This window comes from Cotesia glomerata, linkage group LG4, assembly GCF_020080835.1.
Source record: "Cotesia glomerata isolate CgM1 linkage group LG4, MPM_Cglom_v2.3, whole genome shotgun sequence".
NCBI lineage: Eukaryota > Metazoa > Arthropoda > Insecta > Hymenoptera > Braconidae > Cotesia > Cotesia glomerata.
In genome coordinates, this window is record NC_058161.1 from 18,676,406 (window position 1) to 18,737,353 (window position 60,948).

The window sequence follows — 60,948 nt, forward strand, 5'->3', positions numbered from 1 at the left end:
TGTATTTGGCTGAGAATTTAATGCAATTAACGATTTTAACAAAATTGTATTTTCATTGAATTTGATTGAAAAAATAATAAGCTTTCGATTAAAACAATAAAAAAGTAGCTTTCCGAACGTATTACGAGGATATTTTATATTTTTTATGAAAAATCACAAGGAACTTCCGTTCTTTAAAGTTTTGTATACGGAAAAAAGTAAACTGTAATATTCACTCGGACATCGGGGTGGCAAAAATATAAATATTACAGAACTTAATGTAGAAAGTATAAAAGCCACAATCCATCATTTAATATACAAAATAAGTGATGAGTAGCTGTCACTATAGTAAATAACGACTCTTTCATTTTAAAAAATTACAGTTTCAAACAGTAAAAATTGCCATTTCAATATATAGTCGATATTATGAGGAGAAGGGGAACTCAGATGAAAGAGAAGGGGGTCTCACTTTGGGAGAATTTAACATTTCAAACAGTAAAAATTATATTTTAAAATATACATTTTACCAGTCCAAACAAGTCAATAATTACAGTTTGATTTTTAGCGTTGCGTTTAAAATTTACCATTTTACTTTGTAAATATTGACGATGCTTGTGTTAGAAATTTACTAACTTTATTTTATACTTTTTACATATCATAAGATCATTTTTTAGATACGAAATAGTAAATATCAAAGTCTGAATTTCTTAATTATTATACTTTAACATTTTAGACATATACATAGCGAATGTTACTGTTTGAAATAGTATTTTCTTCCATGTAAAGAGTAAATAGTAACGTTTAAATGGTAAATATTATATAGTGAATAGTAAAATCACGATTTTACTGTTTGAAATAGTATTTTCTTTCATGTAAAGAGTAAATTGTAACGTTTAAATGGTAAATATTATATAGTGAATAGTAAAATCATGATTTTACTGTTTGGAATGGTAATGTTTAGCAGTTGATCATTACTTATTATAAATCGACTGTTATTTATTACAGTTTACTTTTTTCCGTGTAGTCAATTAAATGTTAATAATTATTTGATGAGTAAATTTTTCGGAAATTTCCTCAAAAATGTTATTAATTAATTTAAAAATTAATTTTGAGATAACAAAAGTATTTCTACGTATTACTTTTTATGGACATTCTTTACATCAGGCGAGTACTTGGATCTCCTTAAATCAAACTGTTTTCTCAGTATAGCTGCTGTAATAATTTCTTAAAATTTTGTTTAGTTCGCAGCTACAGTACTTGGTTTGGCGGCGTGTTTACCACAGGTTTATTTATCTTACAATAATGGACCGAAAAATATAATTTCATCTTGGGACGCCCAAGGAAATCATTACGAGACAATAAATAAGAAGATTGGAGGCATTCCTCTTCAATGGACTGTTGAATTCGTCAATCCTGTCGACAGACCAAGCGAATATACAGTTAAAAATTTTCTATCGCTATTAGACGATACTGAATCTTGGATTCTGAAGCCGTACTCTGCAGATCCGAGTAAAGCATTCGATTCTTGGAATGTTCAGATCCGAGTTCCAGTCTACTGGCGAACTAATGAAATCCTACAATTCTCAGGACAGGAGAATTATTTCTATGCGAGTTTCTTACTCAATACTGATGTCGCTGGAGTTCAGGTTATTTCATCACATTCCAAAGACATTCCATCAACCACCTTTTCGGAATTGCTGTCAATAGATCCATCATTTCCGTTGTCATTGACGTACAAAAACAACAAGCTCACAGTGGGATTTACCGCCGAATATTTGCAACTACCTTAGTTTTCCTATTCACGATTAAACGTTGAAATAAGTCTTAAAATATTATTGTTTAATATGTAAAAATTTGAATAATGTTTGTTTAATAAATTTTTCTGGGATTCAATACTTTTAGTACTTCTTTAGATAAAAAAAAAATAACTTCATTCAAGAAAAATATTCTTGCTCCAAGAAAACTATTTTGAAGAGAGCTAGTTGTCTTATTTCAAGAAATTCTTGTCTTGATTTCATGTTTCTTGGAGTGAGAGATCTAATCACTCTGATCGATAACATTTTTACGAGGCTCAAGACTATATTATCTTCGATCGATACAAGTGAATTCTTTATTCAAAAAACGATACTCTTCAATGAAGAATAATTTTATTTCATTTTAAAAATGATTGATTGTTGATTCAAGAACAAATTTTTTTATAAATAATGTTATAAGTTTAAGTCAGAAAAAAACTTTGAAGTAAAAAAATTTGTATTTCTCTATATGCCTAAAAATATTTATTAATACAGAGAATAGCAAAAATACAAAAATTTATATGTTTAAAACAAGTAAAATAATATATTAATTTTCAAGTCGCACCATACTTGGAACAAGTCGGTAATATCTTGAACCAATGTGACCGTCTATCTTGATCCAAGAGAAAGAAATTTTTGGGCGAATTTGTATATATCGTATTTTAAAACAACCAAGTTTCTTGATTCGAGAATTAATTTCTTTATTTAAGAGAGTTGAATAACTTAAGACAATAATTACATTATGAAGAAAAAGTTATTTTTGAGTCAAGTAATTTTTTTTATCGGTGTAGACTTACCAACAAGGAGAGCGCGAAATTCATCTTGATACTTTGTTAGCCGGAACAAAACTTGTTATATGCGTTTAGTCAGTTATGGGCAGGTATTATACCATCAAGTATCAAAAGAACATCAAATTGTCATTTTGGGTTTTTCCATCATGACTCATTTCTGACAATTCCAGTAGTCATTGAATTATTAAATTAATTACTAAATAATTGCAAATTCTTTCTTTTTGTTGAATGTTTTTAAAGGTGTTCTGTGAGTGTCTTTTAGTTATCTTATCTTTTTTTTGATACACTTATTCAGAAACTAATAACAAAGATAGAGATAAGTAATTATTAATTAATTGGAATTTTATTTTTATATTTTTTAATTTCTGAAACTTGGACTAAAAAATTAAAGAAAAAAAATTTTTCACAATCATTTAGTTGAACCTCTTATAATGAAATTAAGGTGAAATGTATGTTGCATCAATTTATTCGTGATGTGATTAGTCAAATATATCATAAGCATGAAAATACATGCAAACTCTACTTTCAAGTGCGCGCAAATTACTTTCTGGTGTATAAAATAACGTAATCAATAATTATATATTATATGGGTGATTCTCTGTAAGGATTTTTTTTGCTATACCAGGTATTTTTTTATGAGAAAAATTGTTATTTTGTTACTAAACAAAAATTTATTACGAAAGTAAAAAAACATTTCTATTTGGAGCATTGAAAACTAAAATGAAATAAATTTTGGTTTTTTTGCTATAAATTTGTAAACCACCGAAACATCAGTCCCCTAGGCTGTCCCATTTCCAAAATTAAAACTTTAAGATAAAATTTTAAGTTATTCGTCAATAATATATAATTTGGTCCATAATGTTTATAAACTTAATTAGTTAACTAACAATCTTCTTCAATAAAAAGTACCGAAAATTAATTTGTTTCATTAAATTCATTAAACCAAAGTTTGTCTCAGGCATTTTAAGAACAGTCCCCTGCGAGAAGTTCAACGCAAAAAAAAAAAATCCAACGTGTTATTTTACGTTTTGTAAGATTTATAAGGATCTAACTAGCCTTGAGTTAATAAACAAAGGGCTGTTAGCGCTTTATCGGCATTTTATTTAGTATCAAAGCACCGTTTGTGCTGGAAATATGTGTCTGGGCCACCTCAAAACTCAGTCCCCTGGCAGCTATTTTTATTTATGATTTATTTATAAAATTGGATCCATGAGTCTTAAGTGCTGGTCTTATCTTTTTCTCGCGTCGCGCTCACGGCGAAAAACGGTACTATCCTTGTTGCACTCATGAAGATAAAGCTAATTGCAGTTTTATGTTTTTCTCTTAAGCAAATAAGAATTTCGAAAAAAACGCTCTGATAAAAAATAGATAATTAAAAAATCTACACTACTTTCAAAAATTAAGGGAATAAAAAAAAATGCAAATTTTTTTTTAATTTTTGACGGGCTGTATTTCAGCGGAAAATGATCGTATCGCAAAAATAAAAATGAATTTTAAAGCTCAAAGACGCTAGTTTTTAGATCTTCGGATCAAAATTTTTTAGGAATTACGGTTTCGACATGATCCGAAGAAATAGAGCGAAAAAAAAATTTTCTAAATTTTTAATTTTTTTTTTTTTCCGCTCTAAGGGCTCGGAAAAATTCTTTCAGACAAAGCGACCTTATGAAACAGATAGCCTGCTTATTCAGCTTTAATTGCATTTTTTTTTTTTTTATTTAGCTTGATACGACCATTTGTTGCGGAGATATCCGAGGTTAGACGAAAAAGGACGTTTATGTCTGTAACCATCAATATCTCTGCAACCAATAATCGCACATCAAAAAAAGGATAGTTTTAAAAACTGGAAGAAATTCCTAATAAAATCCTATAAAAAAATTCCAGAGAAAAAAATTTTATCGATGTACGATACTGCTTTAAAGAAAGTTGAAAAAAGTGACTTTTTCCCTTATTTTGGATAATCGGCTGTATCTTTACAAATATTGACGGGGAAGCTAGACATTGCAGAAATTTTCACACCTTAATGTACCCCTAAAATAGTTAAAGGAATAAGATTTTATCCATTATCGTGCTGCAATCTTTAGAAAAATGAAGAAATGATTTTTTTTTTTGTTTTGCACTCAATTTGCCTCGGCTCATCAGTAAATTTGAATAATAAAAAAAATACTAACAAAAATATTCGAAAATTAAAAAAAAAAAATTTTTTTCGCAAAAAAATTTTTTTTTTGTAAAAAATTTTTTTTTTTTTTTTTTTGATGAAAAAAATTTTTTTATCTTAATTCTCCAATTTTTGTGAATGTCTTTTTTTTTATTCAATTTTACTGATGAGCTGAGATAAATTGAGTGCAAAACAAAAAGAAAATCAATTCTTCCTTTTTCTGAAGATTGCAGCACGATAATGGATAAAATCTTATTCCTTTAATTTTTTCAAAATTTTGAATACTCGGGGCGGAAAAACCACTGAATGGATCGATCTAAAAATTTAAATATTTGTAAAGAGTCGATTAACCAAAATAAGGGAAAAATTCACTTTTTTTCAACTTTCTTTAAAGCAGTATCGTACATCGATAAGATTTTTTTTCTGGAATTTTTTTATAGGATTTTATTAGGAATTTCTTCCAGTTTTAAAACTGTCCTTTTTTTGCTGTGCAATTATTGGTTGCAGAGATATTGATGGTTACAAACATAAACGTTCTTTTTCGTTTAACCTCGGATATCTCCGCAACAAATGGTCGTATCAAGCTAAATAAAAAATGCAATTAAAGCTGAATAAACAGGCTATCAGTTTCATAAGGTTGCTTTGTCTGAAAAAATTTTTCCGAGCCCGTAGAAGGAAAAAAAAAATTAAAAATTTGGAAAATTTTTTTTCGCTCTATTTCTTCGGATCATGTTGAAACCGTAATTCCTTAAAAATTTTGACCCGAAGGTCTTAAAACTAAAGTCTTTGAGATTTAAAATGCATTTTTTATTTTTGCGATACGATCATTTTTCGCTGAAATACAGCCCGTCAAAAATTAAAAAAAAATTTGCATTTTTTTTTTATTCCTTTAATTTTTGTGAGTAGTGTTTTACGTAGCAGAGCGTTTTTTTCGAAAATCTTCTTTGTTTAGAAGAGAAATGAAAAGTTGCAATCATAGGGACCGGTTCTTAATATTATTCTAATAAACGTAAACATTCATTGAGAACTCGAAAAGTTGAATGCTTTGAAATAGTTTGCTTGATTTTTCTCAATTTGATAAAAAAAACAGTCCTCTGGCAAACAGTTTCCTGTCATGTTTATATGGCAAAAGATACACAAATATCGAAAAAGCAAAAATTAAATCGGCTGTTTATTTATTATAATTAAGCTGATAGTTTTGTAGCCCTTATTAATTTTTTTTCTGATAAAATCAAAAATAATTTGGATCGGACAATTTTGTACAGATTTAAGACGTCCTTACAGAGAATCATCCATGTATAAAAATAAAATACACTTCTCACAGAAATTAAAAAAGTAAAAAAAGAAATTTTTTTAATTTTGAACCAAAAGCACACATATTTTATGAAGTAAAATAAGTTTACTGTTTTTTTTTTTTTTTTTAATAATAATAATGAGAAATTAACAATTTATGTACTATGGATTATATTCAGGATAGATATTTCTACAATTTACATCTATCGACATATTCTTTGACAAGTGTGATCATCATAGTTATCAAAGCAAGCAATGCTTAATGACTTAAAAAATTATCGTTATCATTGAAAATTATTGACAAGTCAGCCGATGTTTTTGTGCTCGAAGATTCCCCAAAGTGGGGAATTCCAAACAACAGTGTCACGTTCTTTGTGTGTCGATTGCTATAAAAGCTATTTGATACTGACATTAAAATTAGAACAAGACTTGTTTTGATAAGCTAAACCTCAAAATGAAGCTAACATTTTCGTTTTTGGTAAGTGTTAATTTTTTTGTAAATCTTAAGATTAATTTATTATTAATAAATCTGTTATTTAAATACCACTTAATAAGTATTTTACACATATAAATTTATTTATTTAAGATAAAGATATCGTTTATTAAGTGTATTTATTTTAACTAAATAGTTACTTGTTTACAGTTAAAAAAGTTTATTTTAATAATTATTAAAATTCGGACCCATATATCTTTATGTATTTCGAACCGCTGAATCCGAATTTGAGGTCAGTTTAACCCGTACACCGTCATATTTTCGAGAAAACTTTGAAAAACCGAAAAAAATGACACACATTGGCTGTTTAGGCGATTTAAAAATTTTTTTTTGACCTAAACTAAGCATGATTTTTATGTATTTCGACCCGCTTAATACTTATCTGAAGTTTATTTAGACTATAAGCGATTAAAAGTTTAAGTAAATTCCAAAAAAACCCTGAAAAATTGCAAAAAAAGCAAAAAATAGCAAAAAAAAGCTAAAAATTCCGGATATTGTGTTAAAAAAAATTTTATAAAATTAGATCAATCATCATTCTCATGTATTTCGATTTGCCGAATATAAATCTCGAATTTATGTGGCTCAGACATCACTAAAAATCTAAATAAATGGCAAAAAACCATTAAAAATTAAAATAAATAAGTCCGTTATGATAAAAATTAATTTTCAGATAAAAATAAAAAATTTTTAACATGCTATCCGATCTGTGAAACATAAATTTTAAATTTTTTGACCTAAATCCTCAAAAAATTTTAGTTAATTCTACTTTTTTTGGTATTATTTTTATTACACCTGTGTCTTGGTGGAATCCTCTTGCAACACTACTGTTAGGCCAACAATCAGGGATCACAAAATATCCCTGCTTTTTATGTTTGTGAGATAGTCGCGATCGAAAAAATCACTATCTTAAAAAAGAATGGCCAACGAGAACGAATTTGAATCCTGGTTCTCACAATGTTACCCGAGAACCTCTAATTGATCCTTCCAAGTACTTATTACCGCCACTTCATATGAAGCTTGGTCTTATGAAGCAGTTTGTCAAAGCTGCTTAGTGAATTGTATCAGGCGAGGATAAAGGTATTAAAATTATTAGAACTCAAATAGCGACAAACGACTCAAAGGTCTTTTGATTTATTTCAAAGGAGATTTGTTAACTATTAAAAAATATTTTTTTAATGAAATAAATAAGCAAATTAAATTAAATAAACCAAAACAAAATAGTATTTGGTTGAAAGTAATCCATATTTAAATAAAACAAAATTTGTTACTATTAATTACGTATTTTTAAGTTATTTTAAATAAATCTACAAATTTAAGGAGATCCACGTGAAGCAGTAAAATTTTTAAAACTTTCTAAAAATTTGTAAATTCAATCTACGTCGCCTAGTAATTAATAAAAGAAATTATAAAAACGGTAGACCCTGAAGGCCGTCCGTGCAACTTCCCACTCATTTCATACCTAGGTGCTTCAATTGCACTAATGATGTTTTCGAGCTCTCCGAGCTCAAAAATACTATTTATGTGTTATTTTGAGCTCTCTGAGCTCAAAGAGATAACTTTTTATGCTTTTAAGCTCTTCGAGCTCAAAGGTCTGATAGAAGTTTGATAAAACACAATTTTTCAAATTTTTAAGCCGCAATAACTTTTGAATAAATGGACCGATTTTTACGTGGTTGGCGGCGATCGACGTGGTTTTTTATGTTCAGAGCTGATTAGTTTTTAGAATTGATCGGTAAAGCCGTTTAAAAGTTATTCCAAAAAATGTCGGAGTTATGTTGAAAAAACACTTGTTTCCAAATATTTCGTCGAGAATATCTCTCGAACCAATCAACCGATTTTTACGTTCTTGGCGGCAATCGACGCAGTTTTTCAAGTTCTAAAAATTATTTTTTTTATTAAAAACGATCCGATAAGAAATGTCGAAGTTATGTGAAAAAAACACTTTTTTCGGTTTTCTTTCGTTCACGCTATCTCTCGAACGAATTATTCTATTTACCGGATTAGCGGTGATCGACGTGGTTTTTCGAGGTTAAGGGCGGATTAGTTTTTGGAGTTGATCGATCGAGCCGTTTAAAAGTTATTCCAAAAAAACCACTTTCAAAAATGATTTTTTTCTTATTTTTTTTGAGATTTTTCAAAATTTCTTAAAATCTATCGGTCCGAATCGCTTCAAATTCTCAGGAAATCTAAGTTTAAGGGAACCCCCCCCCCACACACACACACACACACACACACACACACACATACAGAGCGTGTTAACCGGTGGATGGACGCAGTAAACCTGCAACTGGCGCAACACAAGACTGAGGCAGTGCTTATTACCAGCAGAAAATTGGTAGAGACCATTAAGCTGAAAGTCGGCGAACAAGAAATCACATCACAACCTTATATCCGATATTTGGGAGTGATGCTTGATGCCCGACTCAACTTCAAGCAGCAAGTGGAACATGTCAGTGCCAAAGCGTCAGTAGTAAGGGCTAGTCTCGCAAGACTAATGCCGAACGTGGCAGGCCCAAAGCAGAGCAGGAGGCTATTATTGTCATCAGTAGTCACATCGGTGCTCACTTACGGAATATCCATTTGGGCCGACGCACTAAAGACGCAAGAATCATGGAGAAAGGCTGGACCAGTATATCGACTGAGTGCCTTGCCCTACGAGTAACTAGCGCCTTCCGCACAATATCAGAGGAAGCAGTGTGTGTTATTTCCGGTACTCTGCCTCTCAGAGTCCTAGCTGAGGAAAGACGGAACCAACCACACTGAGCCCTGAATAACTTAGAAGGGAAGAACGGCAACACAGCATCGCAAGATGGCAACAGGAGTGGAATTCTGCAGAGAAAGCTCGGTGGACGTACCGTCTCATACCTCGGATTGATGTGTGGTTCAACCGGAGTCACGGTGAGATCAACTATCATTTAACGCAGATGTTATCAGGACAAGGATGTTACCGGAAGTATCTTCACCGCTTTAAGCACGATGATACCCCAGAGTGCCCGTCCTGTCCAGGGGTCAATGAAGATGCGGAGCATGTTTTTTTTGTGTGTCCACGTTTCAACCAACAGCGCGATGAGTTAGAGAAGATTCTGAAAAAGAGAACCCAAAGAGAATCAATAGTAGAAGCAATGTTGTCGTCAGAAGCTGCCTGGAACGCCACAAGCACTTTTGCTACAAAAGTGCTTACAGAGTTGCGATCCATTGAGAGGAAAAGAGCGAAAGACAGAATCTAGATGAAAGAAATAACATCTTAGCCACCAGAAGGAAGAGCGGCAGCTAATTCCTCCCCCCGCGAAGAAATGCCTTACGGCGGTACCATGGGGGATCAGAGGATAGAAGAGAAAGGGGTTTAGGTTTCAGTGGGTAGGGGCGTCAGCGTCGAGTTTTAGTATGACGCTGCGTCGAGTCGCCACATATCCAGGCCAAACAGCTATGCCTAGAATCCGTAAAAAGGATCCCCCCCCCCCTAAAGAAAAAAAAAAACACACACACATATATACATACATATATACATACAGACAGACATAGTGACAACCTCGCGGGGGTAGTCTGGGAAGCTTCCTGTGACCTTTAAACGTCGAGATCGGACGAAAACTCGATTTTTGCGAAACGGGGTGAAAACAATAACTTCCCGATTTTCTTAGCGGGAAGTTAAAAATTAAAAAACAGCAGGTTTCCGGGATATTTAATTGAATAAATAGGTTTGAAAATTTCAATTTTTACATGTCGGTAAATGGAGATTCCACCAGCCGTGTATTTGGCTGAGAATTTAATACAATTAACGATTTTAACAAAATTGTATTTTCATTGAATTTGATTGAAAAAATAATAAGATTTCGATTAAAACAATAAAAAAGTAGCTTTCCGAACGTATTACGAGGATATTTTATATTTTTTATCAAAAATCACAAGGAACTTCCGTTCTTTAAAGTTTTGTATACGGAAAAAAGTAAACTGTAATATTCACTTGGGCATCGGGGTGGCAAAAATATAAATATTACAGAACTTAATGTAGAAAGTATAAAAGCCACAATTTATAATTTAATATCCAAAATAAGTGATTAGTAGCTGTCACTATAGTAAATAACGACTCTTTCATCTTAAAAAATTACAGTTTCAAACAGTAAAAATTGCCATTTCAATATATAGTCGATATTATGAAGAGAAGGGGAACTCAGATGAAAGAGAAGGGGGTCTCACTTTGGGAGAATTTAACATTTCAAACAGTAAAAATTATACTTTAAAATATACATTTTACCAGTCCAAACAAGTCAATAATTACAGTTTGATTTTTAGCGTTGCGTTTAAAATTTACCATTTTACTTTGTAAGTATTGACGATGCTTGTGTTAGAAATTTACTAACTTTATTTTATACTTTTTACATATCATAAGATCATTTTTTAGCTACGAAATAATAAATATCAAAGTCTGAATTTCTTAATTATTATACTTTAACATTTTAGACATATACATAGCGAATATTACTGTTTGAAATAGTATTTTCTTCCATGTAAAGAGTAAATTGTAACGTTTAAATGGTAAATATTATATAGTGAATAGTAAAATCACGATTTTACTGTTTGAAATGGTAATGTTTAGCAGTTGATCATTACTTATTATAAATCGACTGTTATTTATTACAGTTTACTTTTTTCCGTGTAGTCAATTAAATGTTAATAATTATTTGATGAGTAAATTTTTCGGAAATTTCCTCAAAAATGTTATTAATTAATTTAAAAATTAATTTTGAGATAACAAAAGTATTTCTACGTATTACTTTTTATGGACATTCTTTACATTAGGCGAGTACTTGAATCTCCTTAAATCAAACTGTTTTCTCAGTATAGCCGCTGTAATAATTTCTTAAAATTTTGTTTAGTTCGCAGCTACAGTACTTGGTTTGGCGGCGTGTTTACCACAGGTTTCTCTATATCTCAATAATGGACCGAATATTATAATTTCATCTTGGGACACCCAAGGAAATCATTACGAAACAATATATAATAAGATTGGAGGCATTCCCATAGAGGGAAGTACCACGGGGCCTAGCTTGGCCCAGCCTTGGCTCAACTATGTAAAACTCTGGGCCAAGCTTGTAAGCCTGGCTTGGCCCAGTTCTGGTTGAAGTCTGGGATGATAACGATGGGCCAAGCCTGGTTACCAGGACTGGCCCACGCCTGGTTACCAGGGCTGAGCCATAGTTAATTTTCAAGTCTGGCCCATGCCATTTGATAAAAAATGATAAAAAAGAATTATTGGAATGTTATTTTTTTATTTTATTTTGTAAGTAAAGTAAATTCAAACCTAACTGTTGCTAATTATAAGAAATAAAGTGTGAAAATCGTATCCGTTCTTCTAATCGAGATTCGAACCCGAGCCGCGCGCTTGCCAGACCGATAACTAACCCCTACACCGTACGACCGATAAGTTGATGCACATCTTATTATTCTGATAAGCTAAATCTATATAGTGACGAAGTGTGACGGTTTATTATTTATATAATTTATGTTATTTAATATTGTGTTTCGATGAAAATTAACTATTTTTTACAAATGTTTATTATAGTTAAAAAAAAATGAAAAGAGTCAAGTTGTTATATTACTTTAAACTTTGTACATCGTTCTGTATATTTTTAATATCTTATGATAAATTTTCATGTTTAAAATTATCAATATTAAAAATTCAACTGTAAATTATTATATTTTAATTTTTTTAAGACTACATCAATTTTGACGATATGCAATTGTCTTGGTTAAACAATAAATTTTAAATTTTAGAATTTGTTAGCAAATATTCGTTAAACAATAAATGTTTACTGTTTAAAATTCTATTACTTAATGATTTATTAAGTTTGAATTTCCTATTGAATGGCTAAGGCTACACTGATAGAAGGATTTATTTGTATTACAAAAATATTTGTTAATAGTTAACAAATCATTTATTAGAGACCATTTTTTAGTATCAAACAAATATTTCTTAGTATTTAAAATGATTTGTTTGTATTTAATAAATCAGATATTCATTTATTAAATATTAATAAATCTTTTTAAATACTAAGAAATATTTGTTAAGGACTAAAAAGTGGTCTCTAATAAATAATTTGTTAAATATTAACAAATATTTTTAACTATAAACAAATCCTTCTATCAGTGTAGGTTACCCAATTCTGGCTCAAATCTTGGTTGCCATTCAACGCCCATGGCTACAAAGAAAAAAAAATTTACTTAAATCAAGTAAATAATTTTTAAGAATTTTATCTTCTTGATTTGAGTAGAAAAATTCTTAAACTAAGAAATTTTTCTCGATTTAAGTAAATTTTATTTAATTAAAGAATTTTTCGTTTTGATTGAAAACAATTAAACTCTTCAAAGTTATTTTCTTGGTTCAAGAATTTTTCTCTTGAATTAAGTTAATTTTTTTTTTCAGTGTAGGTTTCCCAATCTTGGCTAACCCTCGGGTACTCATTGTGGCCGTGACTGGGTGACCCAGTTCTGGCCCAGGCTCGGGTAATAATTGGGCCGACCAAGGCGTGGTTGCCCAGTCTTGGCCCAAGCTTGGGTCACCGATGAATCGCCAAGGCTAGGTTAGCCAGTCTTGGCACAAGCTTGGATAATTATTGGCATGGCCGAGGCTGGGTTAACCAGTCTTGGCCCACGCTTGGGTCACCAATGAATGGCCAAGGCTGAGTTAGCCAGTCTTGGCCCAAGGTTGGGTAATCATTGGCATGGCCGAGGCTGGGTTAAACAGCCTGGCCCACGCATGGGCCAATACAGGTACGCCGAAGCTAGGTTTCCCAGTACTGGCCCAAGCCTGGCCCCTTATTCAACTCTGGGGGTTTCCTGCATGGGTTCCTCTTCAATGGACTGTTGAATTCGTCAATCCTGTCGACAGACCAAACGAATATACAGTTAAAAATTTTCTATCGCTATTAGACGATACTGAATCTTGGATTCTGAAGCCGTACTCTGCAGATCCGAGTAAAGCATTCGATTCTTGGAATGTTCAGATCCGAGTTCCAGTCTACTGGCGAACTAATGAAATCCTACAATTCTCAGGACAGGAGAATTATTTCTATGCGAGTTTCTTACTCAATACTGATGTCGCTGGAGTTCAGGTTATTTCATCACATTCCAAAGACATTCCATCAACCACCTTTTCGGAATTGCTGTCAATAGATCCATCATTTCCGTTGTCATTGACGTACAAAAACAACAAGCTCACAGTGGGATTTACCGCCGAATATTTGCAACTACCTTAGTTTTCCTATTCACGATTAAACGTTGAAATAAGTCTTAAAATATTATTGTTTAATATGTAAAAATTTGAATAATGTTTGTTTAATAAATTTTTCTGGGATTCAATACTTTTAGTACTTCTTTAGATAAAAAAAAAATAACTTCATTCAAGAAAAATATTCTTGCTCCAAGAAAACTATTTTGAAGAGAGCTAGTTGTCTTATTTCAAGAAATTCTTGTCTTGATTTCATGTTTCTTGGAGTGAGAGATCTAATCACTCTGATCGATAACATTTTTACGAGGCTCAAGACTATATTATCTTCGATCGATACAAGTGAATTCTTTATTCAAAAACGATACTCTTCAATGAAGAATAATTTTATTTCATTTTTAAAATGATTGATTGTTGATTCAAGAACAAATTTTTTTATTAATAATGTTATAAGTTTAAGTCAGAAAAAAACTTTGGAGTAAAAAAATTTGTATTTCTCTATATGCCTAAAAATATTTATTAATACAGAGAATAGCAAAAATACAAAAATTTATATGTTTAAAACAAGTAAAATAATATATTAATTTTCAAGTCGCACCATACTTGGAACAAGTCGGTAATATCTTGAACCAATGTGACCGTCTATCTTGATCCAAGAGAAAGAAATTTTTGGGCGAATTTGTATATATCTTATTTTAAAACAACCAAGTTTCTTGATTCGAGAATTAATTTCTTAATTCAAGAGAGTTGAATAACTTAAGACAAGAATTACATTATGAAGAAAAAGTTATTTTTGAGTCAAGTAATTTTTTTTATCAGTGTAGACTTACCAACAAGGAGAGCGCGAAATTCATCTTGATACTTTGTTAGCCGAAACAAAACTTGTTATATGCGTTTAGTCAGTTATGGGCAGGTATTATACCATCAAGTATCAAAGGAACATCAAATTGTCATTTTGGGTTTTTCCATCATGACTCATTTCTGACAATTCCAATAGTCATTGAATTATTAAATTAATTACTAAATAATTGCAAATTCTTTCTTTGTGTTGAATGTTTTTAAAGGTGTTCTGTGAGTCTCTTTTAGTTATCTTATCTTTTTTTTGATACACTTATTCAGAAACTAATAACAAAGATAGAGATAATTAATTATTAATTAATTGGAATTTTATTTTTATATTTTTTAATTTCTGAAACTTGGACTAAAAAATTAAAGAAAAAAAATTTTTCACAATCATTTAGTTGAACCTCTTATAATGAAATTAAGGTGAAATGTATGGTGCATCAATTTATTCGTGATGTGATTGGTCAAATATATCATAAGCATGAAAATACATGCAAACGCTACTTTCAAGTGCGCGCAAATTACTTTCTGGTGTATAAAATAACGTAATCAATAATTATATATTATATGGGTGATTCTCTGTAAGGATTTTTTTTGCTATCCCAGGTATTTTTTTATGAGAAAAATTGTTATTTTGTTACTAAAAAAAAATTTATTACGAAAGTAAAAAAACATTTCTATTTGGAGCATTGAAAACTAAAATGAAATAAATTTTGGTTTTTTTGCTATAAATTTGTAAACCACCGAAATATCAGTCCCCTAGGCTGTGCCATTCCCAAAATCAAAACTTTAAGATAAAATTTTAAGTTATTCGTCAATAATATATAATTTGGTCCATAATGTTTATAAAACTTAATTAGTTAACTAACAATCTTCTTCAATAAAAAGTACCGAAAATTAATTTGTTTCATTAAATTCATTAAACCAAAGTTTGTCCCAGGCATTTTAAGAACAGTCCCCTGCGAGAAGTTCAACGCCAAAAAAAAAATCCAGCGTGTTATTTTACCTTTTGTAAGATTTATAAGGATCTAACTAGCCTTGAGTTAATAAACATAGGGCTGTTAGCGCTTTATCGGCATTTTATTTAGTGTCAAAGCACCGTTTGTGCTGGAAATATGTGTCTGGGCCACCTCAAAACTCAGTCCCCTGGCAGCTAATTTTATTTATGATTTATTTATAAAATTGGATCCATGAGTCTTAAGTGCCGGTCTTATCTTTTTCTCGCGTCGCACTCACGGCGAAAAACGGTACTATCCTTGTTGCACTCATGAAGATAAAGCTAATTGCAGTTTTATGTTTTTCTCTTAAGCAAATAAGAATTTCGAAAAAAACGCTCTGATATAAAATAGATAATTAAAAAATCTACACTACTGACAAAAATTAAAGGAATAAAAAAAATGCAAATTTTTTTTTAATTTTTGACGGGCTGTATTTCAGCGGAAAATGATCGTATCGCAAAAATAAAAAATGCATTTTAAAGCTCAAAGACTCTAGTTTTAAGATCTTTGGGTTAAAATTTTCAAGGAATTACGGTTTCAACATGATCCGAAGAAATAGAGCGAAAAAAAAATTTTCCAAATTTTTAATTTGTACTATGGATTATATTCAGGATAGACATTTCTACAATTTATATCTATCGACATATTCTTTGACTATTGTGGTCATCATAGTTATCAAAGCAAGCAATGCTTAATGACTTAAAAAATTATTAAGAAACAGTAATAGTGCGCTTTATAATTTTATCAACTTTGTAACCTTGTCATCATCTATTTGACAAGTCAGCCGATGTTTTTGTGCTCGAAGATTCCCCAAAGTGGGGAATTCCAAACAACAGTATCACGTTCTTTGTGTGCCGATTGCTATAAAAGCTATTTGATACTGACATTAAAATTAGAACAAGATTTGTTTTGATAAGCTAAACCTCAAAATGAAGCTCACATTTTTGTTTTTGGTAAGTGTTAATTTTTTTGTAAATCTTAAGATTAATTTATTATTAATAAATCAGTTATTTAAATACCACTTAATAATTATTTTACACAAATAAATTTATTTATTTAAGATAAAGATATCGTTTATTAAGTGTATTTATTTTAACTAAATAGTTACTTGTTTATAGTTAAAAAAGTTTATTTTAATAATTATTAAAATTCGGACCCATATATCTTTATGTATTTCGACCCGCTGAATCCGAATTTGAGGTCAATTTAACCCGTACACCGTCATATTTTCGAGAAAACTTTGAAAAACCGAAAAAAATGACACACGTTGGCTGTTTAGGCGATTTAAAAATTTTTTTTTGACCTAAACTAAGCATGATTTTTATGTATTTCGACCCGTTAAATACTTATCTAAAGTTTTTTTAGACTATAAGCCATTAAAAGTTTAAGTAAATTCCAAAAAACCCTGAAAAATTGCAAAAAAAGCAAAAAATAGCAAAAAAAAAAAGCTTAAAATTCCGGATATTATGTTAAAAAAAATTTTATAAAATTAGATCAATCATGATTCTCATGTATTTCGATTTGCCGAATATAAATCTCGAATTTATATGGCTCAGACATCTCTAAAAATCTAAGTAAATGGCAAAAAACCACTGAAAATTAAAATCCGAACAAAAACAGTTTCACTGTAAAAAAATCGCGCCAAGTCCACGTTCATAAGACTATTAAGAAAAAAAAATTTGTTTTTTTCTTTACAAAAATATATAAAATAAAAAAATTAAAAAATCCAAGTAACCGATATGATTGTTTATGATTTTCGGAAATTAAAATAAATTTTGTTACAAATTTAAAAATTAAAAAAAAAGTTTGGAACGTATTTAGTGTGCGCGGTTGCAAAATTAAAAAAAATTGAAATACACAATGACGCACACCAAGTACGTTCCAAAATTTTTTTCTTTATTTTTAAATTTATAACAAAATTTTTTTTAATTTCCGAAAATCATAAACAATCATATCGGTTACTTGGATTTTTTAATTTTTATTTTATATATTTTTGTAAAGAAAAACAAATTTTTTTTTTCTTAATAGTCTTATGAACGTGGACTTGGCGCGATTTTTTTACAGTGAAACTGTTTTTGTTCGGATTTTAGTATTTTTTGTAATTATAATAAAAATTTACAATTGGTACCAACTTAATTAAATCTCGCGTTGGTTGCATTTTTTATAGCAAACTATCCCCTTGAAACTACAGTTTATGTAAAAATAATTCCAGCGCACCCTGGCGGGTGTAGATGCAAGCTGTGAAATATCTATTTTTAACTGTAGTTTCCCATCTAATGAAGGATTACTATGCATTCTCGAATTATCTAGTCTGTGGCAGATCACTTTGCCCATCGAAAAAAAAGTCTGGATCGAAATTTTTGCGTTGCTATAGTTTGTGCTGATTAAATTTAATAGTTTCAAGTAGATTAATTGTTATAAGTGAATATAATTAATTAATAACAGTCAAATAAAGTATGAATTACTGTTATAATATACAATTTAGGAAAAAAAAGTACCGTAGAATTAATTAAAATTTTGCAACCTCAAAATACCGTTCTGCTTACAGTAAACACAGTCGGTAGTCTGGCGCTCCGTTTACAGCAGATTTGAACGGAACTTGGCGCCAGATTCTACCGAATCTGTGGATTTATGTAAAAATAATTCCAGCGCACCCTGGCGGGTGTAGATGCAAGCTGTGAAATATCTATTTTTAACTGTAGTTTCCCATCTAATGAAGGATTACTATGCATTCTCGAATTATTTAGTCTGTGGCAGATCACTTTGCCCATCGAAAAAAAAGTCAGGATCGAAATTTTTGCGTTGCTATAGTTTGTGCTGATTAAATTTAATAATTTCAAGTAGATTAATTGTTATAAGTGAATATAATTAATTAATAACAGTCAAATAAAGTATGAATTACTGTTATAATATACAATTTAGGAAAAAAAAGTACCGTAGAATTAATTAAAATTTTGCAACCTCAAAATACCGTTCTGCTTACAGTAAACACAGTCGGTAGTCTGGCGCTCCGTTTATAGCAGATTTGAACGGAACTTGGCGCCAGATTCTACCGAATCTGTGGATAAATAAGTCCGTTATGATAAAAATTAATTTTAAAATAAAAATAAAAAATTTTTAATATGTTATCCGATCTGTGAAACATAAATTTTAAATTTTTTGACCTAAATCCTCAAAAAATTTTAGTTAATTCTACTTTTTTTGATATTATTTTTATTACACCTGTGTCTTGGTGGAATCCTCTTGCAACACTACTGTTAGGCCAACAATCAGGGTTCACAAAATATCCCTGCTTTTTATGTTTGTGGGATAGTCGCGATCGAAAAAATCACTATCTTAAAAAAGAATGGCCAACGACAACGAATTTGAATCCTGGTTCTCACAATGTTACCCGAGAACCTCTAATTGATCCTTCCAAGTACTTACTACCGCCTCTTCATATGAAGCTTGGTCTTATGAAGCAGTTTGTCAAAGCTTTAGACAAGGATGGCAACTGTTTCAAATATTTGGGGGGAAACTTTCCAGCTATAAGTGATACAAAATTGAAAAAAGGAATTTTCGATGGACCCCAAATTCGGACTTTATTTCAGGACGATAATTTCGAATATAAAATGAACGAAAATGAGAGTGCAGCATGGGCAAGCTTCAAAGAAGTATCACAAAACTTTTTAGAGAATACGAAAAGTGAGAATTACGTGAATTTACCCGACTAGAAATTTCAGAGAGGCAGTTATTTGGCGCAAGTAAGGCATGCCGAATTCCAAACTTGCAGTAAGTGAGGCATCTAAACCAGGCCGAAGTTTGGGATGTAACGCAGTTGCGAGGCTCAGCCTATCTTGGCTTCCTGATTAGGTTGCAGTTTGGAAACCAAATTCGCAACGGAGAATCCAAATCTAATTCTTTCTTGATTTTTAGCTTTTTTATTATCAAGCGAAAATTAATAATAACAAATGCTTTTTTTTTTATCTTCTTTTACTATTTTAAGTATAAATATTAAATTTAGGACTAAATTTTTTAAATATTTCATGAATAAAAAAATAAAAAAATTCTTTGTTGCTTTTATTTAATATTATTTTTATTATTTTCTTTTATTTTTTCTGTAATTTTTTTTTGTTTTTTGGAGCGTTTTTTAATGTGAAGAGGTTTTTTTTGATTGGTAGATTTGATAAGTCAAGGGGGAAGGAGATGATGGAGGAGTTCGATACACTAATCACACATAACACTTAACTTTACTTCACACTCGCCTTAATAGTAATTAAAATCAGTAATTATTAATTATTAAAAATCGTACATGTCGAACGCGAGACTCCAACCCGGTACCCGACGCACGAGGGCCCTATACCATACCGCGACGCTACGCCGATGATGAGCGACCTCTTACTTCAAGATACTTATAAGCACAACCAATGTTCGGCTTGCCTAATTTAAAACAAATAAGATTCGAATTGGGCTAGCCTAATTTCGAAAAGCCAAGTTCGCTCCAAACTAGCAAAACTCCGGTTATCGTTACTTGAAACCAGTTCGGCGTTCCCATGATATATCAGACTTAAGGAATCCATGAAACTTTCCTAGTTACGTTCAAATATGGCAAGCCAAACATTTCGTTCTGTCTACCTTGGTTTTTATGCGGTATAATCTAGGCAAGCCTAAGTTAGGTAAGCCAAACTTGCCCCGAATTGGTTTTTCGGCATATGCCTCACTGAAATTTCTAGTCGGGTACATGAGACACCATATTTATATGTACAATACACAAATACTCTCATAAATACACACTTTTATATGTATAGAACTAAAAGGCTTAACCTTGGAAAGACTTAAAGCCAAATATCTTCTCCCACTCCGTTTTAGAGTACTTTGGCAAGAAACGCCGAAGTTCGTCAAACGTTTGGAATGCCTAACTAGCAGGAAATTATAAAATCCAAAGGTGTACGGAAGTTCGGTTTGCCAAACTTAAAAGTAATTGGGGCCATCTATGGTAAGACAAAGTTTGGCGAATGTTTGGAATGCCTAACTTGCAGGAAATTATAAAATCCAAAGGCTTACGAAAGTTCGGTTTACCAAACTCAAAGGTAATTAGGGACATTTATGGCAAGCCAAACTTCGGCAAATCTTTGGTTATCGTTACTTCCAGCTAGTCAGGCATTCCAAAGGTTCGCCGAAGTTCGGCTTGCCATAGATGTCCCAAATTACATGCAAATTTGGCATGCCCATCTTCGTTTTGCCTAACGTGGATTTAAGAAGGCGCAAATTAGGCTTGCCTAAGTTAGGTAAGCCAAACTTGCCCCTCACTAATTCTTCGGCATTCCTCACTACAATTTCTAGTCGGGTAGTTGAAGAGTTGTACAACTACGATACTTTGGGTTGCTTGATGAATTCAAAATTGCACTATTTAGATTCTCACCTTTCACACTTTCCTGAAAATCTTGGCGATTACAGTGAAAAGCAAGGCGAAAGATTCCATCAAGACATTAGTGTAATGGAAAATCGTTATCAAGGAAAGTGGGATATCAATATGATGGCAGATCATTGTTGGACACTGAAGACAGATCTACCTGAGAAAATAAGAAAGCGAAAGAGAAACCCGTTATGTAGATCATTTGAAGATAAAAGGGTTAGATATAAGCGGAGAACGAATTAAAATTAAAAAATAAACGGTTTTGAAAAGATTTTTTTAAAGAATTAAAATTTTTTGAGGATTTAGGTCAAAAAATTTAAAATTTATATTCCACAGATCGGATAACATGTTAAAGATTTTTTATTTTTATTTAAAAATTGATTTTTATCATACCGGACTTGATTTATTTTGATTTTCAGTGGTTTTTTGCCATTTATTTAGATTTTTAGAGATGTCTGAGCCATATAAATTCGAGATTTATATTCGGCGGATTGAAATACATGAGAATCATGATTGATCTAATTTTATACAATTTTATTTAACACAATGTCTGGAATTTTTTGCTATTTTTTGCTTTTTTTGCAATTTTTCAGGGTTTTTTGGAATTTACTTAAACTTTTAATGGCTGATGGTCTAAATAAACTTCAGATAAGTATTAACCGCGCCAAAATATATAAAAATCATGCTTAGTTTAGGTCAAAAAAAAATTTTAAATCGCCTAAACAGCCGATTTTCGTCATTTTTTTCGGTTTTTTAAAGTTTTCTCGAAAATTTGACGGTGTACGGGTCAAACTGATCGCAAATTCAGCGGGCCGAAATACATGAAGATATATGGGTCCCGTCAAAATTACTGACAACTTTTTTTTTTGTATGCCGGTGTTATTTTACACAAATAAATTTATTTATTTGAGATAAAGATATCGTTTATTAAGTGTATTTATTTTAATTAAATCTTTAATTGTTTATAGTTAAGAAAATCATTTTTTAATACTTTAAAATCATATATTTCAATCAAATCAGATTTGTTAACTATAAACAAATGTGATATTTTCATGGCGGTAAAGAAATCATGCTTTGTAATATAGTAAATAATATCTGAGATATTTTTAGGGTTATCGAAACAATGAGGAACAGTTTATTTCTATAATTTCTATTAGGGTAATTTCTAATAAACTAAAATTATTAGCTAAGAGTTGGATTTTTATAGTTTTTTTTCCATTATTAAATTCATTTAAAATTTATGTATGTATATAAAATTAGTGAATTGTAACAGGCGAGGATAAAGGTATTAAAATTATTACAACTCAAATAGCGACAAACGACTCAAAGGTCTTTTGATTTATTTCAAAGGAGATTTAGTAACTATTAAAAAATAATTTTTTAATGAAATAAATAAGCAAATTAAATTAAATAAACCAAAACAAAATAGTATTTGGTTAAAAGTAATCCATATTTAAATAAAACAAAATTTGTTACTATTAATTACGTATTTTTAAGTTATTTTAAATAAATCTACAAATTTAAGGAGATCCACGTGAAGCAGTAAAATTTTTAAAACTTCCTAAAAATTTGTAAATTCAATCTACGTCGCCTAGTAATTAATAAAAAAAATTAGAAAAACGGTAGACCCTGAAGGCCATCCGTGCAACTTCCCGCTCATTTCATACCTAGGTGCTTCAATTGTACTAATGATGTTTTTGAGCTCTCCGAGTTCAAAAATACTATTTATGTGTTATTTTGAGCTCTCTGAGCTCAAAGAGATAACTTTTTATGCTTTTGAGCTCTTCGAGCTCAAAGGTCTAATAGAAGTTTGATAAAACACAATTTTTCAAATTTTTAAGCCGCAATAAATTTTGAATAAATGGACCGATTTTTACGTGGTTGGCGGCGATCGACGTGGTTTTTTATGTTCAGAGCTGATTAGTTTTTAGAATTGATCGGTAAAGCCGTTTAAAAGTTATTCCAAAAAATGTCGGAGTTTTGTTGAAAAAACACTTGTTTCCAAATATTTCGTCGAGAATATCTCTCGAACCAATCAACCGATTTTTACGTTCTTGGCGGCGATCGACGCAGTTTTTTAAGTTCTAAAAATTATTTTATTTCATTAAAAACGATCCGATAAGAAATGTCGAAGTTATGTGAAAAAAACACTTTTTTCGGTTTTCTTTCGTTCACGCTATCTCTCGAACGAATCAACAGATTTTGACCGGATTAGCAGTGATCGACGTGGTTTTTCAAGGTTAAGGGCGGATTAGTTTTTGGAGTTAATCGATCGAGCCGTTTAAAAGTTATTCCAAAAAAACCACTTTTAAAAATGATTTTTTTCTTATTTTTAACTTCCCGCTACGAAAATCGAAGATTTTCAAAAATCGGGAAGTTATTGTTTTCACCCCGTTTTGCAAAAATCGAGTTTTCATCAGATCTCGACGTTTGAAGGTCACAGGGAGCTTCCCTGACTATCCCCGCGAGGTTGTCACGGCGTCTGTATGTGTGTTTGTGTGTGTGTGTGTGTGTGTGTGTGTGTGTGTGTGTGTGTGTGTGTGTGTGTGTGTGTGTGTGTGTGTGTGTGTGTGTGTGTGTGTGTGTGTGTGTGTGTGAAAGTATGTGAACCGCTTATAACTTTTGAACGGCTTGACCGATTTCATCGCGGTTGGTGCCATTCGAAAGGGCTTGACCAAACTTAGATTTTGGAAACTATTTGGACCGATTCAGATCAATAGATTTTGAGAAATCTTCAAAAAACTGAAAAAAAAAATTTTTTCAAATGTGGTTTTTTTGGAATAACTTTTAAACGGCTTAATAGTTCAATTCCAAAAACTAATCAGCTCTTAACCTCAAAAAACCACGTCGATCGCCACCAGTCTGGTCAAAATCGGTTGATTCATTCGAGAGATATTGTGGTTTAAAAATTCAAAAAATAGTGTCTTATCAAATCTCTATCAGACTTTTGAGCTCGAAGAGCTTTAAAGGATAGGAAAGCAATCTCTTTGAGCTCGGAGAGCTCAAAATAACCCAGAAATTGTATTTTTGAGCTCGAAGAGCTTAAAAACGTCATTGGTGCAATTTTAAGCGCCTAAGTATGAAATTAGCGAAAAGTTGCAGGGATGGCCTTCAGGGTCAACCGTTTTCCTAATTTTTTTTGAGATTTTTATAAATTTCTCAAAATCTATCGGTCCAAATCGGTTCAAATTCTCAGGAAATCTAAGTTTGAGGGAACCGCCCCCCCACACACACACACACACACACACACACACACACACACACACACACACAGTCACACACACACACACACACACACACACACACACACACATATACACACACACACACACACATATACAGACAGACAGACATAGTGACAACCTCGCGGGGGTAGTCAGGGAAGCTTCCTGTGACCTTCAAACGTCGAGATCTGATGAAAACTCGATTTTTGCAAAACGGGGTGAAAACAATAACTTCTCGATTTTTTTAAATCTTCGATTTTCTTAGCAGGAAGTTAAAAATTAAAAAACAGTAAGTTTCCGGGATATTTAATTAAATAAATAGGTTTGAAAATTTCAATTTTTACATGTCGGTAAATGGAGATTCCACCAGCCGTGTATTTGGCTGAGAATTTAATGCAATTAACGATTTTAAGAAAATTTTATTTTCTTTGAATTTGATTGAAAAAATAATAAGCTTTCGATTAAAACAATAAAAAAGTAGCTTTCCGAACGTATTACGGGGATATTTTATATTTTTTATGAAAAATCACAAGGAACTTCCGTTCTTCAAAGTCTTGTATACAAAAAAAAAGTAAACTATAATATTCACTCGGATTCCGGTTAATTTTTATAGTTTCAAACTGTAAAGCGGACATCGGGGTGGCAAAAATATAAATATTACAGAACTTAATGTAGAAAGTATAAAAGCCACAATTTATAACTTGATATCCAAAATAAGTGATTAGTAGCTCTCACTATAGTAAATAACGACTCTTTCATCTTTAAAAATTACAGTTTCAAACAGTAAAAATTGCCATTTCAATATATAGTCGATATTATGAAGAGAAGGGGAACTCAGATGAAAGAGAAGGGGGTCGCACTTTGGGAGAATTTAACATTTCAAACAGTAAAAATTATACTTTAAAATATACATTTTACCAGTCCAAACAAGTCAATAATTACAGTTTGATTTTTAGCGTTGCGTTTAAAATTTACCATTTTACTTTGTAAGTATTGACGATGCTTGTGTTAGAAATTTACTAACTTTATTTTATACTTTTTACATATCATAAGATCATTTTTTAGCTACGAAATAATAAATATCAAAGTCTGAATTTCTTAATTATTATACTTTAACATTTTAGACATATACATAGCGAATATTACTGTTTGAAATAGTATTTTCTTCCATGTAAAGAGTAAATTGTAACGTTTAAATGGTAAATATTATATAGTGAATAGTAAAATCACGATTTTACTGTTTGAAATGGTAATGTTTAGCAGTTGATCATTACTTATTATAAATCGACTGTTATTTATTACAGTTTACTTTTTTCCGTGTAGTCAATTAAATGTTAATAATTATTTAATGAGTCAATTTTTCGGAAATTTCCTCAAAAATGTTATTAATTTATTTAAAAATTAATTTTGAGATAACAAAATTATTTCTACGTATTACTTTTTATGGACATTCTTTACACTAGGCGAGTACTTGGATCTTCTTAAATCAAACTATTTTCTCAGTATAGCTGCTGTAATAATTTCTTAAAATTTTGTTTAGTTCGCTGCTACAGTACTTGGTTTGGCGGCGTGTTTACCACAGATTTTTTTATCTTACAATAATGGACCGAATATTATAATTTCATCTTGGGACTCCCAAGGAAATCATTACGAGACAATAAATAAGAAGATTGAAGGCATTCCTCTTCAATGGACTGTTGAATTCGTCAATCCTGTCGACAGACCAAGGGAATATACAGTTAAAAATTTTCTAAAGCTATTAGACCATACTAATTCTTGGATTCTGAAGCCGTACTCTATAGATCCGAGAAAACCATTCGATTCTTGGAATGTTCGGATCCGAGTTCCAGTCTACTGGCGAACTAATAGAATCCTCCAATTCTCAGGACAGGAGAATAATTTCTATGCGAGTTTCTTACTCAATACTGATATCGCTAGAGTTCAGGTTGTTTCATCACATTCCAAAGACATTCCATCAACCAGCTTTTCGGAATTGCTGACGATAGATCCATCATTTCCGTTGTCATTGACGTACAAAAACAACACGCTCACGGTGGGATTTACCGCCCGACATTATTAGCTACCTTAGTTTTCCTATTCACGATTAAACGTTGAAATAAGTCTCAAAATATTATTGTTTAATATGTAAAAATTTAAATAATGTTTGTTTAATAAATTTTTCTGGGATTCAATACTTTTAGTTCTTCTTTAGATAAAAAAAAATAACTTCATTCAAGAAAAATATTTTTGCTCCAAGAAAATTATTTTGAAGAGAGCTAGTTGTCTTATTTCAAGAAATTCTTGTCTTGATTTCATGTTTCTTGGAGTGAGAGATCTAACCACTCCGATCGATAACATTTTTACGAGGCTCAAGACTATATTATCTTCGATCGATACAAGTGAATTCTTTATTAAAAAACGATTGTCTTTAATACAGAATAATTTTATTTCATTTTAAAAATTATTGATTGTTGATTCAATAACAAATTTTTTTTATTCATAATGTTATAAGTATAAGTCAGAAAAAAACTTTGAAGTAAAAAAATTTGTATTTCTCTATATGCCTAAAAATATTTATTATACAGAGAATAGCAAAAATACAAAAATTATATGCTTAAAACAAGTAAAATAATATGTTAATTTTCGAGTCGCGCCATACTTGGAACAAGTCGGTAATATCTTGAACCAACGTTACCGTCTATCTTAATCCAAGAGAAAGAAATTCTTGGACGAATTTGTATATATCTTATTTTAAAACAACCAAGTTTCTTGATTCGAGAATCAATTTCTTAAATTAAGAGAATTGAATTACTTAAAAGAAGAATGACATTTTGAAGAACAAGTTTTTATTGAGTTATTCATTCCATAACTAATAACGCCATGCTGAATAACTCGAGCATCATTATAATATCGACCTGTTGGTAAAAGTGGACCACCACTGTCGCCAGAAACTGAATCTTCGCGGTTTATACCGATAGCGCATATCTCTTTGTACCAAATAATAGTACTACTGGGTCCTAAGGCTTCGGTACATTTTTTAATAGGAAGAGGCTGTACGTCAACCCTTAAAAGTTTCTTACTAAGAATATCAAACTCAGTGGCGCCCCAGCCGGTCACTGTTAAAGATTTGTAATCCATCTTTTGATTTTGTTCAATTGGCAAACAAATAGGCTTGGTATTTATTGGCAGAAAGTCTATATTTTTGTGCAGACGTATCAATCCTACGTCATTCCGCAGCGTTGATAGCTTGAAGTCAGGGTGGAATTTTGTGCTCTGCACAAGAAATTCTTGATATGAATCGTCGGAACACATGATTTCCAGGCCATCTTTATCGACGTCACAGTCGCGTTTCGTACTCCAGTCATGCTCTCCGACTCGTACTCCGATTAGAGTTCGACCTACGAAAAAATATTGTTAAGGAGGTTAGTGCGTAACTTATGAATCAAAATAATGTTTAAATTTTTTTTTACTTTCAGTCTTCCCAATATTTGTCAAGATTCTTTATCTTAATTTAAAATAATTTGAACAATTTAATAATTGATGATTTTTACTTATTTAATAAATTGACTTTCGTATTTATTAATTGCGGGATTAAATAAACAGATTTGGCAATAGCGCGTTTGATTATACCCATTACAGAGACGTGGATGAGTGTGTCAGTTAAATATTTCTCTCTCTGTAACTATATTTCTATCCTTTTTTTTTCTCAGCTGTTGACGCGACGTTGCCAAATCTTTATTCGAATAAATAGCTGATGATAAACGAGTCAAAAACATTAAATTAAACTTTAAATATTTCAAAAATTATATCGGTCATGTATTATTATTAAATTTTTTTTATATTTTACAATAATCCAAGTTTCTTGTGTATAGTTTTTTATTCGTAAAAGTTGGGAAGTTAATATTGAAAAAAATAATTAAAGTCTCGACTAAAGTTTGTCCGCCATAAGAGCCCGTGTATAAGGAGATAAAAAATGTGATTTTTGAAATTTAATATCTAAGTAACTAAACGGTGAATCTTTTTCAAATTTTTGGATTAAATAAATGACATATTTATTTATACGTATACTTAATTTCAAAGCTCAAAGTTAGAAAGTATTTTTCACATTAGATTCGCTCGAACCTCTTTAATAAGATCTAGTACCTAATCTGCAATTTTGGTTCAGATGACAAAACACTTACCTGACGGCAAATCCTTGATACAATGAACTGCTGTCAAAATATACCTTTTGTTGATAACTGTCCCACCGTACCCAAATTTTTTCTTTCCCTGGTGAAGATAAATTAGCAGCGCCATCCATAGGTGATCAAATACACCTGCAATTTTACCTCTTTATACTTTAGCTTCATTCACCGGACCACAGAGTTCGTGGTCAAGTAATCTCAAATTAGGATGATTAGACATATCTGGTGGATTTGGAACTAATTCTGACGCTTCTATTGTCAAAAGTTATCTTATTTAACGGAATCTGTACAGCATACAAACGGCATTTATCCTTCTAGTCCACATTGTGATTGACGAAGAAATCTCAAAGTAGCATCCGACAACGGTTTTCTACCTTTGAGAATATTCGCTATCGAAGGACACTTTGCTACCGGAATGCAAACACCGATTTCTTCACGTGGTGTTTCGCAACTATCTTCTGTAAGAAGTCATTTAGAATATTAGTTTTTGATTTAAAAGTTCAGTAACGCTTAATTGGTGAAAAAAATAGTTTACTTACGAGCATGAATAGTTATTAAAACATAACTGAATAATATCAATAACTTCATACTGTTTTTCTGATGCGTATCTTCTAGTTCTATTTGCGAATGATATATTAAAGTAAAATGATCGCAAACTCATATCTATCTGTAATAGCAATGTCAGTCTAGAAATAATCTAAAAGTAAACTTCGGATCACTTAAATTTAATGGTTTTAGTGCCCTTCAAATTTTGTAAAGGAAATAATGAGTTTATTAGGTACAAAAGTAAATCTTGTAATGTAATTTTAATGATACTATAGCCGAGTCTACGGTGAAAGTTAAAATTCACCGTGAAAATCATTAAGGTATTGAATTTCGGGCGTTTCCAATTTTTACTATTTGGAGAAAATAGTGTCCATCATTATCATGATAATAATAATTATCAAAATTATAATAAATGTTAAATTTTAAAGGCGTGGGTATAAGATATGACCCCCACAGTGCAAAATTAGGATATGCAAGAAAAATCAATATGGTGTTATTTGTTTAGTTAAGAAACTATTCCTTGAATCGGTTATCGAGGGTGACCGTCCCTTTTTAGGTAGATTTCTTTAGAAATCTAACTATTGTATTAGTCCTCAAGGTGAAATTTTTACCTGATTTTGCTATCATATATTATAATTAGTCGAGTACACTGTAAAAAATTTGCGGAGTGAACGCGGAGTGAATGAAGAGTGAATGATTTTTAATTGATTCACTCCCAGTGGGAGTGATATTTACTCCGAGGAGTTAATTTTTATTAATAATAAAATTTACTCCGCATTCACTCCCAAAATAAATGAATTTAGAAATAAATAAATTTTTGTAAAGAAAATATATTTATAATCCCTTATGATATTTAATTATTAAAAATTTGATTTACTATTTTTAATAATATTTCATTTTAATTATTATTATAATGTTTTTATTTATTTTTTTTTATAAATTAATTATAATTAAAAATTGTCAAAAAAAATATGTATGTATATATATACTAGCGGACCCGACAGACGTTGTCATGTACACACAATTTAGAAATTTTAGGAATGAGCTTGTATAGTTAAAAACATCATTAGTTAACAATATGCAATGGGCATTCTTCAATAATTTACATTTTCGTAAATATAAGCCCATTCTGATTTTATACTCATCAAGAGCTTTCATTTAAGTACCCCCATGCATTTTTGATATATTTTATATATTTATATATTTCACAAATAACATATGTATATAAAATATATAAAAAATGTTATGTGGATACTCAAATGAAAGAACTCGATGAGTGTAACATCGGGATGAGCTTGTATCTTTCAAAACTTCAATAATTAAGAAATGACATTGTATCTTGTCAGCTAATGATATTTTTAAAGATATAAGCTCATCCCGGTGTTACACTCATCAATACCTTTCATTTGAGTACCCACACCAATTTTTCATATATATATATGAATATATGAAAAATATATCAAAAATGCATGTGGGTACTCAAATGAAAGCTCTCGCTGAGTGTAACATCGGAATGAGCTTATATCGTTAAAAACATCATTAGTTAACAAAATACATTATCATTCGTTAATTATTAACATTTTCATAAATATAAGTCCATTATGATTTTATACTCATCGAGACTTTTCATTTGAGTACCCACATGAATTTTTTCATATATCTTATATATATGATATTTATAAAATATATGAAAAGTGTATGAGGACAGTCAAGATCAACAACAATTTATAAATAAAAAAATCTATTAAATAAACATTTTTTCGTGGACTGAATTGTGAATCTCAACCATTCTGGAATCTACCGGAAGACACACAAAAAATTTCATTAAAATCGGTCCAGCCGTTTAGGATTAGTTCAGTGACAAACACACGCACAGAAGAAATATATATATATATATATATATATATATATATATATATATATATATATATATATATATATATATATATATATATATAAAGATTAATTTTGAGATTTTTTTTGTGGAACGAAAATTCATCCTTATTTTATTTATTTTAAAAACTCCGAACGCGGATGTTTTTCAGAGTGAAATTCGAAATCACTCCGAAATCACTCTGAAATCACACCGCAAATAAAAACTCCGGATTCCGAGTGATGGGAGTGAAATGGGAGTAAAATTAACTCCCGATTCATTCCGGATTTTTTACAGTGTAGGTTCCAAAAATACCATTGGTTAAAAAATTTATATATGTATATATATATTAGGGTGTGTCAATTTTAGGCGACTTTTTTTTTTCAACGAAAAAACAGGCTGAAAACTTGCATGAAGGTGAGAACAGAAGCCTGTTCAAAGCGAAGCTCTTAATATTAATATTTAGAGGTGTCTGTCCCTAATTTTTCATTTCCCATTTAAATAACATAGGAAAAAAAATTCTTTTTTTTGTTTATTTTTCTAGCTCGGCATACGCACCTCATATATATAAGTCAATAGCATATTATTGTAGAGAATTTAACGCTCTACAAAAAAAGTCTCTTACACTTTTATCATAAAGACAGCCGTTCTAAAGTTATTCAGACGTAAACTTCTAAATGTATAAAATTTTGATTATTCAAGTATTAAACTGATACAAATTAATTTATTACTGTCTTAAAAATTATTATTATGTGGATAATTGGTTCTAATGCGCTAATATTTTCATAAAGCTAAAAAAAAATTACTCATATATCAAATTTTTTTCTTCTTTATTTCATTTACTGTAAGAAAATCATGATCCGAGTTGAATTAATTAAATTTTTGAAAAGTTTCACGGAATTAACAATTTATTACTCTACACGGAGAGAAAAGATAAGATTGGAAAATCAGAAAAGTGCACGTCTCATAACGCTCATTTATCACAAAAAAATCTGGAAAAAGGTTGACCCTAAAGGCCATCCCTGCAACTTCCGCTAATTCCATATCTAAGCGCTTAAAATTGCACTTATGAAGTTTTTGAGCTCTTCAAGTCAAAAGTCTGATAAAAGTTTCATAGAACACTATTTATTGAACTTTCGAAGTGCAATAATTCTTGAATAAATTAACGAATAATCATTAATAATAATGTATATCATTAATAATAATCATAATAATAATTTTCTTACAGTAAATGAAATAAAGAAGAAAAAAATTTGATACATGAGTAATTTTTTTTTAAGCTTTATGAAAATGTTAGCGCATCAGAACCAATTCTACATATAAAAATAACTTTTAAGACAGTAATAAATTAATTTGTATCAGTTTGATACTTGAATAATCAAAATTTTATACATTTAGAAGTTTACGACTGAATAACTTTAGAACGGCTGTCTTTATGATAAAAGTGTAAGAGACCTTTTTTGTAGAACGTTAAATTCTCTACAATAATATGCTATTGACTTATATATATGAGGTGCGTATGCCGAGCTAGAAAAATAAAAAATAATAGTTTAAAAAAACTAAAAACACGCTTTTTATAGAAAACCAAACTAAAAAATAGAAAATAAATTTAAATTAAGAATAGTGTTAAAAATTTCAATAAATATAAATTAATAATAGTGTAAATAAAAAATATATTTTATTTTAAAAAAGCGTGGGGTGCTTTTTAAGATATCAAAATGATAATCACTCTACTCATATCTGTCAATAAAATATTTATAACTATTGACACCATGCACCCCACGCTTTTTAAAATAAAATACATTTTTTATTTACACTATTATTAATTTATATTTATTGAAATTTTTAACACTATTCTTAATTTAAATTTATTAAAATTTATTTTCTATTTTTAGTTTGGTTTTCTATAAAAAGCGTGTTTTTAGTTTTTTAAACTATTATTTATTTTTACTTTTAGTTTGGTTTATTTATAAAAGCGTGATTTTTAGTTTTTAAACTATTATTTGTTGATTATCAAAAATATTCAGGCGCGCAAATTACCCACGGAGAGTTACATACTGACAAACTGACATACAAGTGAAGCTAATATAAAGCGTGTAAAAAACCTACGGAGGAAAACACCTGGTTTCGAAATATAACTTCGGGATGGTCATCAGAGGATTCCGGGTTGATGTACGGGTTTATCTGTGCCATTCCCGATGAAAACCTACGGAGGAAAACACCTGGTTTCGAAATATAACTTCGGGATGGTCATCAGAGGATTCCGGGTTGATGTACAGGTTTATCTGTGCCATTCCCGATGAAAACCTACGGAGGAAAACACCTGGTTTCGAGATATAACTTCGGGATGGTCATCAGAGGATTCCGGGTTGATGTACGGGTTTATCTGTGCCATTCCCGATGAAAACCTACGGAGGAAAACACCTGGTTTCGAAATATAACTTCGGGATGGTCATCAGAGGATTCCGGGTTGATGTACGGGTTTATCTGTGCCATTCCCGATGAAAACCTACGGAGGAAAACACCTGGTTTCGAGTTATAACTTCGGGATGGTCATCAGAGGATGACTAGGAAGGTCATCACCTGGGTTCTAGGTTGATAATAATCAAAATTTAAATAATATCATTATAGTAGTCTCTTTATGCGAAGGAGAGTTACATACTGACAAACTGACAAACTGACAAACTGACAAACTGACAAACTGACAAACTGACATACAAGTGAAGCTAATAAAAAGCGTGTAAAAAAAAAAGAATTTTTTTTCCTATGTTATTTAAATGGGAAATGAAAAATTAGGGACAGACACCTCTAAATATTAATATTAAGAGCTCCGCTTTGAACAGGCTTCTGTTCTCACCTTCATGCAAGTTTTCAGCCTGTTTTTTCGTTGAAAAAAAAAATCGCCTAAAATTGACACACTCTAATATATATATATGTAATATAACCAGCCTTGTCATCAGGAAATCTCGAAAAGTTTTCAACCGATCTTGATGAATCTTGGTACACATATTCATTGGGTAATTACCGAGGTCGAGTTCGAAAATGAGCAAAATCGGTCAATTAGCTTAGAAATGGCGGCCATTTAAAATTTTCAAAATTTTGTAAATTTTAAGTTTTGTAACTTTAACCGTGAATAACTTTTGACTGACAAAAAAGAGCTCACTTCTGAAAACTTCATGGTAAAGCTGATTATATTACCTTCAATTTGACCTATAACACTTATACGTTATGAAGATTTGTATTAATTTTATAGGCCATTGAAAAATTTGAAAATAATGAACTTTTTTTCAAATGTGGTTTTTTTAGAATGACTTTTGAACAGCTTCACCGACCGATTCCAAAAACTAATCAGCTCTTAACATAAAAAAACTACGTCGATCGCCGCCGGACCGGTTAAAATTGTTTGATTCGTTTGTGAGATATCGTTGACGAAAAAAATCGAAAAAAGCGTTTTTTTCGAACAAATTCCGAAATTTTTTATCTGATCAATTCACGGTTTGAAATTCATTATAGAATTCCAAAAACTGCATCGACTGTTGTCAACTACGTGAAAATTGGTTTACTCGTTTAAAAGTTATCACGGATTGAAAATTTAAAAATTACATAAACATTTGTTATTAAACAAATTAAATAACATAAATAAAGAAAATCTTATATCACATGAAATCTACCTTCCATTTCGGGTGAGGCCGAATGGCATTTTTTTTTATGCAATAATTTCTTACAAATTTCTTGTACAATATTTCTCATTGTCAATATTTATTCGGTATTATTTTCTTATACAAAAATTTATTTAAATATTTATAGCTTATATGTTGGCCTATTTTTAGATAAACACACAAAAAAACCCATGATAAAAGGATACAACACGATAACAAGCTTATGTGTTGGTCTAATGTCGAATAAACACACACAAAAAGTATGAATATACCTTGTTCAACAATTTAAAATTCGGTTAATATACTTTAAGAAATATTTGAATGATAATTTTTTGTTCTGTGACAATTTTGTTAGTCAGAATTTTTTGCATGAAATAAATTTTTGCATTAGAAATTTTTGTCTCAAGAAATTATCACTGATTGATAAAGACATGGTGCCGTTATCGAGGACTATGGAGGGTTTATTCAATTATCACATAAAGAACAATTAAGTCGTTTGAGAAAAAATTATATTTTATTAATACAAATTATCTATGTTAAAAACAAATCTATTTACTAAAAGCATATTGTTTCGCTTAATTTTAAAATAAAAAGCAGTCTTTGTGCCTTTATATATAATTCAGCTTATACACTCTTTTTCTTAATGTATGCATACAATCTTCTTAAAAAAACTCTCGATTGCTATCAAGCCCATAAAAATCAAAGAATACTTAAAAAAGATACTAAAGTTCAAAAACGCTTTAAAAATAATCAAAATTTCGGACTCATTCCTTCTAATGTCTCTGCACTAAAACTATCAGGATTATTCCTATTACAACTATTACTACGACTTCTACAAACATTACTACCACAACTATTACTACTACTACTACTACTACTACTACTACTACTACTACTACTAGTATCCGAGCTGTCCTCATCCAGCTCGATTTCTTCTACATCATCATAAATTTTCGAAATCATCATTTCAAAGACATGCTGCAGCTGTTGAGCATTTGAAACCAATTTGTACTTACGGCAATCGTATTTATAGCAATTGCTGAATATGAGCCTCACATCTTCGATGAATTCTTGAGGAGTTGCATACATCCGATCCTCCAGTTTGCACTTGATAGTCAGCAAATCCATGGGCTTCTTAATGACATCATGGTAATCATCAAACTTCCAATGATTTGCGTTCAGAGGAAGGTAAAACGGCCAGGCATACTCAGAGTGTCTTTTACGGAAAAGATTCTTCAGGATTTTCCTACAATTCTTGAGCCCGGGAGAGAGTTCTCTAAATTCGCCTCTGGTGATCCTCCGACGTTCCATCAGAGCACGAAACTCCGTGATGACACTCGAATCCACCTCGACATCTTTCACAGTCGATTCGACCTCACTAATAACCTGATCATTTGGTTCCTCAACGGAATTTTGAATTGGCAAACTCCCAAAATTTCGCTCCGTAGCAAATTCCTTCGGAGAAGCTTCCAATGACTTGTTAGTGACTGAAGCATCAAAGAAGTTCTGCTACGATCTCCAATTTTGCCACTTTCGCGTCGCACTTCACTTTCTTTTTCGGCATACGAGCCATCTTCTGGTAGAATATCTTCTCAAGCGTCTGAGCCATCAGAACGATATCCTGTCCTGGATCATTGTAAGTATAGCAATTTTTGAACATCATTTTGAAATCTTTGATGCAGTCCTCTGAAGACCAGTAGTATCTGTTGCTAAGCCGCTTTCTAATTGTGCCAAGGTCCATTGGATTGGTTATCACTTTATAGTAATCCGGTATGTTGTGTTCAATTGTGTCTACTGGTTTTTTGAACGGCTTGGCGTAATCGTGATTCCATATTTTTTCCAGGACGTTTTTCTTCAAGAATTGAAGCTGGTTCGTCACACGGCCTCGACAACCTGGCAATGGCATAACTGGTGGTTGCACTATTCCGTTTATAGGCACTAGGATTGCTTCAGTTGGATCATCAACTGCACTAGAGCAAGAGGGAACAATATGCTGCTCCATGACAAGATTGATTTTTGAATTTCACTTATTTCAACACTATCACTTATTGGAACTTATAATTGTAATTAAATAAATGTATGAAACTTTCAAGGCAATGGTTAGTTTTAGAAAACAAAATTTTGAAGTGACACATGCATCAAGCAATAACTTACTGGATGAAGCATGCTTGCAAAGTAATGGTTCTTGGGTTTTCTTAATTGTCAAACTTCTTGAGGTAGAAAAAGGTAGCTTTGTGTCTTTTACAGATGAAGCACTTGTTTCGAACCCTTGGCAACAATAAGTGCATACCTGTGCTATGGGACGAATTGGAAGAAGGGGCAGAGATATGGGTCTTATTTATACGTCTTAGGTATACGTGTCTTAGGGTCTTAGGTATACGTAAAATTATGCCATTTTGTGTGTAAGATAACATTTTTGTATATTTTAGTAACTTACGACGGAATATTTTTGGGATACTGCAGATTTTTTTAAATTTATTTAATCTTGTTGAATATAATAAATATTGAATCGTTTGATGTGATTAAAAATATTGTGTTCTTAGAAACAGCTGAAACTATTTCAATAGTATGAATATATTATTGTTTATTTAGACATTTGATATCTTAATTAAAATTTATCACATCAGAATGTCATTACAATAAATGTTACGAGAAATTTCTAGAATTAGATATTGTAGAGCTAGGTTTAGGTTGACGAAAGAGAGTGACAGAGAGAGAGTATGAAAGAAAAGAACGAGTGGTGGCATAGTAGCGTCTCTTGAAGTGAAAATTGGCCAAGGGGAAGGGGGTAAAACAAGTGAGCGTTAGTCTTGGTGAGGTTCAATGCTTATGTTTATTTTTTTTTTTTTTTTTTTTTTATTAAAAGTAATATAAAGTACAAGGCGTTGGTTTAAACCAATGTAGTCAACGTTTACATATTAGAGATTGACATTATACATAATCATTGTGTCTCTACACAATAATGTTTATAAACATATATGTTTAACAGTATATTCTACTCGAACGCCATCTCCAGGAAGTTTGAGGTACTAGTAGACTAAAATGCTTGCTAACGGTGGATATCTTACCTACAAATAATAACGAATAGACAATTGAACGGTGTCTACTTTACCGACATATGATAGATACATATGGTAACATATGGTACAAATCGATGATGGCACGCTTTCCTCACTTTATTTAGGAACTTACCCTGATAGCCAAGTTGGCCGAAACTTGACGACAAAAGTAATCCCAAATAAACGGAAAGTTACTGCCGCAAGGTGGCGTCAAGAAGATGGCAATAGTTGTAAAGAAATACTTGCTGTCAACTTTTCGCCAACTTTCCTTCAACTTTTGACCAATTGATCAGTCGACTGAAATATTATTTTTTACCACCCGAGACGATAATTTATCGATTAATAATACCGATAATATTGTATTTGTTCTTATCAGATACGAGTTTTAATGATTCTGCCACCAGATGGCATAATTAGCAGTATGCATATATATATATATATATATATATATATAGCCTGCTATATATATATATATATATATATATATATATATATATATATATATATATATATTCATTTGTCACCGGAAATTTTAATTTAATTAATTACTTTGTGTTAATTATAATGATGAAATAATATGCTTAGTGTTTGTAATAAAATAGAAAATTATATTTGTTTCTGTAACCTAAATAGTTGACATTCTATAAGTTATATATACCTCCTTACAATTAATATATATTTTAAATGAAAAAAATACTTAATTAAAAAATATTAATTTAAGAAATGCTAATCCACTGGAGGATGATTTTCAGATGACTTAGAATAAAAATCTTCAGAAAAATCCGTGCTTTTCTTCCTCTTTTTCGGTGGTTCTGAGGCGGATTTAGTTTTTACTCTCATTCGAGAATCTGCTGCTTTCAGTGCAGTTTTTAAAGCTTCATGATATTGTTGCACAGTTAAATTAGGGTACACCGATCTTAAAGCCTCTGAAATAATGTATAATATTAATGAATGAAATAAAAATATTAATTCGGAAAATTATAAGAAAATTAAAACTTCATAATACTTACAGAGAAAATCACGATCGAGCATGGAACCAGCCAAAGTGTTTGGTTTCCCTTTACTGGGTTCAAAGTAATTGTAAGTGATTAACAGCTCCTCCATCATGAGTAAATTATTTTTCAAAATATATCGAACGTTATCCATTACACATCTTCCTCCTTTAAAAGCACTAATATAATTTCTCTGTAAATAAAAAAATAATATCAATTATGGGCTATTAATAAACTCTTAAGTATCGAATTATTACATTATGTTTGTACTGTAACTAATCTCTGTTAATGTTTTATATTTTAAGTTTAAATACTAATTATAATATTATACTTACTAATTTAGTTCTATTTTCTTCTGTAGCTTTTTCATATTCTTTAACTTCCGCCGCAGTGTGGAACGGTACGAAGCCAGGTTTGGCTATTGTCGATGAAATCGTTGGATTTCCACGCTGATGAACAATTTGCGACAATTTGGATAATTGCTCGCCTTGTTTATCCATTTTTTTTTGATAATTCACTGGAATCATAATAATTGTATCAAGTTTTTATTACATAAAAAATAATTTTTTACGGAATTTTTTTTCAAGTAAAACTATGAATTTGTACAAAAATATTAGTATCAGGATAATTATGTAGGGGTAACTTAAATACCAATTCGATGTTCGTAACTCAGTGCATTTTTCAAAACTTACAAAAACTTTAGTATAAATACAAAAGTATCATTACAATATTACAATATATAAGTGCAGGGTGAGTCATTATTTTAGAATTTATTACAACTCATAGGACTATTTAGGACTATTCATAAATCCTGTAAGAAAAAACGATCATTAAAGGATTGGATTGAAATCTTGAATTTCAAGGGAATCAACTTTTTCAAGCTTTAATAAATATCTGCATGCAATCAAATGTCTAAGTTAAAACTGTACTTAGCAACTTGATGAGCTTATATAATAAATGTATAAATAATTATTATTTACAAAATATAGAATAATGTTAACTTACTTCAATAACAAAGTGTTATTTTGCGTAATGTTTAAAATGTCGAGAAGGACTTTTCCTGCCGGGTGTTGATCTGGAATAAAAACATCTTCCTGTGGATCTTTTGGATTAACAGGATCCCCTTCAGTTGTCTGAATACCTTCTTTAGAATTCTGTAACGGCCCTCCTGGTTTCTGTGAAAGTTCGCCACCATTATGTGGAGGCTCTGGAGGTTTTTGAGAAACGCTAACCGTTTGCAATGATCCTGGATGATCTTTTAATGAAGGGCGGAAGCCTATTATTTTAATCGGTTTCCCATTTGTCACAGGAATTAATTTCTGTCCTGGTTTCACAGAATGTGCTAACTGAGCAACCTTACTGATCTTGAATGTAGGTTTTTTCTTGAATGTAACACTACTACTAGTGCTGCTGTCACTCTCGTTACCGCTCTAATAAAAAGAAAATAATAAAAATATATTAGATTAGATGAAACTTAAATAGTTTTAGATTTACCGTTAGATATACAAATAAAAATAAAATTTACAGATTATATTGCACACTTGTAAATAAGGTGCAACATGATAAAGAACTTAATTAAATAAGAAGAAAGTATTGGTGAATCAACTATAGGTATAGGAATGTTACATCGACTGCGGGTTATAATATAACATAATAAATAAAATATAAAACTCTAATTAACATTAAGTAAAAAACAGGAATCATGAACCAAAATACAGGCTGGAAAATAATGTTTACAATTTTCTTACATAATGTATGACTAATTTGTTTTATTGCGAATTGTCATAATTCCAAAATATTAGTCACGAGATTGAGAAACCAATAAATATCGGTCTCCGTCATTGAATATATATGGTGAACACTAGTAATCTGCAGCTGTAAACAATATAATATATTATAAGTAAATGCTTAATCTATATTCAATAAGCAACACCACACTTGATCAAGAAAATTTGAAACTTGTGAGTAAACGCTGTGAAAGCCATCAGTAATTGTGATAAATAATATTTAAGAAGATTCATGCACAGTTTAAATTAGTTTATTACATATTAATTAGTGAAGTCAGGCACCTTAATAATTTTCCTGAAGAATGAAATCTTAAATGTATGAATAAAAAAACTTACTATTATTTAAAGGAAAGTAGATAAATAAAAAACAATTTTTTAAATTTTATTTCAATATTTGAATTAACAAATTGAACCCTTTTTGTTTGACCACTGAAACAGATAATTGAAGAAAAATATCGAATTCGACTGTAAATGATTATATTTCTAATTATGTATTGATAGCAAAAAGTTATTCGTTAAGGTTTAATATTTAAATAACAAATGACTGACGAGAAGATAAAATCAACAAAATTTAATTCACAGTGATCAATTTTTTTATTCATATAAATGAAAGTTTCTCAAATTAAATATATTGATAACAAAGCGTGATCGTATTTTATTAAATGCATAGCATTAAGAAATTATAATTTCTATAAGTTCTATAGAACAACTGATACATTAATTACTTAAAAAAAAGTAATAGCAAGGAATTAAAAAAAATACTAACCTCATCGTTGTCTGCTGGCATGACTTTTGATATAAGATTCAAATAATAAACCTCGCTCAATTGATTTATGTTAATTTTAACATAAATAATTTGTTATGATACTATTATGTGATGTTAAACACAAATTAATTAAAACTAAATATTAATAATGATAATTATGGTATGTGTTGTGATGCGCATTAATTTAAAACAATGGCCGCTTTCTACTAAGCATACGATAGAATAACATGAACATCTTTTTACAGAAACTCTATGCCTAAATCTACCTTTAAATCACAGTGCTTACTGGAAACGTTAATATTGGTGAAGAAGCCATTGTTATCAAATTAAAGTAAATTAAATTAAACATCATTGTTATTGGGAGAGTGAAAATAAAATTAATAATAACCTTGGGATTATTAATTATATATAATTAATTATATGTAATCATGTTAAATTAAATATACATATATAATGTATTGTCATTCAAAAAATTTATTTATAATTTATGTATAATTCCATATGTAATTATAGATGACATTTTTTTCTCCTGATATTTACATAATTTTTTGTTTAAATTAAAATAAATTTTATCAAATTTTAACTTCTACTTATTTATTAGTTATAGTAACAAAACAATTATTATATAAACTTGATGTACACCTTTACTGCTAATGAATTATCGTCATTTGTTGTTTTAAATATTTTACAGTTTGAGATGTTCCTTCAGATTCATTAAATATTCTTATCAACTTTCAGGCAAAATTTGCGTTGCACCTTGCTTCGTACTTTTGAACGCAACTTGCTGTGAAAAAATAATACTTTGAATCATAAGAGAAAAAGTTGCGTGAAACTTGCTGTACAAATTCGAGTACAACTTTCTATTCACTTGTTGCCGGCTATTTTTTGACGACAACGTGCCTGTACCTTGCGGCAGTAGATTGGTCTTCTTTTTCTCAGAAACTTGTAGCCAACGTGACGCCAACAATGGCAAATTCGGAACTTGACCGCAAGTTGTCGCTAAGTTGGTGGCAACTATTTGACACCAACTTTGTTGGTCTGAAACTCTGGCTATCAGGGTAGCTATCACGAGTAATGTATTCTTCGGTAGTATATAAATTATCTTTATTATTATCATAAGTATCCATAGTCACTTCAGACCTCTACATTCTTACAAAGATTAAGTTTGTGGTAATTATGTTTGTTATGGGAGGTATAAGGGGATTTAAACTTTTGTAATTATACTAACAGTCGTATTAAGGCAATAAAATTTAATTTAATTTAAAGAGAAATTTAAGAGGAATTTAGAAGAATAATTCAATAAAAATTCTAAAGCATCTACAAATGGTTTCGGGGGGCAGGGAGGTAATATCCTCGGTGGTTTGGCTGGTTGGCATCCTCGGCATCTCCGCTGGTGATTGGGTTACCCTGGATCCATCATCCCCGGTGTTCTGTCCTCACTCTTTGCAGCAGGATCTGGGCACTGGCCTTCGCCACGGACAGGGCGATGTTCGAGAGCATGATGTCTATTTTTCTCTCAGTCATTCCAAGCTTTTTTAAGATATTCGCGCTGTTCTTGAGCTCCTCAGTGCCCAGTACCTCGCCCAGCGCTCCAAACACCAGGATACCCAACTTTGCTGGGCATTTATGCTTTCTCTGGAGCGCATCTACAAGGTTTTCACCCCGCGTGACCTCCTCCAGGTTGTTCTCGGAGATTTCGACTGTCGAATTGATAGATACATATGGTAACATATGGTACAAATCGATGATGGCACGCTTTCCTCACTTTATTTAGGAACTTAGCTATCACGAGTAATGTATTCTTCGGTAGTATAGTGGTAAGTATCCCCGCCTGTCACGCGGGAGACCGGGGTTCGATTCCCCGCCGGAGAGATTTATTTTTTGATTTTTGAAAATATTTTATTAACAAAAAATGAAAAAAAAAATTTTTTTTGACTTGTCAAATCTCTAAAAGAATCTTTATTCTCATTTATTTAGTAGCTTTTATTACTGTAAGAAAGAAAAAAAATTGGTCATGTTACACGGAGAAAAATTAATTATACTACCTACTATACAAAAATAGTAACTTCTACTATCTAAAATGGTAATAAAATAAATTAGTAACAAAATAATAGGTGGTACACAGTAAAAAATTTTGCGTCATTGCGTCAAAAAATTTTGTGTTAAAAATTTTTGTATTAAATATTTAACACTTTTAGAGATTAACACAAAAAAGTGTTAAATTGACACAAAAAAGTGTTAAATATTTAACACAAAAATTTCTAACACAAAATTTTTTGACGCATTTACGCAAAATTTTTTACTGGGTATCATTGACAATTGTAATAGTTACTATTAATAATGGTAACGATTACTATTGAAAATAATAATTGTAATTATTATAAATTATAACTGTTACAATCAAAGATGGTAACTGAAACGATCTCAGATTGTAAAAATTCTGAAAGAAAAAATAATATAAATTGACTTAATTAAATCCTTTATTTACATCCATATTTTAGCTAATGTACATTTTTTTCTTTGAAATATTAAAATATTTTAAATTGTCTTCAAAATTTTTTTTTGAAAATTTGATTTTTTTGATTTAAAATTTTTTTTTGAAATTTTAATTTTTTTTAATTTGAATTTTATTGAATATTGTAGTTTTTGTTTACTGACAAGTGAATAGAAGACATTTATTTTAGTTGACAGGTAGAAAATGACAAAGTGAATTTTACTGTAGTTTGAAGGTCACTTAATCTCCGTAACCGATCGCTTAAGAGTATAATGAGTGTTTAATGACACAAAAATGAGTTCCTTTTAATAGAGTATTGAGTATCAAATTAAACTTATTTTGTTCATAAATTTTAGCAGGAATAATTTGAATAATACAAATTTCAAGATGTAAAAAGGACAATTGTAGTAATATAGTTGTAATAAGTCAGTTCTCTCTAATCCTTGAAATTTTTCAGACACACTTCCAAAACTCTATTTTAATAAATAATTTAAATTATCATGAACCATACGTTAAAAGTTATTTTTTTACAATTATTAGCTTTGCATTGCATAAAGATATCATGTAGTGATGTTAATCAACCATCAAATATCAGTGCAAGACAAAGAGATTTATATTTAACAATGGATAAAATTCATAAAAAAAGGATATCTGAGATAAGTAAGTAATTTTTTACACCTGCTCTGGAAGTTGTGTTTTTTAGCACTGTATGTCATCTCCAAAGTACACAATAATTGCATACTTGACTATATGTGCATGAAAAAAAGTAAACTGTAATAAATAACAGTCGATTTATAATAAGTAATGATCAACTGCTAAAAATTACCATTTCAAACAGTAAAATCGTGATTTTACTATTCAATTTATAATATTTACCATTTAAACGTTACAATTTACTCATTACATGGAAGAAAATACTATTTCAAACAGTAATATTCGCTATGTAAATGTCTAAAATGTTAAAGTATAATAATTAAGAAATTCAGACTTTGATATTTATCATTTGGTAGCTAAAAAATGATCTTATGATAGGTAAAAAGTATAAAATAAAGTTAGTAAATTTCTAACACAGGCAACGTCAATATTTACAAAGTAAAATGGTAAATTTTAAACGCAACGCTAAAAATCAAACTGTAATTATTTACTTGTTTGGACTGGTAAAATGTATATTTTAAAAGTATTATTTTTACTGTTTGAAATGTTAAATTCTCCCAGAGTGAGACCCCCTTCTCTTTCATCTGAGTTCCCCTTCTCCTTATAATATCGAATATATATTGAAATGGCAATTTTTACTGTTTGAAACTGTAATTTTTTAAGATGAAAGAGTTGTTATTTACTATAGTGACAGCTACTAATCACTTATTTTGGGTATTAAATTATAAATTGTGGCTTTTATACTTTCTACATTAAGTTCTGTAATATTTATATTTTTGCCACCCCGATGTCCGCTTTACTGTTTGAAACTATAAAAATTAACCGGAATCCGAGTGAATATTACAGTTTACTTTTTTCCGTGTGTTTCATAAACGCACATGTTAAATTAAAGACCACATAACTGCACAAATTCCGCCTAAATTATACTACTATAGAAAAATATAGCCCCACGATTCTGTCTTTTGCATGCCTTAAGCGCGAAGCGCGCAGGTCTACTCTACTCTCGCCTAAAAATTGTGATTTCGATTAAAACGTGATTTTCATAATTTAAACGAAAAAAATTATGGATAAAAAGCATATTGAAATAAATAATAGTAACTACAGAACACGTTAAAAAAATTTTCTTATCGATTAAATAAGATTTCTCAGAAAAAACTCGTTTTTCTGATGAATTAAATGAATAAGAGCGTGCTATTCACGGGAGCACTGGGCTTGATAACACCAAAACTTTGTCAAAAATTACTTTCACGATTTAATTTTTTTTTGTTTTATTCTTGAAGAAGTTTATCAAAACCCTTGTGAAAATTGCGTGTCAAAATAATTCCGTTTCGATACAGTTAATTTTTTTCGATTGTCAGTTCGTCGACTTTTTCTGCGATTTCGGCAGCCATATATATTATTTTTCATAAACAGAATTGAAATAACTATAAACAAGCAGAAACTATACATACATGATGGTATAATTACTAACTACAGAGGGGATAATACTACTCGCGGGAAAATTCAAATTAAAAACGAATAATTTTTGTTATGATCTAAATAATTTATGTATGACATGAGCGCTTAAGGCATGCTCATTTGGATTTTCCAAACTTTTTTATTTTACTAGAGACTACTTAAACGCCATCTGATGCCGCGATAGTAATTTATTTTTTATCGTTCATGTGAATGATACACTAAAAACAATGATCAGCCTTAACCCTTAATATTATTTTTAAAACGATTACCAGAAATTTTGATAGCGCGCTACGCGCGCGACTAAATTTTAACCAATAATGAATCGTGGCCCGTTTTTTGCGAGTTTCGACCTTTGACTAACTTCAAGACTTTCATCTGTTTTATAATATACGATATTCTTTTCAAATTCGACTTCCAGAGCAGTAGATCGCCTAACGGCTCGTAGTGACATCTACCACACTCGTCTTCATACGAATGCTCCATAAATCTTACCTTACGCTCATGTCGCAACACCACGATTGTCAGATTATTTGCTACTTATCCTACATGTAACATAAGTAACTATTTCTTCATACTCGTTCAGAAAGTTCATTTTTCAAGCACTAGCGTCCGAAAAGGCGCTTATATTGTAACACAAATTTACGAGAATGGGTGTAACTTTTACGTCCGAGACGAAGCCGATTACTATTTCCTAATTCCTAAATCAAAAATTGGTGATTTCTAATTTGTATCACAAACCTTTATTATTTTTTGCTAATTGCAGAATGTGAAGAATATGAATTGATGACACAGCAATTGAAAACTTCAGAACAATGTGATCATTGTGTTTTATTCTTAATGGCTCATGGACAGTATGCGAGAAAAAATGAGTTTCCACACATGGCAGCAGTTGGATGGATTCAAGATAGAAATAGTGCAATTGAATATTCATGTGCTGGTTCATTGATTTCTGACCAATGGGTTCTAACTTCTGCTCATTGTACTCATACTGATATGTGAGTATTTAAATTGAATTGATAATAAGAATTTTTGTCTTTGACTTTATAATAAGCTAAAATTTTGTACTTTTTGGTTGCAGGGGATATCCGAAGGTTGTTAAATTAGGAACCCATAATCTAAGCAACGATTCCGGAGAAATTATCAGTATTGTGAACATAATCATTAATCCAGAATTCAATCAACCACGCCTGTATCATGACATTGCTTTGTTGAAATTGGAACGTGCTGTAGAATTTAAGAATAATGTGAAACCAGCTTGTTTGTACAGAAAATTTGAAACAGCACCCGATGTTGTTTGGGCCACTGGATGGGGTTCCAGAAGAAACGGTAGATTTGCTTTTGTTATTATGTGATGCTAAAGTCTTATTGAAATATTATAAAATACTATGTAAGAAAAAATGATTTTTCTTTCTTTTAAAAATCAATTATACAATTTATTTTTGTCTTAAAAAATAAATTAGCGTTAGAGACGTGCACTTTTGAATTTCCCAAACTTTTTTAACTTCCCGCTAAGAAAATCGAAGATTTTCAAAAATCGGGAAGTTATTGTTTTCACCCCGTTTTGCAAAAATCGTGTTTTCATCAAATCTCGACGTTTGAAGGTCACAGGAAGCTTCCCTGACTATCCCCGCAAGGTTGTCACGGTGTCTGTATGTATGTGTATGTGTGTGTGTGTGTGTGTGTGTGTGTGTGTGTGTGTGTGTGTGTGTGTGTGTGTGTGTGTGTGTGTGTGTGTGTGTGTGTGTGAAAGTATGTGAACCGCTTATAACTTTTGAACGGCTTGACCGATTTCATCTCGGTTGGTGCCATTCGAAAGGGCTTGACCAAACTTAGATTTCGAAAACTATTTGCACCGATTCAGGTCAATAAATTTTGAGAAATCTTCAAAAAACTGAAAAAAAAATTTTTTTCAAATGTGGTTTTTTTGGAATAACTTTTAAACGGCTTGATGGTTCAATTCCAAAAACTAATCAGCTCTTAACCTTAAAAAACCACGTCGATCGCCACCAGTCCGGTCAAAATCGGTTGATTCGTTCGAGAGATATAGTGAACGAAAGAAAACCAAAAAAAGTGTTTTTTCGGAATAACTCTGAAATTCCTAGCGCGATCCATTTAAAATATGAAATTCTTTGTCAGGCTTAAAAAATTGCGTCGAATGCTGCCAACCACGTGAAAATCGGTTTATTCATTCAAAAGTTATTGCGGTTTAAAAATTCAAAAAATAATGTCTTTTTAAATCTCTATCAGACTTTTGAGCTCGAAGAGCTCAAAAGCATAGGAAATCAATCTCTTTGAGCTCGGAGAGCTCAAAATAACCCATAAATTGTTTTTTTTAAGCTCGAAGAGCTCAAAAACGTCATTGGTGCAATTTTAAGCGCCTAAGTATGGAATTAGTGGGAAGTTGCAGGGATGGCCTTCAGGGTCAACCGTTTTTCTAATTTTTTTCTTTTGTTACAGATACTTACGATCCCAGCAACGAATTGATGAAAGTGAAATTACAGACAATAGATAACATCAAGTGTTCAATGGCATATGGCAAAACAATTGCAGTACCAAATGGCGTATCTCCAAGCATGATTTGTGCAGGTGATACATTGAATCATTGGAAAAGCGACACCTGCAAAGGTGATTCTGGCGGTCCGATTCAAATTCACCATAACTTTAACGATTCTAGTTTATTGTTTGACATTGTTGGAATCACTAGTTTCGGTAGATCATGCGCTACAGAGACTATTCCAGGTGTTTATATTCGAGTCTCGCATTACATCGATTGGATTGAAGAAGTCGTGTGGCTGAATTCATGATTTATCGACATTATATCTGTATAAATACATAAATTATATTCTTTACTAAATTTATTTTTGTAATTGTGACTCTGTGACAAATAATAAAAAGAAGCTGACTCTAAAGAAAAATAAAAGTTTGGAAAATCTAAAATTGCACGGCTCATAATGCGTTATAACCTGATCTGCATTTTTTGCACATGCGCCTCACTTGTGGATTCCTACACAGAAAAACAGGTTCACTTGAGCTAAGAAAATATTTTTTTTCTTAATTATTTTCTTTAGCGAAAAAAAAATTTTTTTTTGACACAAGAAATTTCACTTATTCCAACAAAATTAATTCTCTTGCTTTAAGAAATACGTATCTTGATCCAAGAAAATTTATTTAAGTCAAGAAAATCTTGTTGTTTTGAGAAAATTCAGCCTGTTGCTCTAAAAAATTTAGTTCTTGATAGAAGTAAATTTTCTTGTCTTGAGAAAATTTCTCTTTTGCTCCAAAAAATTAAATATAAAGATAGAATTAAATTTTTATTTAAATTTTTATTTTTCTTTCTGTGTATAGAAATCCATACCTATCAGTGGATTCCAATATAAAACTCATGTGGATTTTTTTTTTCTATCAATTATCAAAATTTTCTTTTTATCCATTTTGATTAACAATAATAATTTTTTTTTTTATTTTAAATTTCCATAAATTATCAAAATCTCCCGTTCTATATCTGAAACAAATTCAAATAGTATTAATAATATCCGCAATGTATATTTAGAACCAGTGAATGCGAAAAATTTGACAGACGAATTACCTCTACTACCTACTATACTTCTACATCTAAACACTCATTTAAAAAGAGCTTTGTTCACGATGTTCACGTTACATATTACATCAGTTAACGCTAACTGATCAGCCAGTCATTCACCGTCTACCGTTAACGTTTTAAAACTCTAAAACGGTGTCATAATAATTTCTTGTGATTGTGATTTTTTTATAATTACAATGATAATTAATCGATACTAAAAGAAACGGTCTAAATTTTTAAACAAATAACTTCCTTCTTCATAATTGATGTTGTGTTAGAAATGTTGTTGCGGTACAAATATATTTTGATAGTGATCGGCATATTTGTTGTGATAAGTATCAGCTTTTTCATTAGTATTAGCGGCATAAATGGCCGGCTTGATGATTATTCTGAGACTGACAGTATCGATGACTTCGAAGACAACCTTTATAATCATGGTACTTAATTTGAATTTTTGTTTGTTATTCATAAAAAAATATCAACCGGCAAAATTTTGTTTTTTATCTGTAACTAATATCGGTATTGATTTTAACAGAGATTGATTAAAAAATTATCACGGTACAAGTACGCTGGGAATAAGTACGCTTATCGCTGTTTCAAGGTTACGTTATATTGTATAATACGAATTGGAAGTTTACAAAAACTTATAGAATAATCATTTATAGAGTTTTTAATTTTTTTTTTTTTTTAAGAAGTTTTGATCTTTTAAGTGTTGAGATTGTACGAAATTTTTTTTTTATTTCTAAATTAAAATTATAATACAGAAAAACTGAAGTGAAAAAATTATTTTTAAATTCTTCCCGCTTTTAAAGAGACATCTAATACATTACAATTTTAAAAATTCATTTTTTTATTATTTTCAAAACTATATTGTTATTAAAAAAATTATTGAAACTTTTCTTCTTTTTTCAAAAATAAACTTATCTCTAAACATGAATTAGTGAAAATTTCACTAATTGCGGAAGTGAATCTGTATTCACTTAACAATCAATGTTTTTAACTTCAAATAAGTGATATTTCGCAAGTTATTTTAGTGATTTAATTTTCATTAAATATTTAGTTAATTTACTGATTAAAATAGTGAAATGTTTACCAATTGTTTCAGTGAAGCCATGATTCACAAGTAAATTAGTGAAATTTTCACTGACTGTTGAAGTAAAGCTGTTATTCAATTCGTAATTAGTGTTTCTAATAATTAATTAGTGAAATTTTACTTATTACTCAAGTGGCTCAAATCGTAAGTAAATTATTTTTTTTTAACTATAATTACGTGATGATAATTTTAGTTATAGTCTACCGAATAATTTTTTAATAATAATTTAAATGTTTTAATATTTTTTCATTGTATAAGGTTATTATGATTTAAATATAATCCTGTGAACTTGAAAAAAAAGTTTACAATGAATTGTAATCTCTTCATTGGTTAGTTATACCGTAATACTATAGTAAATTCTTCCACCTTCGACTTGAAATTTTTATAAAGGAAGTGTAGACAGGTAAGTATAAATACAATTTGATACTCTAACAAAATAACAATCATACTACTATTATTATTATAAGAATACTCTGTCAATAAATCGATGCTCATTGCTGTCAATCTCTGGCTAGGCAATACCTAACCTAATTATTAAAAATAATAATAGATTAATTTTTCTTTTGATATTAAGGTTGTTTTTTTCGATTCTGCAGATATAAAATTATCAAATATTATTTCAAGAACTAAGAGTTTATAATTAGCAATAAATCAATAAAATGCAGTAAATAATTTGTTTACCTTAAATTAAAAAATTATATTTATCACGAATTCAATTATTAGTTTTGTATCCGGTTCACTTCGGAATAAGTGAAGTCAAGACATGACCCTGAAGTTAGCGGATAGCAGACAAAATAAAATTTCAGATAGGGATATCTACAAGCGAATTTAAGTTTTTCAAGTTAACTAAATTAGAAATTGTTTGTCGTCGACTTACCTACAGGTGATAATAAACTCTCACCGTGTTTCCTATCGATTCATAAATATGAAATTTTCAGATTTAGTTTATTTTTGGATTCTAAAAAGGTGATTTCAGTTAGTTTCTCTAATTTTGGCTTAGGGCATTCTGGGACGTATATCTGCGAGTAAAATGATTATTATTAAAAAAAAAAAAAAGTCACCTTTTCGTCTTTGAAAAATCTAAAGATGATATTTTTTTTATTTTAAATTTGTTAGTCGGATCGATAGATATCCTTAATTTTTGATTTTTTTGAAAATTTTGGCGCCGGATATCAAAGTAAAAAATAATCAAAATCAAAATCAAAAAAATGTCATGTTTTAATTTTTCAAGAATCTAAAGATGATTTATCTCGGATTTTTTATTTTTTTATTTATTTATTGAATATCCTTATTTTTTTATTTTTTTTACAATTTTGGTCTGGAATATTAAAATCAAAAATGATGAGAAACACAAAAAAAAAAGTTTTTTGTTTTCATTTTTCAAAAATCTGAAGATGACTTTTTTCAGATCTCCATTTTTTTCATTTGTTCATTAAATATTTATATTTTTCAGTTTTTTTTATTTATTTTGACGAAGAATATCACATAAAGCATGAATTAAAATTTTATTCTTAAATTTAAAGAACATATGATGAAGGCAATTCAACTGAAAATAATTTGCCATGACTGAGGTAAGTACGGGGCGTGTTTGAATGTCGCGCCAAAAAATTTTCTTTCTGACAGGTGGCGTTATTTTTTCTTTTAAATTATTTAAACGACGAATCAAAAAACTTATAAACATTGTTTAGTTGTAAATACGTATCTATGTTCAAGTTTAATAATCTAAATAATTTTTAACATATTATTCTTAACATTAGTGATGTATATAAGTGAAAATCTGTGAGCGTTTGTGATTTACAAATTTTAATATCTAGATATCTTCTTAAAAAAAAAAAGTTTATCGTCTAATTATTAATGAAAGTGTTTATCTGTGTTCAAGTTTAATATTTAATATTATTTTTAACAATTGACACTCATTACGAGTGATATATATGATAATCTGTGAGCGTTTGTGATTTTATAACTTTTAATATTTTGATCTCTTCTAAAAAAAAAGTTTGACGTTTAATTATTAATCGAAGTGTCTAACTGTGTTATAGTCTAACAATTAATACTATTTTTAACAATTGACACTCAATACGAGTGATATATATATACGAAAATCTGTGAGCGTTTGTAATTTACAAATTTTAATATCTCGATATTTTATTATCACAAGAACCATGACATTCGATTACGAAGATCTGATACACACATTAGTAAAAATCGTAACCAATTTTGAAGATGTGAAAATTGAACCATCAAAAAATAAATTTATTTTTCCGCAACTACTCGAGCACTATAAAATAAAAAAAAGGAGAAATTAAAAATTTCGATCAACTCTATTTTGGGCATGGCGGAAAAATTATGATGGTTTTGTTGATAAATTTAACTCTCGACTACGAGTTAAATTATTAGGTCAATTGATGGAACCTGAAAATAAAGAAGAAACTTGTGGATTAGACCAACTTAGTCGAACATTGAGTACCACATCCATCTCACACTCCGATTAATCTGAGGATGAAGAAAAAGTAAATCTTCATGATCGACTGAAAATTCATTACGATTATTTTCACTACAAAACAATAGAATTTTCTAAATCAAAAATTTTGTATCAAGGTCATTTTTCTCGGGATTTATTCCATCATGTTTTACGCCAAGAATTACCAAAGCTGACTGGGATAAAATGCGTTTTAGTATTTCAAGGCTTAAAACTTGGTAAAAAAATTGGTGAATTTAGAGACTATGCGGTATGCCGTCAGCCCAAGTGTAATATGAGACTAATTTTTCGTGGACAAGACTTTGAATTTAATACTATTCTTAACATTTATAAAACTAAAGACGAGCCTCAGCATACCGAGCCTTTGGTTTATGCTGCTAAAGGTGTTAATCGCGAAATTTTAAAAGAAAAATTAGAATATGCAAAACCGAGCACAGTTCATCAGTCTGTTATAAATAAAATGGATTTAAATTTAGCTAAAGTAGATAAAAACTATGGGTTCGCTCATACATTACCAACTTTGCAGAAAATTAGTTCGGAAGCCGCATGCGAAAATGATGAACATCAAGATGACTGTACAGACATTTTTCTACGTTTAAGCAAGTGTAAATTCAAACATCCGTACATTAAACAATATGTTCCACCATTTACCATCTATTTATCAATCCCTGAGCAAGTAACATTATTGCAAAATCATCCTAACATCACTCTTCATTTTGACGCTACAGGATCTGTTGTTAGGAAACCCCTTTCCTGAGTCAAAGAGAGTTTATTATTATGCGGGGATCATTAATATTGAGCATAAATTATATCCAATATTAGAAATGATCACAAATAATCATACCGCTGAATCAATTGGCAATTTTTTGAAATTTTTTAAGGGAATTTGGGCTGAGGGTAACGTGAAATGGCCACCGTTTAAAGATGTGACTACTGACTGGTCTTGGGCGAGTATCAATGCCTTACTTCGCGAATTCAATAACTTATCCGTACGTGATTATTTGAATGAAGTCCATCAGGCAATTATTTCTAATGAAACCCTCAAGCTTCTCCCCGTGCACGTTTGTTACCCACATTTTATGAAGATGTTATCAAGACAATTACAAAAACGACGGGTAGAAAAGATTGAGGGCTTTCATCTTGGAAATAATGGCTAAATTAGTCCACATAGAAGACTACACAATTTTGAAGAAATGCTTGCAGTCAATATTTGTGATATTTTTATATCCTAAAGAAAATCAAGAGCTGTTCGATTCTCTCCAGTTCTTATCTGATCTGCCCGATGCTCCTGAAATTCTCGACTTTGATGATGATGAAGAAGATGATCCCGAAGATGTTCTTGACTGTGAATTTGATGATGAATTGTGCGATGAATCTAATCAGGATAATAACCCTGAACGTGAAAAAAGACAAAAATTAGATCAGAAGACAAAACCGGTTTACAAGTCAAGCCCGTTTTATTTAGACGCTCTACCAGTGAAAAATGAAATTTACGAAAAAGCCGAGCTTTTGAAACAAGAAAATAAATTGAAAGATAATGCTAATTGCTGCAAGACTTTCGTCGAGTATGCAATGATGCGAATCATTCCTTTCATTCCTCTCTGGTCACTGTCCGCACGGGAAGAGAAGAGGCACTCATCTAATGCGTCAGTGGAAAACTTTTTTAAAAATGTCAAAATTGAAAAAAACATTGCTGTCAAAGCTGGGCATTTCATAGATAAACGGTGGCAAGCAATTTCATCTCGGTATAAACAATTAGATTTACCGATACCGAAAGTTAATATATTACGAAAGCGACGTGTTGTAAATGAGCTGGATAACATTCAATCAGAAGAAGCATGGAATCGTGACAAGTCGAAACAAGCTCCAAGGATTCCTTACCAAGAAGGAAAAAGGTTGAAACGAATTATCGACAAGTCAAAAGTTCCTGCTCTGATATTTCATAACAACGGTACGATAAAAAATATTGATTATTATTATCATCCAAACTGCCCTCGTGAATATACCGTCGCTCTAACGAAGAGCCTCAATGATGATTCAATTTTGAAATTGAACGGAGAAGATTACAATACTTTGTACAACAGAGGATGGCTCTTGAACTTTACCATCGACTACTGTGCTACTACATTTATTATAAACTCGCCAGAACATTCAAAAACAGCTTATGTTATCTGTGAAAATAGCTCTAAAATTTTAAAAAATTCAGTAGAAAATTTTGATCAGAACTTCTATCTCAATATGAAAAAACAATGGTCTCGTAAAACCCATCTATTTCTTCCGTGTCATGTTCAGAACTCTCATTGGATTCTAGTTTATATTCAATTAAAAAGAGAAATGGATTTATTTATTAGATTCTGGCCAAATAAAAGAAGATCCCGAATTTTATGCGGTGAATTTTAAAAATTTTTCAGTGCTGTTTTCCCCAGCAAAAACAAAAAGGATGATTGGCTTTTAAAAAATATGGTTTATCCATCTCAAGATGAAAAGGATGGTTTCAATTGCGGAATTTACGTAATCTATTTCATCGAACAAATCTTGAAAGGTATCACCTTTTATTCACTCATAATATTTTTTTTAAACATGAGATTAGTGTGATTAGTATGCTACGGTTGTTAAACTAATTTGATATTTTCTTGAAGTCAGTAATTATAGTTGCTTAACGTTAATTATCTAATTTTTTTTTTCAAGGGCATCAAATCATACCGTTGAAATTCAACCCCAACGAGTATAGAGAGCAGTTGAAGGTTAAGTGCCTTGAAAATTCATTAGATGTTTCCGATTTGTGTCTCGTATGTGGGCAAGGAGTATTTAGAAAAAATTTAAATTGGGTTTTATGTGAAAGCTGTCAGAGGTGGTCACATATCAGCTGTCTCAAACATTTGAAGAAAACTTACGAGGAGATTCAAAGTGATAATTATAAATACACCTGTGATTTATGTAAAAAATGGTTCATGGAAGATTGATAATAGACTAAAAATTTCTGAAATACAGACTGAAACATTTTTTCTTCCTTATTTTACTCTTATCATTTTACGTGCCCAATACTTACCTTACTCGTTGATCCTTATTTACCTCAGTCATGGCTAATTATTTTCAGTTGAATTGTCTTCATTACATGTTTTTTACAGGATTAAATAATTCATACCACAAAATAACTAAGAAAAGGATTAGTTTTTTAGCAATTTTGTTTAACGTGAATCATTTTTCTCAAATTTCTTAAATCTAGATAGCAAATTTATTGTCTTGAGGAAAAAAAAAATTTAATTCATGCTTTACGTGATATTCTTCATCAAAATAAATAAAAAAAACTGAAAAATATAAATATTTAATGAACAAATGAAAAAAATGAAGATCTGAAAAAAGTCATCTTCAGATTTTTGAAAAATGAAAACAAAAAACTTTTTTTTTTGTGTTTCTCATCATTTTGATTTTAATATTCCAGACCAAAATTTTCAAAAAAATAAAAAAATAAGGATATTCAATAAATAAATAAAAAAATAAAAAATCCAAGATAAATCATCTTTAGATTCTTGAAAAATTAAAACATGACATTTTTTTGATTTTGATTTTGATTATTTTTTACTTTGATATCCGGCGCCAAAATTTTCAAAAAAATCAAAAATTAAGGATATCTATCGATCCGACTAACAAATTTAAAATCAAAAAAATATCATCTTTAGATTTTTCAAAGACGAAAAGGTGACTTTTTTTTTTTTAATAATAATCATTTTACTCGCAGATATACATCCCAGAATGCCCTAAGCCAAAATTAGAGAAACTAACTGAAATCACCTTTTTAGAATCCAAAAATAAACTAAATCTGAAAATTTCATATTTATGAATCGATAGGAAACACGGTGAGAGTTTCCCGAAATTTAATTTTTAATTTAAAAAATTTTTTATTTGTAAAAAAAAAATTTCGTTTATTATCACCTGTAGGTAAGTCGACGACAAACAATTTCTAATTTGGTTAACTTGAAAAACTTAAATTCGCTTGTAGATATCCCTATCTGAAATTTTATTTTGTCTGCTATCCGCTAACTTCAGGGTCATAGTCAAGACAGACCATTGCGCAGTCGCACAAAACAAATGCAGAAAAGCTACGACGATGTATTGTATACAGAACATTAAAATTTCTCGAAGTTTTAATGCGCTTGGAAATTAATAAACATAAAAGACCCCAAGTTTAAATAATAGCACTGATTAATAGATTTAAGGCATTCTGCTACTAAAAAATATTGCAGACGAGTGAGAAATAATTTTATATCTTTACCTGATCGCGTAAGTATTATTTAAGTTAAAATTTTATCAGAGGTTAGTTTTTATTTATAACAGTTAACATTTATTTTTTAAAGTTCATATTGTTGTAAATTTTTTTAATAATTTACAGCGTATGGCTATTTATTAATTTAAGATTGATAAAATGTGATTTAATTTTCATATTATTTTAAGTTTAAAAATTATATTTATCACGAATTCAATTATTAGTTTTGTATCCGGTTCACTTCGGAATAAATGAATTCAAGATAGACCATTGCGCAGTCGCACAAAGCAAATGCAGAAAAGCTACGACGATGTATTGTATACAGAACATTAAAATTTCTCGAAGTTTTTATGTGCTTAGAAATTAATAAATATAAAAGACCCCAAGCTTTAATAATAGCACTGATTAACAGATTTAAGGCATTCTACTACTAAAAAATATTGCAGACTTGAGTAAGTAATAATTTTATATCTTTACCTGATCGCGTAAATATTATTTAAGTTAAAATTTTATCAGAGGTTAGTTTTTATTCATAACAGCTAGCATTTATTTTTCAAAGTTGATATTGTTGCAAATTTTTTTAATAATTTACAGCTATTTATTAATTTAAGATTGATAAAATGTGATTAAATTTTCATATTATTTTAAGTTTAAAAATTATATTTATCACGAATTCAATTATTAGTTTTGTATCCGGTTCACTTCTGAATAAGTGAAGACGAGAGAACAGATCAGTTGCGCAGTCACGTGAATCGTATAAGTGACGCTATAGTCTTTCCTACTTTATCTTCTAGATTTTTTATAATTATAATTTTCAGAAGTCCTAAAATATATGAGTGTCAATAATTTTATGAAATTAAATCTGGATCAATTAGAAAAAGTTAAAATTTTTAATTGTGCACAATTTTATTGTTATCATTCGATACGTATTTAAAAGATTATTTTTCTTTGTTACTTTTACATTCATATTTTTTAAATTAATGCAAACCCATAAAATTTACAATATTATTCTTCAACTACTGTCCCGGAGAGACATACTTATTCTCATTTTATGAGTTGTTCATATACGATCATTAGAAGCAAATAATTGAATAATTATAAAAAATTTTCATCTTTTCATCTTATTATTTTCTTATATAAATTAAGATCATCTAAAATATTTGAAGATGTTAACAGGAAGGCGCTCGTAAGAATTGTTACATCTGAACTAGTCGACTATCATCAAAACCAGTAAGTAATATATAATTTGTATTAATCAAATCTAATATCAATATTATAAATAAAATTAACTATTGTATTTACATTATATTTTAGTTATCCTCCGCAATCGGCTAAATTAGCTTTGGCAAAAGCATTAATCACTGAATTTCCGCGACTAAAAAATGAATATTCAAAAGATGGTTGGGTAAGGATAAAAGTTTCACTAGTGGATGATTTATTAATTAAAGAAGCAATAATTTCAATTTGTAATGTTGATTTTTAGGAGCATTTTTACGATCAAAATTCTAAAAATGGTTTCATAGAATATCGTTTGAGTACGATGAGAACCAAGTTGAGTCCATCAAAAAAAAAATACACAAAAGCAGCTCTAAAAAAGTCTGAAGTACTTTCCTCTTCTTCACAGTCTGCTGACTACCAATTTACTAGTGAAGAAATAGATAAAAAGGTTCGGTGTTAGCTTATTGGTTTTTTAATTTTTTTCCAAAAATGTCAAATAATACAATTATTAATTTTATGTTATTTTAGATTTCTTTATTAAAATTCATTAAGCCTTCTGATGAAAATAAAGGAAAAATTATTACTTGTATGCAAGAGACAAGAGAATTCAGATGGCATTGGATTCAATCTGCAAGTCCAACTATTTCAGAAGTTTTTATAACTTACACGCGTCTCTTGGATTACGATGGAGAAATAGTAAGATTTTGTTTTCTTTAATATAGGTTGAATTTTTTCATCTTCTGTTGGAAAATTGAGAGTAGTTAACTTCTTTCATTTAATTTTATTTTAATTTATATAGATTGAACGCGATTTCGATAGTAAATATCCAAACGTAGCAAATAACTTTTTGGAAAAGTTTGCCACATATTACGTTCCGCGCATTGACTTCTTTGTTAAAAATTGTAAGCCAGTCTTATACACAGAAGCAGCCGATATTACTGATGGTGAGCAAATATTTTCTTTTCTAATTAATAATATTAATTACTCGTTAAATTCATTCATTTATATCTTTGAATTTTATATTATTTTTTTTAATTTTTTAAGCTATTCATATATTTAAATTGTTAATGTTGCTCGTGTTAGTGTTGTCATAAAAAAATGTCAATTGATTTTAATACTGCAATTTATTTTTTGCAGAAAATTTGAGAGCCTTACTCATGTTGAGTGCATTACTACCGGTATCAAATTCTGTGATCACAAAAAGAGGTAAAGGCGTAGGTAAAGGAAAGAAAAGAGTAAGTTTTGAATTGTAACTATCAAATATTGTTATAATTCTTTTTATTTATAGTTCTTGAAAGTAATAAATAACCATAAATCAATTAATTTTTTTTTCTTAGAAACTCAATGAAAGCGATGATAGCCCTTTACCCGTCAAAACTGCATTTCTCAATAAAGATCTCATAAAATCTCTTCCGGTAATTATTCTGATTTTTTTTTTTTATAACAATACCATCTTACCAATTTGAAATTAAATATTAACAAACAAAATAATATGTAATATTATGTACATTTATTTTATTCACAGGACGGAACTAATATAAGTAACTACATCAAAGAGATTAAGGAACGTGAAGCTACTAATGCCCAACCATGTCTAATTCTTATGAAAGGTCAAGGTTATGAAAAATTTTTCATTGAAGGGGATAATTGGCTTATGAGTGTAGGCGACAAAAGTGGACCGATTGCAGCTTTTAATATACTTTATAAGCTATTTTACGTGCTGAATTTACAGTACCCGAACAGTTTGCAAAATTTTTTCAATTTTATAGATTGTTACGTTTTTGGAATGCAAGGTGTAACATCACGATCAGTGGTCTCGGCACTACATATTACATTAAGTAATATTACAATCAAGGATTCAAAAGTTCTTAATGATAACGATAATGATTCATTATCTGATTAAAAAATATGATTGATATTTTGTACTGATATTTTGTATTGATATTTTGTACTGAGCATATCAAAACTTTTTTATTTATTATTTTAACTGTACTTGTGCTGTGTATCAAACAGAGAGTGAGTTTCTTTAGCTTTTTTAATATATTTTTATAACTATTATTATTATCATAACGATTAATATTATTATTAATAATCATATTACTTCTATTATCATTAACATTTTTATTACGTTCCAAAATTCTAAAGTAATAACTAATGCTTAATACTTAGTTCCTTTTAAAAACTTAATTACTTTGTGCTAATATATCAATGTTTTAAAAAAAAAAAATATACATTATTCATTGATTTTTATATTAAAAAATTATTTGTCAACACTACTTTAGTTAAACTATTATTTAAGTAAATATAATGTATTTAATAAGTAAAACCAAAATTAAAAATTCTACAAAACTGAACTAAATTAATTTGCTAAATTTTAACTAAATACTACAATGAATATTACTGATTCATTCAGTAAAATACTTGCACTAATGATTTAAGTAAATTTCACTTATACTTTTGCAAAAATGCATAATTAACATTTTTTTAATTTTACTAGTATTTCCAGTGAATTCAACTTACAAATTGTTGAAATGCACTTATAATTTTGTAAAATTCGACTAATTCTTTTAGTAATATTTTTAGTAAACGCAACAGGGATTTTCACTAATTATTGAGTGAGATTGTTAAATTTATATTTTTAGTAAATTTAACTTAT

General features: G+C 30.1%; 5 protein-coding genes, 1 long non-coding RNA gene and 1 other non-coding gene across 13 annotated transcripts; 4 read left to right on the forward strand and 3 right to left on the reverse strand.

Annotated features, from left to right (window-relative positions):
• Window positions 1-3,956: 3,956 nt before the first annotated feature.
• Window positions 3,957-4,715, forward strand: LOC123262970. The gene is made up of 2 exons (XR_006509067.1): window positions 3,957-4,032; window positions 4,655-4,715. It is a non-coding gene; the product is annotated as an uncharacterized LOC123262970 (long non-coding RNA).
• A 22,279-nt stretch (window positions 4,716-26,994) lies between these two features.
• Window positions 26,995-28,482, reverse strand: LOC123263917 (melanization protease 1-like). The gene is made up of 2 exons (XM_044726963.1): window positions 28,368-28,482; window positions 26,995-27,584 (listed from the first exon to the last, which is right to left on the reverse strand). Exons 1-2 carry the CDS (start codon window positions 28,480-28,482, stop codon window positions 26,995-26,997), a joined length of 705 nt encoding a protein of 234 aa, XP_044582898.1.
• A 6,716-nt stretch (window positions 28,483-35,198) lies between these two features.
• Window positions 35,199-36,531, reverse strand: LOC123263918 (bromodomain-containing protein 3-like). The gene is made up of 2 exons (XM_044726964.1): window positions 36,015-36,531; window positions 35,199-35,935 (listed from the first exon to the last, which is right to left on the reverse strand). Exons 1-2 carry the CDS (start codon window positions 36,448-36,450, stop codon window positions 35,199-35,201), a joined length of 1,173 nt encoding a protein of 390 aa, XP_044582899.1. The 5' UTR covers window positions 36,451-36,531.
• A 1,563-nt stretch (window positions 36,532-38,094) lies between these two features.
• On the reverse strand, window positions 38,095-41,346 carry LOC123263322. Of its 7 annotated transcripts, none has more exons than XR_006509146.1 (6): window positions 41,053-41,346; window positions 39,641-39,929; window positions 39,505-39,574; window positions 38,835-39,016; window positions 38,518-38,692; window positions 38,095-38,433 (listed from the first exon to the last, which is right to left on the reverse strand). XR_006509146.1 is itself a non-coding variant. In XM_044725975.1 (5 exons), coding segments are annotated over exons 2-5 (360 nt in total). In that variant the 5' UTR covers window positions 39,506-39,929; window positions 39,994-40,228; the 3' UTR covers window positions 38,095-38,431. The 7 variants fall into 7 exon arrangements, 4 of the variants coding, with proteins under 4 accessions (XP_044581910.1, XP_044581909.1, XP_044581908.1 ...); XR_006509147.1 differs by adding an exon at window positions 40,248-40,374 and having other exon boundaries at window positions 39,505-39,929; window positions 41,053-41,344; XM_044725975.1 differs by lacking the exon at window positions 41,053-41,346 and adding an exon at window positions 39,994-40,228 and having other exon boundaries at window positions 39,505-39,929.
• A 1,506-nt stretch (window positions 41,347-42,852) lies between these two features.
• Window positions 42,853-42,924, forward strand: Trnad-guc. Its single transcript has one exon. It is a non-coding gene; the product is annotated as a tRNA-Asp (tRNA).
• A 1,123-nt stretch (window positions 42,925-44,047) lies between these two features.
• LOC123263321 (serine protease snake-like) lies at window positions 44,048-48,555 on the forward strand. The gene is made up of 4 exons (XM_044725971.1): window positions 44,048-44,206; window positions 46,422-46,653; window positions 46,737-46,984; window positions 48,116-48,555. The coding sequence occupies exons 1-4, from the start codon at window positions 44,170-44,172 to the stop codon at window positions 48,460-48,462; spliced, it is 864 nt and encodes a 287-aa protein (XP_044581906.1). The 5' UTR covers window positions 44,048-44,169; the 3' UTR covers window positions 48,463-48,555.
• Window positions 48,556-56,880: 8,325 nt separating this feature from the next.
• Window positions 56,881-60,335, forward strand: LOC123262950. The gene is made up of 10 exons (XM_044725451.1): window positions 56,881-57,091; window positions 57,299-57,526; window positions 58,251-58,304; window positions 58,389-58,479; window positions 58,558-58,740; window positions 58,821-58,988; window positions 59,092-59,236; window positions 59,430-59,527; window positions 59,630-59,707; window positions 59,818-60,335. Exons 5-10 carry the CDS (start codon window positions 58,615-58,617, stop codon window positions 60,193-60,195), a joined length of 993 nt encoding a protein of 330 aa, XP_044581386.1. The 5' UTR covers window positions 56,881-57,091; window positions 57,299-57,526; window positions 58,251-58,304; window positions 58,389-58,479; window positions 58,558-58,614; the 3' UTR covers window positions 60,196-60,335.
• The last annotated feature ends 613 nt before the right edge of the window (window positions 60,336-60,948 follow it).

What these genes read in the sequence shown, in the direction of transcription:
- LOC123263917 (XM_044726963.1), bottom strand. Translation starts at nt 28,482, where the DNA reads ATGGCGCTGCTAATTTATCTTCACCAGGGAAAGAAAAAATTTGGGTAC. An exon ending in TATCAAGGATTTGCCGTCAG is followed by an intron (nt 27,585 to 28,367) that starts GTAAGTGTTTTG and finishes ATTTTTTCGTAG; the next exon opens with GTCGAACTCTAATCGGAGTA.
- LOC123263918 (XM_044726964.1), bottom strand. Translation starts at nt 36,450, where the DNA reads ATGGAGCAGCATATTGTTCCCTCTTGCTCTAGTGCAGTTGATGATCCA. An exon ending in ATTCTACCAGAAGATGGCTC is followed by an intron (nt 35,936 to 36,014) that starts GTATGCCGAAAA and finishes TTGATGCTTCAG; the next exon opens with TCACTAACAAGTCATTGGAA.
- LOC123263322 (XM_044725972.1), bottom strand. Translation starts at nt 41,073, where the DNA reads ATGCCAGCAGACAACGATGAG. An exon ending in TGCCAGCAGACAACGATGAG is followed by an intron (nt 39,930 to 41,052) that starts GTTAGTATTTTT and finishes TCTTTTTATTAG; the next exon opens with AGCGGTAACGAGAGTGACAG.
- LOC123263321 (XM_044725971.1), top strand. Translation starts at nt 44,170, where the DNA reads ATGGATAAAATTCATAAAAAAAGGATATCTGAGATAA. An exon ending in AAAAAGGATATCTGAGATAA is followed by an intron (nt 44,207 to 46,421) that starts GTAAGTAATTTT and finishes TGCTAATTGCAG; the next exon opens with AATGTGAAGAATATGAATTG. An exon ending in ATGGGGTTCCAGAAGAAACG is followed by an intron (nt 46,985 to 48,115) that starts GTAGATTTGCTT and finishes CTTTTGTTACAG; the next exon opens with ATACTTACGATCCCAGCAAC.
- LOC123262950 (XM_044725451.1), top strand. Translation starts at nt 58,615, where the DNA reads ATGAGAACCAAGTTGAGTCCATCAAAAAAAAAATACACAAAAGCAGCT. An exon ending in TGGATTACGATGGAGAAATA is followed by an intron (nt 58,989 to 59,091) that starts GTAAGATTTTGT and finishes TAATTTATATAG; the next exon opens with ATTGAACGCGATTTCGATAG. An exon ending in TAGGTAAAGGAAAGAAAAGA is followed by an intron (nt 59,528 to 59,629) that starts GTAAGTTTTGAA and finishes TTTTTTTCTTAG; the next exon opens with AAACTCAATGAAAGCGATGA.